General features: G+C 45.6%; 7 protein-coding genes and 1 long non-coding RNA gene across 12 annotated transcripts; 4 read left to right on the top strand and 4 right to left on the bottom strand.

Annotated features, from left to right (window-relative positions):
- Positions 1–3,572: 3,572 nt before the first annotated feature.
- LOC100825694 (multifunctional methyltransferase subunit TRM112 homolog A) lies at positions 3,573–4,514 on the bottom strand. The gene has a single exon (XM_003562641.4). The coding sequence runs from the start codon at positions 4,368–4,370 to the stop codon at positions 3,969–3,971; it is 402 nt and encodes a 133-aa protein (XP_003562689.1). The 5' UTR covers positions 4,371–4,514; the 3' UTR covers positions 3,573–3,968.
- A 654-nt stretch (positions 4,515–5,168) lies between these two features.
- On the bottom strand, positions 5,169–12,462 carry LOC100839763 (calmodulin-binding transcription activator 3). Of its 4 annotated transcripts, none has more exons than XM_010237259.3 (13): positions 12,189–12,462; positions 11,660–11,779; positions 10,849–10,964; positions 10,321–10,409; positions 10,149–10,191; positions 9,558–9,735; positions 9,322–9,441; positions 8,905–9,242; positions 8,057–8,404; positions 7,203–7,888; positions 6,546–7,122; positions 5,703–6,026; positions 5,169–5,426 (listed from the first exon to the last, which is right to left on the bottom strand). In XM_010237259.3, exons 1-13 carry the CDS (start codon positions 12,229–12,231, stop codon positions 5,307–5,309), a joined length of 3,102 nt encoding a protein of 1,033 aa, XP_010235561.1. In that variant the 5' UTR covers positions 12,232–12,462; the 3' UTR covers positions 5,169–5,306. The 4 variants fall into 4 exon arrangements, with proteins under 4 accessions (XP_010235561.1, XP_024313805.1, XP_024313804.1 ...); XM_024458037.1 differs by lacking the exon at positions 12,189–12,462 and adding an exon at positions 11,979–12,108 and having other exon boundaries at positions 8,905–9,236; XM_024458036.1 differs by lacking the exon at positions 12,189–12,462 and adding an exon at positions 11,979–12,108.
- A 6,332-nt stretch (positions 12,463–18,794) lies between these two features.
- LOC112270047 lies at positions 18,795–20,292 on the top strand. Its single transcript, XR_002962352.1, has 2 exons — positions 18,795–19,243; positions 19,523–20,292. It is a non-coding gene; the product is annotated as an uncharacterized LOC112270047 (long non-coding RNA).
- A 1,063-nt stretch (positions 20,293–21,355) lies between these two features.
- Positions 21,356–24,133, top strand: LOC100826006 (copper-transporting ATPase PAA1, chloroplastic). Its single transcript, XM_003562642.4, has 4 exons — positions 21,356–21,702; positions 21,835–21,888; positions 23,087–23,240; positions 23,696–24,133. The coding sequence occupies exons 1-4, from the start codon at positions 21,454–21,456 to the stop codon at positions 23,710–23,712; spliced, it is 474 nt and encodes a 157-aa protein (XP_003562690.1). The 5' UTR covers positions 21,356–21,453; the 3' UTR covers positions 23,713–24,133.
- Positions 24,134–24,464: 331 nt separating this feature from the next.
- LOC100826320 (serine/arginine-rich splicing factor SC35) lies at positions 24,465–28,590 on the top strand. Of its 2 annotated transcripts, XM_024455894.1 has the most exons (10): positions 24,468–24,663; positions 24,775–24,853; positions 25,020–25,099; positions 25,194–25,260; positions 26,168–26,239; positions 26,725–26,880; positions 26,967–27,032; positions 27,109–27,250; positions 27,327–27,489; positions 27,597–28,576. In XM_024455894.1, the coding sequence occupies exons 1-8, from the start codon at positions 24,588–24,590 to the stop codon at positions 27,227–27,229; spliced, it is 717 nt and encodes a 238-aa protein (XP_024311662.1). In that variant the 5' UTR covers positions 24,468–24,587; the 3' UTR covers positions 27,230–27,250; positions 27,327–27,489; positions 27,597–28,576. The 2 variants fall into 2 exon arrangements, with proteins under 2 accessions (XP_010235571.1, XP_024311662.1); XM_010237269.3 differs by lacking the exon at positions 26,168–26,239 and having other exon boundaries at positions 24,465–24,663; positions 27,327–28,590.
- Positions 28,591–29,275: 685 nt separating this feature from the next.
- Positions 29,276–32,123, bottom strand: LOC100826631 (transcription elongation factor SPT4 homolog 1). The gene is made up of 5 exons (XM_003562644.3): positions 31,885–32,123; positions 31,569–31,657; positions 30,917–30,972; positions 29,617–29,678; positions 29,276–29,528 (listed from the first exon to the last, which is right to left on the bottom strand). Exons 1-5 carry the CDS (start codon positions 32,023–32,025, stop codon positions 29,481–29,483), a joined length of 396 nt encoding a protein of 131 aa, XP_003562692.1. The 5' UTR covers positions 32,026–32,123; the 3' UTR covers positions 29,276–29,480.
- Positions 32,124–33,316: 1,193 nt separating this feature from the next.
- LOC100826948 lies at positions 33,317–36,347 on the bottom strand. The gene is made up of 5 exons (XM_003562645.4): positions 36,038–36,347; positions 35,831–35,904; positions 35,111–35,243; positions 34,101–34,364; positions 33,317–34,006 (listed from the first exon to the last, which is right to left on the bottom strand). Exons 1-5 carry the CDS (start codon positions 36,167–36,169, stop codon positions 33,725–33,727), a joined length of 885 nt encoding a protein of 294 aa, XP_003562693.1. The 5' UTR covers positions 36,170–36,347; the 3' UTR covers positions 33,317–33,724.
- A 25,563-nt stretch (positions 36,348–61,910) lies between these two features.
- LOC100840978 (trehalose 6-phosphate phosphatase RA3) lies at positions 61,911–65,241 on the top strand. The gene is made up of 9 exons (XM_010237282.3): positions 61,911–62,298; positions 62,421–62,561; positions 62,697–62,768; positions 63,271–63,366; positions 63,568–63,621; positions 63,741–63,990; positions 64,101–64,171; positions 64,328–64,420; positions 64,849–65,241. The coding sequence occupies exons 1-9, from the start codon at positions 62,065–62,067 to the stop codon at positions 64,897–64,899; spliced, it is 1,062 nt and encodes a 353-aa protein (XP_010235584.1). The 5' UTR covers positions 61,911–62,064; the 3' UTR covers positions 64,900–65,241.
- The last annotated feature ends 3,800 nt before the right edge of the window (positions 65,242–69,041 follow it).

Raw genomic sequence — 69,041 nt, forward strand, 5'->3', positions numbered from 1 at the left:
TTTTCAGGAACACACGGCGTTATTGCTCCAACAATTGTCATTTCTATCGAGGCCATGTTTGAGCTAGGGCATCGTTCTTTGATACTGTGTAGGAGCTGGGGCATCTTTTTTTTTTACCGGAAAATGGACGAGGAGCTGGGGCATCTTTGTAACGCTGGGATGGGAAACATGGGGATAAAAGGGAACGGAAAAAAAAAGCACAGAAATAAGATGTCATGACACGTGAATTTCAAACGCAAAAATAAGCAACGAACATCGACAACATCCAGGCCGATCTCACGAGCTTCTCAGAAAAAAAAAACAGAACAAAGTTTGCTGATTACAACACAAGGCTATAAGAGAAACAACGTAATCTTTCCAAGAGGTCCAAGCCAGTCGAAATTATCATATATTACGTAATGAAAGAGAATCTTGAGGGCTTATTTGACACTAGTGTATTTTTAGTCACAATTGGATTTGATATTGAAGGGGATTGGGTGTGGATTTGACATCTAATGGGTTTGGGTGTTCACCTAATATTCTCAAATCCCTTTAAACCAAAACACTAGCATGAGCAGCGTTTTAAATTGATGCAGAAATGAGGTGTTTTGTAGGGAAAATTTAGGGATTATGCCCCGTGGGATTATCCTATGTAATTCATACATACCAAACAACTTATTTGGAATTTCTAGTGTTTTTTAATTCAGAAGGATAATACTCTAAACAAAACACTAGTATCGCAAAGGATAATTCCCATACAATACGATGCAATTCTACACGTCAGACTACGTACGACTATTTCCTAAGGATTCTACTCTTCCGAATTTTCTACGAAAAACCCTCTGAATCAAAGAGCGACATATGTTTATTTAAATATATAAAGTAGTATAGCTTAATCAATTAAGATCAACCCTAAATCAACACCAATCGACAATTACCTGCTATGCCTTTGTTTGACCATAGTGTTTTTGTAAGGTTTGCAAAGTATTATTTCCTACAAATCCAGAAACATTAGAAAACCATGAACGAGCCGTTTGTTAGGTGTGGATTATAGGACGCACGAAACACCTCATTCATTTATTAACACTTCTCGTACTAGTGCTTTAAGGTGTAAGCCGATAAAGAGTATTCGATGAACACTTAATTCTCTCAAATACCCAATCCACCTATGACTAAAAAAGAATTGCGCCACAGCTTTATTACCGAAAATAGTGCAGTTGTCAGTTGTGAACCACAACTCGAAGACTCGTGTGGGTGGGGTGCCCCTGCAGAACGATGCTTGTTTCAAATGCAAGTATAGTTTCCATCGTTCTACAAAGGCATGTACACGCTGCACCCAATCGATACCGACCATAGCCTCCAGAAGTCTGGTCTGATGTCGTTCCCAGAACACCGCATTACACACTTCAATCTTGGAACTGCGCGACACTGCAATTTGTCGACTATTATAGGTGTATGTCAGATCGTCAAGGAAACAGGCCCCAATCCATCAGCCTTAATTAAATGTTTCCTTCTTCTACATGCATTTTTGAATGAACGTGCACCCAGTGGATTGCATTTAGTTGCAGGGGGCAGTTGAAGATTCAATTGCTGCTACTGGCCTAGCCATTCATTCCAGCTTCGGCATTAAAAGGCCTCGTGTAAAAGCATGGACCATCACAGAAACAGGGTAACACAGCTAAGCCTCTTTGGTTCAAATTAATTTCAAAACAAAATTTTAGGTTATTCTGTAGTAGGGTCTCTGAAAGATTTCTTTGCGCTACAGTTTATAAGAAAATTTATATCACTTAAAACCTACAGGAAGAAATCCTATGCTTTTCGTTAGTGCAGTCAAACTCAATTGGCCAATTAGAGGCAGAAAATAATTCTATTTCCTCCGTCCAACAAAGATGTCTCAAGTTTGTCAAAAATTGGATGTATTTAGACATGACTTAGTGTATAGATGCATTCAAATTTGTTGGACGGAGGAAGTAGAGGAAAACAAACCTGACGAAGTATCATGTAGTACTACGATGTATGTACTCCGTACCTGGAGTTGTAAATTCTACACTTGGTCGCCAACTAACCCACCAAGGCTTGCTTGTGGGTTCCATTATTTGATAGGCTGCTACCTGCCTTGCTTGAGCGCCAAAGATTTAGAGGTGCTACAGGAGAAAGCTCTTCCTGTTTGGGTTTTATATGACTTCACATGGATTGCTCCTGCACTATATCACATGATGAACTGTTGAAGTGTACTATATGTCTGTAGCAAAAACTCAAATTTTAGCTGCACATTTCCAGGCACTAGCTTAAATGCTCGATTCGACGGAGTATATTTGAGCAGAAATGATTGCGCAACACTGCATCATGTAAGTATAATGCAATTCTGAAAGTATATTATGAGTAGAAAACTTAAATACAGTTGTGTGCTCTGTTCTCATAAAATATTCCTGCTCCTCTAAACTTTAGCCAACCTAACATAACTACGGAGTATACATAAGCATAACTACCTTGACGTATGGTGTATGAAATATTATTTACCTAAAGGAAGAGAACAAACAAATGAAACACTGCTCAAATCCCCCTCAAAAGAAAAATCACGCTCCCGCCACCCCTGAAATATTCAGAACAGTAGAAGTAATGACCTGGGCAGCTTACCATTAACCAGCAAAATGCTATCTGAATGACTAGAACAGGTTAGCTACTTTGTTATTGCAAGTTTAACAATATCTGGAAAAAGGAAAAACTATCTTATCACAACACTCGTCATCAAGAGGATGCATTGTACATGAAGACAACCAAATGAGGTGTAGCAGCTGCTGCTGCATGCATGACAAGTAGAACACATGACAACAGCATGTTCCTATGTATGTAATCACAACATGCATGCAGTTTCCAGACTAGATAGTCGCACACTAGTTTGGAAGCATAGTTTAATATACATGTGTGCAACATGGCTACTTCAAAAGTATATTTACACTCGCATTGTTGAATGATGTTTTCAGACTTCAGATATACATGTGTACTGCACAGGTGCACCAAAGCCAACCATATACTCATACAAATTGTTAGATAATGAAATATGTGAAGATTCAGACTAACCACGATATGGTGTACTTCAAAATTTGGCATTGTATACTGGACACTCCACCAAATATCATTCACAGAACCCCAAATTGTTCATTCTGGAACAGAACAAGCGCAAATTTTCACGTGGGATGAGAGGTGATTCATGACAATTCACAAGTCTGGACAGTAAAAGCAGGCACACTCCTGACTCCTGAGTATCAATATTCTAAAACCACACCAAGAGTAAAAATGCATAATCAGCATAAAACTAGGTAGCAAAAAGCAATTCAAAAAATTGAATCCCTAAACCATTGAACACAGCAATTTGTTTAGAAGACCTTACCAGTTGCTTTTAACACAATAACCACGCTGAGGTTCATCATCTACGAGGAAACAGCAAATTTGGAGCCAAATTACTCAACAGCCCAAGCTTTCTAAGATTTCCTCACTAGAACTCCAAGTTAAATTTTATACCGTCACGACCCCCCTGTACCACTCCAAGACCCCCCAAACCCCTAGTAAATGAGATTCTTCTTTGCACCGGATCATTCCTGGCACACCGTTTCCATAATGAAGAGAGCTCACAGTTGGATGAGATTACAGCGGTATTGTCTATGCAATGCACTACTACCTGAGTACCTATCATGTTCTAAAAGCATAGAGCACCAAATAACATGTCGCAAAAAGTACAGCAGTTCGCCACAGAACAGTTGGTTCAGAGCCCCAAAATTACTACTAAAACAAAAGGCACAATTCCGACTAAAACATCACGATGGTATTTATATCTAGTTATGAGCTCACGAAATCACGATTATCATTTCGTACTTCATAGCAATTCATACAGCCAATCCTAGAAGTCCAAGCCTGGAATGGTGGAGAACTGTAGGTGACACGAGCGAGCGAACAAGCAAGTAAAGCAGCCCGCCGTCGCGGCTCGCGAGTCAGGCCCGCACCTCGTCCTCATGGAGGATCATGTTGGGGACGCCCTTCTGGATGGGGAAGGTGCGGCCGCTCTCGGGGCAGACGAGGGTGCCCTCGTCGATGTGGATCTCCAGGAGCGCGCGGTGGAGGCGGCGGATCGGGCTGTCCTCGAACTCCGCGGCGCCCTCGGCGAAGAACTCGGCCTCGGACGGCTGCTCCGCCGGGAGGAGGTCCGGGTATCCGGCGGCGGAGGTGGCGGCGGCGAGCGCGCGCCAGTCGAGCTTGGGGAGGATCCCGCGGAGGAAGTCGGCGTTGAGCTCCACCTCCTTGATGGTCGACTTGACGACCTCCAGCCCGAGCGGGTAGCCGGTGCTCACGCCCTTCATGTTCGACGCCAGGAAGTTGTGCGTCAGGAGCCTCATCTCGCTTTCTCTCACCCTCTCGAGCTCTCTGCGGCTGCGAGATAAAAACCCTAGCGGCGGACTGGTGGATTGGAACTTTGGAAGAGGAACGGGGAACGAGAAGGGGATTTTCGGGACGGGGGTTTTGGCCTGGGCTGCTTTGACGCGCGGCCCGTAGAGCCGTAGATGCACACCAGCACACGGGAAGGGGAGAAACTCAGCTACGTCGATCTCCCCTAAAGAAAAAAAAAACTCCGTACGTCGATCTTGTGTGAAAGAGCAAACTAAGAATACGTTAGCGGGTTACAGAGAAAGGGCGCTACAAAGATGGTTCTAGTTTTGTTAAGCAAGCCAGTACTTCCTTCGTTTCTGAACAACACATGTTTTATTTTTGTTCTAAGTTAAATTTACAGTTTTATACTCCTTTTATTCTAAATTCTTGATTCAAATTTGTCTAAATATGGATGTATTTATTCTTAAAATGTCTAAATACATGTAATATTTCAACAACAATTTAGGATCGGAGGGAGCAAAAGATTGGAGAACTTTTTAAGCACGTTGCTGAAACCTTTAATTTTGGGCTGATTATACCACCTGTAGCTGTGTAGCTACAGTAGCATCTGGAAGAGATCATGGGGCGCTATTTAAAACCATGGTAATTTGACCACCAAGAGAACATGTGCTGATCTCTAATGATCTCGGTGACAGCGTTCACCCAGCTAACCGAACACTACAAGCCTTCTAAAGGAAAAAAAACGAAGAATAACGCCACGGATTCAGTCATGGCTCATGGAGATGGAGGTGAGTGCATGAAGCGGCTAACAGAACTATGAAATCCCCATGTATTAGCTATATTGAGTCAACGGTGAGCGGTGAACATCTAGCACAAGAATTTACAACTATTCTGGTAAAACGAACAAGTCACAGCCTAAACTGGTCTAGCAAAGCTCATCAACGTCACAAAATAGTGGGCATTGGTGTGTGACCATCGTCATCCCCGCACAAGTCCTCCAAATCAACCATGAAATCGCCTCCATCAGCACCAGCTGCTTCGATTAGCATCTTATCCTGCTTCTCCTGTACAAAACCATTAAAATACGGATCGCAGTTAGATGACGGTATTGTGCTGTTGTCTTGAAGCACTTATTCGGTTATTTGTTAGCTCTAAGCTCACTCTAGTTGCGTATGGCATCTTCAGACCGGGCAGGTCAGAGCTTAATCAAAGGAAAATGAGGAAAAACAATAGGAGGGGATGGATATTAACTCCTTGATTTCATGCCATGATAGTTTAGATGATAATAATATGTTGTGGGAAAAAGAAGCAACAAGTTCGTAAGAAGAAAAGAAGCTGACCTTGGTGTCTTGTAGTTCTGTAACACAGGCTTGTAGCCGACTGTACTGTTCTCTTGCTTCTGGGTAATTTGTCATCGACTTCACACGAGCCAGTGACCTTTGTAGCCTGCCTTCAGCCTGCTTCCTGCCGTCCTTCAAGAAGTCATATTCATCCTCATCCTTTGCAGGCTCGATCTGCGATGGCCCTTCAAGTTGTTTGTCCGGTTGGAAACCACGCAAGCCTCTTCCCTTTCTCCTCCACCTCAGTATAACTTTCTCCACGATGCCTACTGACCAGACTACCTTCCGATAGTTTCTCCTTACTTGATGTCCTCTTACATGGGCCTAGCAAACAACAGAAGTAACCGTAAGCGAAATAAGTAGGCAATAGCATTTCATAATAGTTGACAACCTAACATAATTGGAATTACTATAACATCAAGATAGTGTAACGACTGAAACTCAAGAGTTAAGACCACTCAGGGGTTGACATCATTTCCATGAGTAGCAGATTCCGAGTTACTACTACTGCGACAATTGGCTTTATGCTCTTTTCTCTCTTCTAAAACATATTGAACTAGTGGTTAAATAAACACCTTAGGTTTGAAGTAGGGGGATTTTGGAATAATTACAAATTTAGTAGTTTACAATAGAAAAGGAAGAATTTAGCAATTTAGTACTAATTTACAATTAAAAATAATAATCGAAGAACAGAGTACTGGTTCTATAAAAATGTCTGAAGGCTGACTGTCCTGTGATCAAACCAAACAAATGTACTAGGTACAAGCAATCTGAAGCATTATACAGTTATAAGAGTTCAGCAGACAAAAAGAAAAGCATTGGTAAGGCTAGCACAGAGAATACCTGTATCTTGATGATTTTCTGTCGAATAATCATAAACTCCTTTCTTCCTTTCCATCCTCTGAACTTGTTTTGGATACGAACTGCAGCAGAGTGTGGCATATCATTCTGTCCAGATTTGGCATTTTTAAGGGAAATAAGTGAAAGCGTGCGCTCATCAGATAATCCACAATCATCATCTCCATATTCAACCACCTTCTTTCTGTGGAATGACTCCACCCTAAAAGCTTGAAATATTCTGGCTGCAGCTTGAGTTGATTTACGAACTGCACTAAGTGAATCTTTTAACGACTCTGCCTCAGAATCTTGGCAAGTAAGCTGAGCAGAACTTGGTTCTGCAAAGCCATTGGCTTCTGATAATTCACATATTTTTTCCACATTGCAACCCTGTGACTCTTTTAGTGTAAGTGCTGAAAGATGACTTGTCAAGGCAGACTCTGCAAGAAAACCTGCAATGCCTTTGTGTCCATTTTCTGATGCTAAATCAGCAGGCGTTCTTCCAGATGGAAATTGAGGAGTTGGATCTGTTAATGCACCAGATGCAGCTCCATTTGTTATCAGGGAACCAACTGTCCGCTCTCTAAAACAATAGAGATACTGTAAGTTCAACATAGATAAGTAAATGTGAAATGCTCAAAGGTACAAACATTCTTGTAATACCTTCCACAAGACGCAGCCCAGTGAAGCGCAGTCCATCCACGAGCATCCCTAAAGTTCACAGGTACACCTGCAGTAATAATTGGTCTAATAGCCCAATCATAGCCAAGTGCAGCTACTAAATGAATCACGCCTTGTCCTTCCTTGCCTAACACATTGGGACCTTTCCCATCATCATGTATCTTATGGATAAGCCAACAATACAACTTATCTTTCACCAATTTCTCAAGATTCTTATCCTGTGCAGCAGAAAAATCTTTTTCATCTGATGGTAATGCCAGGTTTGTAAATTTATCATCAAGCATCAAGGCACCGATAGTGCTGACTAACTCATGCTTATCATTTCCATCGCTCAAAACATATTTCTCATAGTCATCTGGTCCCAGGGAAAGCAACTTATCAAGACGGATACGTAAATGCATGTCATTAATACCAGTAGTATGGGGATCCGCCTCCATATACTGGGTCTCAGAATCACAAAACTCGAATTCCCTCACTTCACTACAAGCTACCCTATTTGAGCATGTCACATAAAATGGAACTCGCCCAGATTGATGTACTGGAGTGTAGCAGCGCAGGGATCCATCTGCTAAAACCTCAGCCGGTACTTCAACATCCCCGAACATACATGACCACTTGCAATTTTCCACGTTTTCTTTATTTGTCAAGAATGTACCAGTAATTAAGACCTGCATTAGGATCAAAATCGGAAGTGAGATGATTAATGATATGTAGCTATTGAAATTTATTAGAGTATAACAGAATGATCAATGTAAAACAGCAATAAGCTTAGGAAAATTTATATCATGCCTACGGGCAAAACAACAGAAGAAGAAAAATAAAGAACTGTGCAAAACCTTGATCTCCGAGACACTGTATGCCCAGCTTGGAGAAACGTCAATAATGCTGAAAAGCTGGTCTTGGGAAAGAGAGGGGCTGACTACATATGCATTTAGCTGCTCTAGCTGCTCGTTGATAGGTATACTAGAGCCATCAGCAGCATTTACAGTTTCAGTACTGCTCCAGAAAGCATCAGAACTGGACTTGATACCCAAATCAGCTACCTCTGCAAGTTCGTCACTCATCCATCTGGTGAAGCTGTCAAATTTCTTCAAACCATTGGGCTCGATCTTAAAGAGATCCAATGATGACTGCTTTAATAGTGGATATCCGATGCTTCCATCTGCATAGTTTTCACTCTGCACCTGCAAATATTTGGTAACATATCAGTTTATGGCTACAACAAAAAAATATGCATCATCTATCGCACCTTTTGAGACAGTGATGAAAAACACGGAGTACATATATGGAATAATTCAGACAAATAATTTCTAAAGCTAGTCAACCAGTGTTACCACTGTCACTAATTTATTCTCTTGCGTATACGACAACAAGCAGTGGATACTGAAGAGTTGAAAATTGAGGTAGTGAAACACAATACACTTGAATATTCCTCATGGACCATGCATACGTACCATCCGCAGCATAGAAATTCCAGATAGCAAAGTGCATTCAGATAAAAAGTATATTGCCATGCTATGACAATACAGACCAGGAAGGATCTTCCTACACCTCTGCAAGTGGTCTGAAGGACTCCATAGTAGGCAAAAAGGACAGAAGGTGTAGGGAACATGCGAGATTACAGCACAGAAACAAACATCTCACAAGAAAACAAGCAAATAAACGCAAGAGAAGAGCAAAGCACCTGCGAGGACGTCATGCCTGCAGCACTCAGCGCATCAGCTTCCCTTTGAGTTAGGTTGTTGGTGTACAGTTCCTCGGTCATAAAAGTTTCTAAGCGAGAGTTGTCATCCAGATTGTTGGACCCCATGGTGGCGACAGAAGAATGGAGTGTCGGCTCCATGAGCCCAGTTGAATATTCTGGAAAGGCCTCACGGAAATGCACTGAATCAAGTGGAGATTTGGAACCACTCCTTAATCCAGCTCCAGCTTCATTGAACACATTAGCTATGCCATGGCGAGTAACATAATGATTGTTTAAGTCGGTTGTTGCAGCCTGCAGTTCACCCTGATAACCTGCAGCTGTTGTAAGATGAAATATAAGCCCGAAGTCAACATTTGCAGAATACTTCGGAAGTCACAAGGTAGACATGAATCTTGCCTAGATTATTTACGCAAGTACTTGGAGCTGGAGAACCCAACAGATTATCCATCATGACTCCATCCACAGGCTGCTGCATCTCAACGAAAGGGTGGTATCTGGAGCTTGCTCGATTATTATCTGTGGCACCGAATTTTGCTTTAGAAACACTGAAAGAAGTTATGTTATTGAATATGCACCAGTTAATATGAACTTAGTGCAGATGATGCAGAACGAAGATAGAGAAACAGCAAGACCTGTTTCAGCATCTTCATATTCCGAAATCTGTCCACTAATTGGGCTTTCAGCATCCATAGTTTGGGAGGCTACCTGGCTCTGACTAGCGAAAGAGTTTGAACATGCAGGACTATCATCAGTTGATAATCGTGCAATCTCTTCAGCTTCTTTTGAACGACTAAAACTTTGTTTGCCACCCTGAAATCATTTTTACTTAGCAAATCATATAATGAAAAGCAATATTCATAGATAAAGGCTTACATCAAAGATAAATGAAAACACAAACTGCATGCCACATGATATTGAATTCATCATTATATCAAGTGAGCAGAAGAGCAAATGCAGTAGCAATTGCAGTTTACAAAGGCCAAGACACTGGACTATGACAATCACAGTGTGCGGTGTCCTGTAGAGGGTTTTTTAGTTTGTTATTTTGTTTTCTTGTTTTGTATGGAGGAGAGGATTACAAATGGAGAGGGCGTGCATTGCATACAAGCTAAGTTGGTGCTGATTTGATGCATGTGAAATTTTCAGCGCATATTGAATTATTGACCAAAACTTGCAAGGAAATTAAAGTAATACGAGTTTATCACACGTGAAACTAAACATACCTTGATGTCAAGGTAGTGCACAAGAACAATATTCATGAAACCCCTGCAGGGAAAAAGAGAGGACAATTATGAAATCATGGCATGTTGGCATACTTCTGTTGTGATATCATCTCAACACTATCCAAATTTGTTTAAAAAAGTGATTCAAATTATTGCGCTGTTCAACACTTACTCTTCTAACAACCAATAGGTCCGTCTTTGGAAATTCTCATTCTCTTCGCCATGTGCATAATAGCAATGAAGTACATCAACACTGCCAACCTAAAAGGACAAGATTCAGCTTTAGTGATTTAGTGATAAAGCCACAAGAGAAGGACACTCAAGAGCTACAGTAAAATAATTGCAACTATTTTGGCAGCGTGATGCAATTCTTTTCTCAGTGAAAAGCTTATAAATAAAATTGTAACTACGTCCTCTAGTAATCAAGTTGCAGAAAGATGTCATCAAGGAAAACAATTTGATAACGTTTTCTGGCAAGTTATATCTTGGAGACTAAGAGCAGCAACCTCACATGAATAGAGAGATGGATATTTAAGATAGACTAGACAGTAGCATACAGCAGCTATATATGTTCAGGAAATATTGATACTACAGAATTGAAGTGATTCATGAGCAAGTGAACACCAGTAGCTATCAATTGTCTGATGTCTCTTGAAATTTTACGAGAAAGGAAGTTTTCTACAGAAGATCTTGTACTGACTTTCAGCTTTTCATGAGCTTCCTTGACTGTCTTGCCATCCTTCTTCTTTCTCCAGATGTGTCCATCCTTTCTGAAGTATCTCAATATTTTTCGGTCAAATAGAAAGAGTGAGCCGCCTACAGGAGTGGTATGGAAGTTCATGTAAGCAAGCAATCTCAGTATCAGTATATCACTGTATTCTACAATAATCAACATGTACCAGGTGCAATTCAAACAGGTACAGATTCTACAGCAAACAGGATACCAAGGAAAATGTAACCAAGAATAACAATCAAGTATGGCAGTTATCCCTGTAAACAGGGAGTTCACTCCAAAGTAAAATCACAAAACAAATAATTCAAACCTCCACCTACTACCATAAAGGCATAAAAACCTTGCCTCATGTGTAGATAAAATGTTTATCCCCATTATCAAATGATTAGATTAATGTATGCATGGTTCCTCATCTTCTAAAAGTTCAAAGGAGCCAATTAGCACTGGAGCATGCTGTACATAATTGATGCAATGGCAGTACACATTCTTAATGCAAGCTGCAAGAGATGTTCCTTTTCGGGGATTTATTCATTCTAAGCTAGACTGCTATAGGTTCCAAAATTAAAATGCTTTTAGACACACTGCTGCTTGAAATGAACATTTCGAGCATACTACTTTCTAGGAGCTCAACAAGTGAACTAGTTGGCTTGCTATTAAACGCCTAAAAACATAAAGTCTACACCATCAAGTCGAGTGTAAAAACGGATGAACACCAAACATTGCAGTGCTGGCATTTTCTAAGAAGATGGTCCAAAATTCGAAATAGGAAAAGGCATACTTGGAGGCCTGTTTGGTGGCTCGGGCGCAATGGAGAATTTCTTGTAGTTGTACAGTATTTGGCAGATTTCAGTGGGTCGCAGCCATCGATTCTGAGCTTCCAGCAGTATCTCGGGAATGTCTGCAAAATTAACAGCGACATTAGTCAGTCAGTAACCCCCAACACCAGTAACCACTCAAAATTCGCTTTCAACACTAGCATGCAGTCCAGGTTTCCTCTACGCTCCGATAATTAGTTCCCTTTCATTTTTACTAAACCAACTCCATAACAAACTGTAAGCAAATACTCCGTAGAAGGCGTTAGAACCAAATTCCAATACCCAGAAAAATATAAGTATCTTCAACAACTTGCAACCGAGAGGAATCGTTCGAAGCACAACACGAAGCCCCGAATCGCCTCAAACATCCCAGAAAACCCCCCGGAAAAAAAACCATCCCGAACAAATAGGGAAACCCTACGAAATCAGCACAAAACCCTAGACAGGCGTACGGATCAACCGCCGTGAAAAAGGCTGGACGCGTATCCGCACCTGGGGGTGGGTTGGACAGCCCGTACTTCTGCATCTCCGCCATGAGACGATCCGACCGGGTCCGCACGCCCCGCTGTCTCCTCCAGTCCTCCTCCTCCTCCTCCTCGCCCTCCTTCTGGTCCAATCGCTCGCTCGCTTTCCGAGGGGGACTTTTTACCGGGTCCGTCGGCGGGGGCGCTTCGAGGGATGGAGTCGGCTCGGAGCACCGCACCGTCGGATTGGAATATTTGCTCCCGGAGAGACAGACTGAGTCTGAGACTCTGAGAGCGAGAGGAGGAAAAGAAAAGGCAGCGGAAGAAGGTGGTGTGGTCAGCTCAGAGGGGCGCAGAATGACGGCACTGCCCTCCGGATGGACGGCGGTCTGGGGTTAGGTAGGTTAGTTAACCCCTGGTTAAGGACGGAACCCGACCCAGACAGAGACCCGAGCCCGCGGAGGCCGCCCGCATGTGACGGCGGGTTTGATGGAGACGCAACTCGCAGTGTGAAGTTACTGTACTGCCCTCGCGGATTAAGGAATAAAGACCGCTGGACCGCTGGTTGATCATGATTTCGGAGGATGGATAGATTAGATAGACACCAAAGTTTAGGATTACCTTTTGCGAAGATAAACGTGCGTACGTGCTGCCTCGTGTGCAAAATGGGCATATTTTAGCGTTTGGTCTGGCTTTTTGGCTGACAGAATGTTTGCATGTAGTCTGTAGGCCTGGTAAGCTGTCCAGTTCAGTTCCGAGCTGTTCGATGGGGGTGCTGTACTGTACGTACTACCTGATTCTGCATCCAATGGGTGTGCATAACAGGAAAGATTGGGTTGATCCAACTACCAGTTAAGTTGAAGTGAGTGAACCGACTACTTGATGGAGATTTAGTGGAACCTACCTGATCCCTACACCAACCGGTTCCTAGTCTAGGCTTTCTGGTATCCTATGCTGTCAAGGAACACAACGCCTACCTGTACTATGCTCGTTTCGTTTTAACAAACCAAATGGTGCAATCAATTCTCAAACTGTGCTCTGCTGACTGCTCGTTTTCCATTCTAACGAAACATTGTTAATTTGTTATCCAGCCGGTCGTTTTCGTCTATGACAGCCAAATATGATTTTAAAAGATTTACGGTTAAGTTGAACTGTGAAAGTATTGGTTGAAGCGTAGGAGTACCTTCGATGGAGGCCACATGGTTCATATATATATTCACTGTGATCAATCAATCACGGATTACAATGATAATACAAGGAAAGTACAATCTCTAGACTTGACCTCCAAGCTAATCATATACAAGGGAATGACGCCGGTGATTAGAGGAGATGGCGGGCTACTAGCTCCTGCCATACATACACTTTCCAACAGCCCCCCTCAATCACGACTTCCCAAGTTGAGATTGTGTATGAACATCCTCATTTTCTGCACAGGCAGAGGCTTCGTAAACCCATCTGCGACCTGATCTGCTGATGGAATGAATCGGATCTCCAATGGCCCTCGAGCTACCCTTTCACGAACAAAGTGGTAGTCAACCTCTATATGTTTGGTTCGAGCATGGAAGACAAGATTTGCTGCAAGATATGTAGCGCCAATGTTATCACACCATAAGCATGGTGTACTAGGCTGCGGTATGCCCAGCTCCCGTAGGATGGACTGGATCCAGATCACTTCAGCTGTTGCATTGGTCACATATTTGTACTCCGCTTCTGTACTTGATCTTGACACGGTTGCTTGCTTCCGAGCACACCATGATATGAGATTAGAGCCAAAGAACACAACAAATCCACCAGTGGATCTTATGTCATCACACGAACCAGCCCAATCAGAATCTAAGAAAGCACTTACTAGTGTCGAAGGTGACTTAGTGAATTTCAGTCCAACCTCCCATGTACCCTTAAGATACCTCAAGATTTTTTTTATTGTTGTCCAATGACTTGTTGTTGGTGCATGCAGAAATTGACAAACCTTGTTTACCGCAAAGGATATATCAGGACGAGTAAGTGTCAAATATTGCAATGCTCCAACTATACTTCTATACCTTGTTGTGTCTTCGGTTCCCAGTGGATCCCCTTCATCAATAGATAATTTTTCTATGGTTGTCATTGGAGTTGGCACAGCTTTACAATTCTGCATGTTCACCCTCTTCAGCAGATCAGTGGCATACTTGCCTTACTTGTCTTCTTGACTTCAATGCCCAAGAAATAGTGTAGCTCCCCTAGGTCCTTCAAGGCAAAGTCTGCTTTCAGACCAAGAAGGAGAGCTGCCACGGCCTTAGTTGAGGAGCTGACTACTATAATGTCATCGACATATACGAGCAAAAATATCTTGATGTCATGCTTGTTATAAAAGAACAAAGACGTATCTGCCTTGGAGGGACTAAACCCAAGCTCCTGTAGCCATGTTCTGAGCCTTGAGTACCATGCCCTTGGGGCTTGTTTCAAACCATACAAGGCCTTGTCTAACTTGCAGACATGATTTATCCTTTTCTTGTCTTCATACCCTGGTGGATGCCGCATGAAGACATCCTCCTCCAGAACACCATGAAGAAACGCGTTCTGTACATCTAATTGTCTCATCTCCCATCCTCTTAATACTGCTAAGGACAGTATTAATCGAATTGTCGTTGCCTTGACTACAGGACTGAAGGTGTCCTCGTAATCAATTCCATATCGTTGCTTGAACCCCTTGGCCACAAGTCTTGCTTTGTAACGGTCTATACTTTTGTCAGCTTTCCTCTTCACCTTATAAACCCATTTGCAATCAATGATATTTCTTGCATCTCTGGCTGGCACCAAATGCCACGTCTCATTTCTCTTGAGAGCATCATACTCTTCTTGCATTGCCTTAATCCAATTCGGATCATTAAAGGCCTCAAGTTGGTTTTAGGTTCTCCGGTGGTACAAAGGTTAATGATCCGGCCATACCGACCATAGCTCACTGTACCATCCGTCAGCTTCCTTGTCTGATGAATTCACGTCATGGATCGTGTGACAGCATGATTTGGGGCCGGTGCGGGCGATGGTGATGCCGAATCAGCAGAATCAGATGCAGCCTGATCTCCAGACGTGGTGGCCACAGAAGATCCGGACAGTGAAGATCCCGAGGAAGATCCGCCCGGGGCATGTCCCGTGCTAGCGCGAGATGATTGCCGCGCTGATGAGGGCGACGATCCCAAGGCTGTCAGGTGGCTGCTTCCCGCCCCTGTGCTGTGGCCTGACCGAACCGGCACGGAATCAGAGGCAGATTCGTTGCTGGTTTCCTCGAAAGCGCCGAAAGAATCATCTCCGTAATCAGCGCCAGAATCATTTGCTTGGGCCACAATTTCTGCATCAAATTGATCCAAATTTGCACCGTGAGCATGCACATGTGTCCGCGCATGACCCTGCACACAATCTGAGCTAGCACAAGCGTTAGAAGTATGAGTATTAGTCATGTGATCATGCAGTGGTCTATCCCCATGAAGATTTGGTGGAAGGAGAAGCATGTCAGCTTTAAGACGGGCACCGGCATTTGGACGGAGTTTGGCAAAGGGAAAAACAGTCTCATCAAAGACAACGTCACGAGAAATGTAGACCCGACCAGTAGAGATGTCAACTTGTAGCCTTTGTGTAAACCGCTATACCCAAGAAACGCACATTGTTTTGATCGGAAGGCTAATTTGCGGGTATTGTAGGGACAGAGATTTGGCCAACACGCACATCCAAAAACGCGAAGCAAATGATAGTTCGGTGGTTGGTGAAACAAACGCTCAATAGGCGAGGACAAATTCAAGAGCTTGCTAGGGGTGCGATTAATTAAATAAGTGGCCAAAGGATAAGCCTCGTCCCAAAACTTCAATGGCATAGAAGCATGCGCCAAAAGAGACAAGCCAACCTCTACAATGTGACGATGTTTTCGCTCAGCGGATCCATTTTGCTGATGCGTATGTGGGCATGAAACATGATGGGTAATCCCAATTTTCTGAAAAAAGGAGTTATGCTTCTCATATTCTTCCCCCCCATTCAGTTTGCATGGTAAGGATTTTATGATTCAAAAGTCGTTCAACTTGAGCTTGAAAATCAAGGAAAATCTGATAAACAGGTGAACGCTTTTTAAACACATAGATCCATGTAAACTTACTGTAATCATCAATAAAGTTTACATAATAGTTATTCCCACGAACGGAGTCGGGTGCATGTCCCCATACATCCGAATAAATAAGTTCAAGCGGTTTGGATGAAAAACTACTGGAACGAGAATAAGACAACTGGTGACTCTTTGCCTGTTGACATGCATCACAAACTAACTGTTTATTTGACTCAAAAGAAACTAGTAGACGATATTTCTGGATAACACGCTGAGTGACGGTGGAAGACGGATGCCCTAACCGATCATGCCATGTGGTGGAGGTAGGTGTGTAGACGCCATAAGCTTGCTTCTGGTGGTTCTGGTGGAGAGCGTGTGAGGGTAGAGGATAGAGACCACCCCTACATTTGCCGAGCAGAAGAACTCTCTTCGAGACTTGGTCCTTAACAAGAAAATATGTGGGATGAAATTGGATATAAACATGATTGTCAGTAGTAAAGCAATGAACCGACAGAAGATTTTTCATGGTATTAGGAACGTGGAGAATATTTTTAAGGTGTAGTTTGCAAGTAGGGGAATGTACCACTGAATGACCAATGTGACTAATATTCATACCTGAACCGCTCGCGGTGTGGACTTGATCATCTCTATGATACTTCCCCTTGACAGTGAGCTTCTCCAGTTCACCCGTGATATGATCGGTGGCACCTGAATCTGTATACAATTCGTATCAATGCCGTAAGAGTTCATGGCAGCGCCGGCAACCTTCTCACCTTGCTCGTACTCCGGATCGAAGCGGTTCCAGCAGTCGAAGGCAACATGGCCCATCTTGCCACAGATCTGGCAGATGGGTCGCTGTCCATGCACGCCAGGTTGACGACCCCAGCTTCGATTTCCTGGTGCAGGTCCGCCACGGCCACCTTCGCCACGACCGCGTCCACGATCACCACGGCCACGGCCACCATTGCCGTGGCCTTGACGCTGTGCAGCGTTCCCCGACGCTTGGTACTGGGAGGGTGCAGCTCCCTGGCGCTCGAGACGGGCCTCCGTGGCGAGAAGTTGTGCATAGATGTCACCAATCTGCACCTTCCCGTCCTTGGAGTTGATGATCTCTACGACCGGGTTGTATGATTCATCTAACCCAGCGAGAAGGTACGGCGCAAATTCTTCATCGTCCATGGCACGGCCTACGTCTGCCATGCCGTCTGCCATGCCCTTGAGCTTCGCGAAGTAGTCCGCAATCTTTTCTGCTCCTTTCTCTATCTTGCCGAGCTGGCCCCTGATCTGCACGACACGCGCCCTAGATTGGGACGTGAACATGGACTCGAGCGCCTTCCATATCTCAGCTGCAGAGGTGCGGGATACAACCTGCACCATGATCTCCTTCGACAGGTTAGACAGGATGTATCCCAGGACGATTTGATCCTGAGTAACCCCGCGTATGTACGCCGGGTTTGACACCTTCTCATCTTCCTCCTCCTCATCCTTCTTCTTGACGATGATGAACTCGGGCGGCGTCGGGCCGTAAATGATCCCGAGGAGTTGGTTCCCTCGCAGCGGCGGCAAACCTGTGACTTTCATAGGATGTAATTGTCCCGAGTTAACTTCTCGGTGACTGGAACCAGGGGCGCGATGAGGCCCGCGGATATGGAGGTAGACGATGACATATTTGAGATGAGCTCTGAGGAGACGGAGCTCTGATACCATGTGAAATTATTGGTTGAAGCGTACTACCTCCAATGGAGGCCGCATGGTTCATATATATATATATATATATGTATGTATATATATATATATATTCACTGTGATCAATCAATCACGGATTACAAGGATAATACAAGGGAAGTACAATCTCTAGACTTGACCTCCAAGCTAATCCTATACAAGGGAATGACGCGGTGATCGGAGGAGATGGCGGGCTACTAGCTCCTGCCATGCATACACTTTCCAACAAGAACTACAACCATGTTTCCTATTGATTGGCGTTTTAGAAAGTTGTTTTCGTTGTCGGGACGTCAAATAGTATGGATTGGAATGAGTACTATGTAGGTTATGTACTGTGTACATTTCAAAATAAGTACTCCCTCAGTCCAACAAAATATGTCTCAAGTTTGTCAAAATTTAGATGTATCTAAACATGACTTAGTTTATAGATGCATTCAAATTTAGTCAAAATTGAGACATCATTTGTTGGACGGAGAAATACATACCTTTAGTAGCGGCATTCTTCAACGTAGATAATGTTGTACGGAATATAAGCCTTTGGCTCCATCATAGAGTAAAATACACCCGTGGCCCTAATATTTTTAGAAAGATGTCAAGTTAATCCTAAATGTTTGAAAATGCACGTCTAGATCCTATGTCTTTGATAAGTAGTTCACCGCAGGTCCTATTTATGTATGCCTCCCTCTAACCGGTCTACGTGTCGGTTTGACCTTTGCCACATGCCCTGGCCCACAAGTCAGGTACCCTTTGGAACAAGAAACTTGCAAGGAAAAAAAGCCTTCTCTGTTCTTTCCACCTGCGCGGCCTCCTCCTCGAGGGCGCGGAAGGCAGCATCGAGATCTCCCGCAAGCACTTCCGTACGACGGCGGCCTCCATGACGCAACGCTCCTCCTCGAGGCGGGTGGCGGTGCAGGCAGCGGACTCGTGCGCCAGGCGGGCCGCGACGAGGTGCGCTAGGCGGGCGACGGCGAGGCCGCAGCAGGAGCGGGGCCCGGCAGGGAGAAGGTCAGGTCGAGGCGGCGGTGTTCGCTGCCACGGCGTGATCGGCGTCCAGCGGCTCTGAGGCCCAGGCGCGCGACGGCTGCTCTTGTCGGACTCCTCGGTCACGTACGCGAGCCGCATCCGGACATCCTGCTCCGCGGCCTTGGCCAGCTCTAGCTCCAGCTCCGCCACTGCTTCCTCGTACCTCTACTGCACCTCGGCCTCCTTCGGTCCTTCCTGCCCGCCTCGGAACTGAGGGTCTCGTTTTCCTCCGCCATGCTCTACAGCGCGTTCTCCTTGTCAATCTGGTTCGTCTTGAGCTCTCTGGGTCAGAACTTCCACAGCTTCCATTACTGACATGCACACTCTTCAGAACATCAGCCACCGGACTGCCAAAGCCACCATTGGTATAATGGTATTGCGTCATGTGCTTGTTTAGATAATCATTAGCTTCAGCCTGCGCATTCTTCAGATCTTCCTCGAGCTAAATGTTGGCTTTTGCAGTCTCAGTTGCTATAGCATTTGCCATCAGCTGCAGCCTTGTTTGTCACTCTCCCCAATATTGACTTTCAGACCTTCAATTGTAGCAAGCCGGAGCTCCATCTCCTGCTTCTATCCAGGTCCGGGACGCAGGATGGAAGGAGAGGTGGGCGACGACGAGGCCACAGCTGAAGCAGGGTGTCGTCGGGCCTGGAGGGGAGAAGGACGAGTCGAGGCGGCGGTAGGGCTCCTGGCCAGCAGTGTTCGTTGCGGGGGCGAGGATGTGAGGCAGGCGAAGCAGAAGGCGGAGGGGTGTTAGAGGAGGACCGTGGGTGAAAATAACGGAGGACATAGGGAGGCTTTTGCAAATTATAGGTATCTGACATGTGGGCCCGGGCCACGTGGCAAAGGTCAAACCGTCACGTAGAACGATCAAGACCGATTAGAGAGACGCATACACAAATATGACCTGCAGTGAACTAATTATCAAAGATATAGGACCTACACGTGCACTTTCAAACAATTAGGGCTAACCTGACACCTTTGTGAAAATATTAGGACCGTGGGTGCATTTTACTCCTCCATCATATCCATCGCATCACTCACGAATCGAGGTGGGGAACCAGAGGTGTTATGGCTCCTTTTATTTTTCATGGAGATTAACGATGGAGCAATGTTTCAGTAACCCTCCTTCCAAGTGGCATGGTCCTGTCCAGAGTGTGTCTAATGGTCCTAGGTTCGCATCACTTTTCACGTGGTTATCAAAACCTACCACCTGCGACTTTCAATCTAATGACAATTCTGTTTTCGTCAGGTTTTTGTTATTAATGCTTGCTTTTCTTCAATCCATTGTACCATTTTTCGTTATCAATAATATTAGATTGTTCTTGTGAAAAAAAACCAACAACTTTTTAGGCATATTAATTGTCGAAATATTACATTTATCCAGACACTTTTTAGCCATAGATACATCCATATTTGGGCTAATTTGAGACAATTAATATGGATCGAAGAAAGTATTATAATTACATGGTTGTAAGTGAAAGTCGTATTGTCGCAACAAGAAATGTGTGATTCTTTTTATAGCTTAAGCCAATCCAGCATTAAATTTGTCTATTTAATTTGGCGTCATGCACCTTGGACTCGAGGTGTATGCGCTAGTTTCCTCGACACGGGGTTGTGTGAACTCACTGCCAATGAGGAAAGCATCGAGGTTTCAAAGCATATGACGTTGAGCTTACACAACTTGGTCATGCCTTGTAACTATGATCCTTTTCACAATTTATTAAAAAAAATATATATCGAATTTTATAATGAGGCCGGATTGGACGAAGAGTTAGATTTCCTTTAGGGCATCTTCAACAACGGGTACTACACGGGTACCAAGAAAATGTTAACCAATGTGAAGGAGGGATGAGTATCACAAGTAGTGGTTACTTGTACAAGTAACCGGTACTACACGGGTACCAAGAAAATGTTAACCAATGTGAAGGAGGGATGAGTATCACAAGTAGTGGTTACTTGTACAAGTAACCGGTACTACACGGGTACCAAGAAAATGTTAACCAATGTGAAGGAGGGATGAGTATCACAAGTAGTGGTTACTTGTACAAGTAACCGGTACTACACGGGTACCAAAAAAATGTTAACCAATGTGAAGGAGGGATGAATATCACAAGTAGTGGTTACTTGTACAAGTAATCAGTACTACACGGATACCAAAAAAATAAAAAATACGACATATGGGACCATAAAAAAAAAAAAGATATAAGACAATAAAAAATGTATTAAAAAAATCAGTAACAACCAGGAGATGCCTCAGAGCAACTCTGTCTTACCGAACCGGATCGATCCGAAATGCTAAGTTGCTCTTATGTTTTATGTTTCAAGTTAAGGTCTTTTTTCTTCTTCATACAAACCGGGCCCACGTCGTTGCGGGCGTTGCCGCGTTGCTAGTCCTTCCGCTGAAACAGTGACCATTCGGATAAGCCCCCTCCCATCTCTGACGAACACGAGGGAGAACGAGAAATCAGAACACATGGAGTCTACGCTAACCACGAGATTACCCCTCCTCCCCTCTCCCTCCAAGTCCAGAGCCCTCGCCTATCCCCCCCTCGCCGGAGCTCGCCGCGTCGCGTCCATTTCCTTCTCCCCCGGCAGTGTCCACGGCTTCCTGCTCTCCCGCGGCGACGGGGATGCCGGCGTTACCTCGTCGATCACCGCCGCCGCCGCCGCGATCGGCGATGCGGTGGATCCCGCATCAGAGGCCATATTGCTCAGTGTCCAGGTGCACTTCTGGCCCCTACCACTACTAGTCTGAATTTGGAGGTCTCCAGCTGTCCCTTGTATTTCTCTTCGAATTGCGTAAGAGGGTTTGGGTGAAGGCATGATGTACCCGTTGTCTCGCTGTTACTTGCAGGGCATGATGTGCGATGGGTGCGCTGCCAGTGTGAAGCGGATTTTGGAGGGTCAAGTAATCTTCTCCATTTCTTAGTTTATTTACTATTGCAATTTTGCTTGATTTCTCTTGCAAAATAATGTTTGATCAAACCAGTGAGCAGCTCAGCTCAGCCCACAGTGGCTGGAAGTACTTTTGATCTTATTTTGTCTACCATGATAATTATGTCTAGATGAGTTTTTTTATAGATCTGGAATCAAATGAAACTGTAACGGAAACTGGGAGTGGGAAATGCTCCTGCCCCCTAGATTATATGCAGAACAATTAATTGCATTGTGACTGGAAGTACAGTTGGTTTCAGTAACCAGAGGTTAGGGGTAGCTCATGTGGATGTCCTCCTTTATTGCTCCCCTTCAATCTGAACACGACCTGAAACCATACAGGATTTTTTTTGGACAAGACATACATGGAATGTTCATCGTAAAGCAATCTTAGTTGCTAGTCTTTGTATAATTCGAAATTTCTGCAGCGATTGAGGGAGGTGCCAGATAAGGAAGAAATGAATACTAGCTAACTACACATGCCTTGCCAAGGATAAATTAATTAGATTACCTTAACATATCAAGCAATTGTTCATGCTACGTATTTGAAAGTTTTGGAAAAATATAGATGGTTCCACGAAAACAAAGAAGACGGTGGATGGACTGCCGTCACCGGTTGACATCTGCAAGACCAGACGTTAGAGGTGGCTCTACGGGTGTCCTCCTTTGTTGCTCACCTTGAACACGACCTGAACTGAAACCATACAGGAATCATCGTAAAACAATCTTTAGTTGATAGTCTTTGTATATTTCAAATTTCTGTCAGTGAGGGGAGGTGCCAGATCAGAAAGTAATGAATAGAGGGCAGGGTGGGGAATACCTGGAAATTATTGCTTTATATTTTGTAACCTACTTCTGATGGATTCCGATCATGGCAGCGATGACAGGGTAGAGAGGGACCGCTTCCTGTATGCTGAAAACAACATTTTTGTTCTTGTATAGAAAGAAATTTTAAATGCTTGCAAGCGGCACATTTTCTCAGCAAGGAAATGTATGGTTAATGGGGTATTCCAGTAAAGCAGTTTTCTGTATACAAATGTTACTTTTGTTGACCTGTCTAGATGTTTTTATTTTGTACCTATCATTCCAGATTCTTTAGGCCCTTGTGCTTCTTCACTTTATTTCTTCTTTTTCTGCTGCTGCTCACCGTGAGCCACAAAATCCTTTTCCAGCCCGAGGTTACTTCGGCTACAGTTGATTTTAAAGAAGCAAAGGCTGTTGTGTGGACAACTCCTGAGGTCAAGTTGGCGGAAGATTGGCAGAAGCAATGTGGGGAGAAACTTGCAAGTCACCTTGGTACTTGCGGATTTGAGTCTCAGGCGCAAGGTAATTTTTTTGCTTTGAGTTCTTGTGTGACCAGAAATAACACGAAAAATACGGAGCGCTGGACCCACTTTTTTCACCTTGAGGAAATAAAGAACTATTGATTGTGGATTTGTGGTCATGAATTATTGTCCAAACCCCGAAGTACCTCAAAATGGTATCATCTACATGTCATGTTAACATTGGACTGGTAATGTATCAGACTAGTGCAGATGTATGCTACTACTTTCACGAAGAAACTATCATCTAATATGCTGTAGTATGTATACACATCAACTAGCATGAAGCTAGCCATACGATGTCCTTGACTCCTTGAGTCTGTTTGCATCAACGTTAGGGCACATTGTTTCTCCAGTAGGCTGAAATCACGATATCTAGTAGTATGATGTTGTCTATTTTTTCTTCCGAATAAGTAGTATGATGTTGTCAGCTGAACTAGGATTTTGGTTCAATCGCAGGGCAAGGCGAGTCCTAAATCCTAATAAAGTCAATTCCAAGTCTCGCTGATGCTGCAGTGAGCCATGACTACCGGCAGAGGGCATCTGAATGGACCTCACAGCTCTGTAATTTTGTACCAGCATGGCAGCATCTCTGTGGAAGGTGTTATGCTTTAGAGTTCTGCAACTGCAGAATACAACTGCTTTAGCTCTGGTTTATTAGCAGCGTAGCTTGCCTTGCTCATGAACTTCTATTGGAAACATCCAATCCCATGTTGCTGCTGCCGGTGGGTTCGGTCCCCGGGAATCGGTGTGTAACCTTGTAGGTGACAGAGAAGTTCTATGGCTGCCGTGAGGTCAGTCTAAAGAAGATGGCATCCGTTTTTTAAAATTTAAACTGATGTGTTCAGTTATGACGAGTGTCATCTTTCAAATTAAAAAGATCTTTTGTACTCCGTACATCCAAGGATGAAGAGGCCGGGAGGTATTGCCTTTTTTTTTCTGGAAAAACACTTTTTTCATAGGAAACAAAACTAGAGCGCGATAGTGACCAAGGCCTCCTTCGGCAACCAACGAGATTGAGAAGAAACAGAAGGGAAAATGAACTACAGTAGTACAAGTTTTTTTTAGCGAAAATGAATCATGGCAGGTGGCAGGGGTGGGTTTAAAGTTTAAACGACCAAGCCTTAACAGGCCGACCAGGCCATGCGGCGGATCAGGTTTGGGCGTTTGGCCCACGTGCTCTTGGTCGCGCTGCCTCCCTGCCTGCGTGAGAGCCTAGAAGGATCCGCAACCTTTAGTGGCCACCCACTCTGCCTGGTGCCTGCCCACTCTCGCCGTCTCACGTCCCTTCCCCGCCTCCGCTCGCCACGTCCCAACCGCCGCCTCCAGCCCCGGCCCCGGCTCCGGCGAGATGTCCCGCTTCGGCCGCTCCGGCCCGCCGCCGATCCGCGACACCTACTCGCTCCTCGTCCTCAACATCACCTTCCGTGAGTCCCCCTCCCCTTTGTATCCATCGACCTATCTATCCCCGCTGCCCTTCCCCTCTCCAATCGATGGCTGGCCTCATCCCTCCCCGTGCGTGTGTTCGTCTCTCGCAGGTACGACGGCCGACGACCTGTTCCCGCTCTTCGACAAGTACGGCGAGGTCGTCGACATCTACATCCCCAGGGACCGCAGGTGAGCCAAAATTAGGTCGGTTGGTTCGTTCGTTCGCCGGTTCGGTAGTCGATCCGTGCCTGGCGTGTAGGCTGGGTAGGTGGCGGCGTCTAGGTCCGTGGAGTGTGGATGCGGAAATTTTAGGGTTGTAGGAGTTGATTTTTGTGCCTGTGCGTCTATTCTGCAGGACTGGCGACTCGCGAGGGTTTGCCTTCGTGAGGTACAAGTATGAAGACGAAGCGCAGAAGGCGGTTGATCGTCTGGACGGTGGGTTCTTAGTCTTCTTGCATATCTGTGATTTATGTGATGTACTTGTAACCTGAGGATTGGGCTCATGTTCATTTTGTTGGTTATTTTTCAGGGAGGTTGGTAGACGGGAGAGAGATGATGGTGCAGTTTGCCAAGTACGGCCCAAATGCAGAGAGGATGTAAGATACCAAGTCTCTTGCTGACTGTTTGCATAATTAGGGGTGGAATTTATTTTAAACTGAGATTTACATATGAGCAACATGCTATGTCTTGATTCTTTATGTAGTTGATATATGTATCTTTCCTTTGCTGAATGGAACCTTTATTGGTTCCTGGTTGGATGTATTAGGCTGTACATAAACTTTTTTGTCGTGTGCAACAGTAGAATACTCGGTACTAGAGCCAAATGATGAGACATCCATAATGGCGTAATCGATGATTCTGAAGATTTTTCTACAATTTAGTGTAATGAATCGTCTTAGACTTCCACAGTTCTGCAAGGAATTAGTTTACATCTGTTATTTATGTTTTATGGTGTTGTTGATAGTTTATTATTTTGCTGGCCTCATCAGTCAAGGTCTTCTTCCGTACTGGATTTCAACCTGTGTATGTATATACAATATGCCATCTAGGGACCATGAACCGTTTGATGTAGTTTATAACAATACCCATATGACTGGCATCGATTTTCTCTAGCAATTGTAATTAGCATGAAGTGTGCATGCACCAACCATAATACTCTCTTATTAAGTCTGTACTTCGTTGAGAGGCTTTTCTCATACTCCCTCCGATCCATATTAGTTGTCAAAATATTACATGTATCTAGACGCTTTTTAGTCATAGATACATTCATATTTGGGCAAATTTGAGACAGTTAATATGGCTCGGAGGGAGTACATGTTTTGTAGTTAGGAAAGCAAACCACGCATGCATGCTCTTTGATGTAGTTGGACTTCATTCTTTCAAAAGTTTGGTAACTGTCTTAGGTAAAACAGTAGAAGAATCAACTAGCAACATATGGTATATCTGCTCTTGTTAAATTGGATCCACTACTGTTCATAATATCATTTTGCCCGAACTTCACAGTCAGAAAGGGAGAATCATGGAAACACTTCCAAGGCCGAGGGGTCGTTCCAGAAGCCGCAGCCCAAGACGGGGGTAATGAAAATAGCCAAACTTATGCTACATCTATATACATGTTACGCATATAATACTTTGACTGGTGCAGAATATCTAATTATTGGTCACCCATTTTGGGGAAATTTGGCTTGTGCACAAAGCCCATAAGCCTGCTTTCTCCTACATGCTCTTCATCTGGCTTTTGATTATTTTAGATCGAGTGATCTTCCTGTATTAAGATAGAAAAAAAACAGGGCTTTTTTGTGTAATTAATGGAGCTTCCATTAGGTCTTTCAGTGTCAAGCCGATGGACATGGAATGACTTTTGCTTTATTGTGTGCTCACACGCACTGGCCATGTTGTCATACACATGGATGAATCAATACTCCTGATTTTTAGATCAGTTATCAATTTGGGATTTTTAGATCATTTATCAATTTTTTGGATTCTTAAGCTTATTTGGTTTTGCTTATTTTTTGTTTGATACTCTTTATTAATTATCTCAATGTGAACCACATCTGCAGGTACCGGGATGATCATCGGGGCAGAGATTCTTATAGAAGGCGAAGCCGTAGTAGAGATAGATATGAACGTGAAAGGTACAGCGAGAGGGATTATCATCGTCGTAGCAGGAGTCGCAGCTCAAGTCCTGATGATTACAAGAGGCGTGGTAGAGACAGGTATACACATCACATAATCAATGTTGTCTTTTGCTGGAATATACTGTACGTGCCTTTTCAGTTATATTGTTATTGGCCACATATAGGAGCCCTAGTCGTAGCAGGAGTCGCAGTTACAGTCCTGTTGATGACAGGAGGCGTCGAAGAGACAGGTATGCACATTAAGGAATTCACTCTGTTGCTTTGTTTTGTTGAATTGCACTGAAGCTCTTTTCTGGTTGGTTGCAGTGTGTCACCTGCCCGTAAAAGTCCTAGTCGCTCCCCTCGCAGGACACCATCTTCCCATGAGGGATCTCCTGTCAGGCGCAACGATGACCAGTCTCCACACTCCCGTAGCCCTTCAACATAAGCTCGATATCTTACACCTGAGGTCTTTAAATTGTTAAATCATTTCATCACAGCTAATATCGCACATGATAACATTTTTTTTGTCTTTTTGTCTGCAGGATGGATGGAATAGAGCTACTCATATCAGAGGCTGTTCGGTTGCTTGATTATGAACACTCTTCGCTTACAAAATTAAAATGATGTAGTGCTTGCTATCAGTGGCTGCTTCGAGCTGCAGATACTGCTTTCTTGTCGATATCTGATGCTTGTTGAGAACCATATGTACTTCACTTTCTCTTCCCATTCAATCTTGCTTATTAGAACTCAATATTACTGCTTTCTTTTCAGTGTTGGGCACTTACTATAAATTGTAACTTGCACCTTTCTAGTTACATGATGTGGTGGAGAGGTGCTGGTTGATAAGTGGTCTGGACACAAGTTGCTTGCTGTTGAGGTTGATGTTGTTTGTGCTGTATCCCGTAATGATGGTGCTGGTGATGATGATGGGGTTGATGATGCTGATCATTTTGCTACCTGCTTACATCCTTTGCTGTCTGCACTTGTTATGCTGACAAGTAAGGTTCCATTGATTTAGCTGAGTTTCACTACTTCAGCTGTCTTTCAATCATAAAATAGTGAAGTATTTTGTCCATGATTGTGCATGCTAGGACTTGAGTACTTGACCTTGAAATGTTTTAGTCCTGCCATTGCTGTTTGATTCATATTTGCACTGGTACATATTTTTAAGCAATGTTGTATTAGCAGACAAGTGTTTTGCTGTCCCTAGCTTTAATCTTGCATTCGGCATAGCTTTTAACTAATAGGCAGATATGATGATAGGTGGAACTTTTAACTGAGAGGTTGATACAGATATTGTGTCCAGCGCGATGTTGATATGGGCATTCATTTAGTCATTTTAGTATCCTGGGATTTGTTATGGTAGAGGCACACATGTTTGGTACTTCATGTTTTAAACGAAGTTTTAATTCACTACATTTACTCTATGAGCATGGATCAATAGTAACCAATTTGAACTACCTTTATGACTGTAAAAGGATTTTGTTTTTGTTTGCATATTAGGATTTTTTGTTGTTTCCTACTCTAACACTCTTTGGCAATAAAAGGCATGGAAGTTGTTTTCAGTCGCAGACAGGTTTTACATCCGCTTGATTGTCTGCTGCCTTGATGTGAATGCTGAAGAGAGATTTGCTGTAAATCTTTTTATGGGGATTGTGGCCCTTGAAATAATTTGACTGATTCGTATAAAACCTTGTATTTCAGAAGTGTTGTATGATAACTTTGTAGTGCATGCTTTTTTGTCTTTGGGACAATCAACGGGGATCAAGAAATTGACAAATAAATTGACAAATTGCTTGCAAGTCATTAACATTGTGTTGTATACTTGTGTCGTCCTCTTATTCCTCTGTGCTATGTTTGGAAACAGGCATGTGTTTTGATCTTTCTGTGTTGTGGCCTTTTGTCACGTTGACGCACCTATCTGTGGTGTATGGCCAGGTTTAGTTCCGGAACGCAGTTGGGTCTATTAGGATATGATGATTCGAATTCTGATGTTCATATTTAAGAAAGGGTTTTAGTCATTGAGAATCCATCTTTATCTTAAATCGTATCATATATGTACTAAACGTATGCTTAATCTCTTCGGTGGGTCGTATCTAAGTAATCTATTTTCTCTGAGTATGCCATGTCAGTGGTAGGGAACAACGTTTGTTCTTGCTCAGGTAGCAACCTGTTGATTTTCAGAAGAAAAAACGTATTCCCTCTGTCCGTCTTAAAATATGGATATATCTATACCGAAAAAACCATTATACTCAAAAAAAGGTACAGGTACATGTAATATAAATGGGAAGGAGGGAGTATTATGTTATGTGACGGCCGTGCAACGTGGTGTTTGGATTTATTCTTTCTTGGTGCTAGGAGTAACTCCGTACGTCCTATAAAATGTGAATTGGTCTTTTATAGTGAAAAGTTGCATCTCTCTGTGGCACCGCGCAGCGTGAGAGGGCACTACCACCAACCAGGCGTTTAATGCGGCTTAAGTTAGCACCAGTTTTGACAGCAATCAGAAAAACACATCTCATTAGGACCGCAAGCTAACAGTGGTGCTTAAAATTGTCTGGTGGACGATCAATTTGCTCAAGAATGCATAACAGTGCTATCAGTTCCCCTGATATCAGTATTACAGGCGTAACTACATGTGAAAGTTCTGCCTTAAGGATGAGGACGCTGTGAGCACCTTGACCTGCTCGAGCCTCCTAACGCTTGGGAGGGACATAGTGCACGTTGTTGTCTTGGCAAATCCCCTGGAATGACCAGAAAAAGAAAAATATCAGCTGAGATCTTGAAGGTAGGTCATGATTCTTGTTAAAATGCAGGTATGCAGTTTTTTACTTGATACTCCTCTGGAAGTTCCTCTGAGACAGCCAGTGTATAGCACCCGGGGATGAACTTCGCTGCAGATTGACGAAGGAACATGAGCAGAATGTCTCAGTTACTGCCACAGTGCAACACTTTGTTTAACACTGTTGACTAATGTAGTATGGGCTATGACAAAATCACATAAAGAACGGGAGTGGAAATGGTCCTCCAGCGAGTCCAGTCCGCAACAAGGTTGCTCCCTCCGTTCCTAAATATAGAATGTTCTAGCTTTGTCCAACTTCATAGAAAAATCTACCAACATCTACAACTTAAACTAGTTTTATTAAACCCGTCATGAAATGTGTCTTCATAGTATACTTATTTTAGACTGTAGATGCTAGCACATTTTCCTATAACCTTGGTCAAATTTTAAGAAGTTTCACTTAGGACAAAGGTAGTATTATTTTAAACATAGTAATGGAGCGGTGGAGCACTAAAATTTAAGCAAAGATAGAACTGGTGAACTTCATAATTCAGGATTTTCTTTTGGTACTGACTCTATCAAGACTCATAATGATAGTGACAGAATACAAATACAATATGTAAGCTTCTGTCACAGAACTGGAAAGCCATCCGAACAAAGTATAAATAGATGAACTAAACAAAGTCTGCGCCATTGCAAAGACAAACCTTATAAATTTATATATGTGAATGGGATTATGTTCCTCCTTTTAGAGCCTAAGTGAAACTACTTGATCTAGTGAGAAAGATCTGGCATGTAGTTCAAAAACAAAGAACAATGACTGAGTGCATGCTATGTGCTTGGGTTGATAAGGATGCAATTGAACGGCTTTATATAACGATTCCAATGCTAAATTGTTGATAGTAAAGTAATAAACCCATTGTTTTTTTTCTGTATGTCAGGAGGATGTGAGATAGCGCACTCGTAATTCAGGATTCAAGAACTAACTACTGGAAATAAATCAGCTAGGAGTAGATTGGACTTGATGGGCAAAATATTAGTTTGGTTTTCTGGTCCCCCAGAAATGATAATCCATAAAATCAAGACAAAATGAGTTATGGATAAATATCAAAATTATAAGGCTAAATAGATACTACCTCCGCTCCTAGCTGTAAGATGTTCTAGCTTTGTCCTAAGTCAAACTTCTTCATGTTTGACCAAGTTTATAGAAAAATATACTAATATGGTAAACAAGGACAGAACCAATTCCTTGTACATGGCCTAGCTCGTTTTTAGAACAGAACAACAATGTGTTTTATTCTGCCTAGCAAAACAAATGGCATGAATGAATTCAAACAGAAAAACACTTACCAATTCTCAACCAACGAGCAGCCCAACTCCTACTGGGATCCATCAGTGATATTATTCTGGAAGACAGAAAAGACACATCAATACTACCTTATATTGACCGTCAACGTTGTATTATGCAATAAAATACTCCCTCCGATCCTAAATTGTTGTCGAAATATTACATGTATCTAGATGTTTTTTAAGAATAGATACATTCATATTTGGGCAAATTTGAGTCAAGAATTTAGGATCAGAGGGAGTAAATAGGAAGCACTGGAATGCATATATCATAATTCACAGCACATAAAAAGCATGTTCTTATAAGAAAAGCTATGATTTTATAGCTTTTATGTATTCCATTTGTTACCCTACATGAACATATATGCTTTGGAACTCTGAATCGAAAATGGTTGAGACTATATATTCTAAAAAATCAAAACAATAGAGGAAAGCATAAATAATACAAATGATGCATGTTACAAAAAAAAAGGCCAGAACATTGCACTCATTTAGCCCTCCTATCTGTTTTGAGAGTCAATTTACAGAAGGCCAAGGCACAGTTACATCCATCGTCATTGAGAAATCCCAATCAGATGGAATCGGTGCATCCCCAGCAGGGAATTAGCCCGTGAGAGCAATCGGAAACACAATACAGCAGTGTATAATGGATTACCCAGTGAAGTTGGCGGTGGTGCAGTTGGGGACGTTGTCCTCCTTGTCCATCTCCAGGAAAGGGCAGTTCTCGCAGCCGTTCTCCCTGAACTGCATGCACACAGGCCATAATCATCAGATAAAAGGGGTTGTACTAAATAGTTCGTGCCAAAAAATCGCACCAATTCCTCACGGAAACTGCTAACCCTAGGCGCCGAGCACGGATCGCTGCTCATCGGAGAAACAACGGATGACCCAGAACCAGGAGATGGGTTCCCGGAAGCGCTAGGGCACCCTGAACCCTAGCCCTACATGGACGGGGAAGGGGTGGGTGGTACCTGGTCGAAGGTCTTGACGAGGCGGCAGCGGAGGCAGGCGCGGAGCTCGTGGCCGAAGCTGGTCGGGATCTCCGCGTGCTCCACCCTGTCGTCTTCGTCCATCATCCTGCCTCCGCCCCCGCCCCCGCCGCCGCGCCTCATCCTTGCGTCCCTTCCTCCTCCGATTCCCCTCTCGTGGTACTCTCGCTTCGCTCCCTTGTTGCGTGCCTCGTCCCCTCTCTCTCTCTATGGTTCGTCGCAGTGCTTTTCGTTTGTCGCGTCTCCTCCCAAGTCCGTGCGATGATTCATGGGCTGTTTGGGCCTACGGCAGCCTACCAGATGATTCTTGGGCTGCCTGGCTTCGGCGGCCCATATTACTACAGTAGGTTTGGGCGATTACATGAAAAACCAGTCTCCTCTCAAAAAAAAGATGAAGAACCAGTCTTCCCTAAAAAAAAAACATGAAGAACCAGTATTTTCATGAAAACAAAAAGGACTTCTTCTTCTTCTTTTCTTTGGTTCGTACCAAAAATAGTGCGCATCTAAAAAAGCCTAATTTTGTGATAGGTTCAAGTGTAAAAAAAACGTGTGGCAAGTCATAGCTGTTATGCAAATCAAAGACATGATGTGCATACCGTGTCTAAAAGCCAAATTGCCAAAAGGATCTCAGGTTCCACAAAACTAGACATGATAGTCATGTCTTGCCCCTACATTCCGCCGCCACTTTCTACCGGTGGGTTTTCAGCTAACAGTCGAGATCTATTGGATATTACTAGGTTATACTCCTTCCGTTCAAAACCGTGTTAATCTTTATGGAACGGAGTAGTCGAGAAGATATGTACTTGTTCAAATATTATGTACGGATAAACAAACTTTTTAATTATAGTGCGTGCATAGATATGGTTTCGATCAATCACAGCCACCCAAGCTAGAGAAACATGTTCGACATCGTTCACGGGTTCTGACATATCATTACCCCCCTTGTTGAGTTGTTCCTCATGACTCGTGAGTACCAGTAGTACCTACCAGACCAGGCTACCATGACGTCACACTATCATTGGCCGTTTGCCGCCCCATGCCGAGCGTGCGTGCTATAATATAAACCATCGCATCATCATGACAGGTCTCAATGCAACCCGAAATCATAAAAAGAGCCAATGCATCCATGTAAAGGTAACCTTAGCCTAGTAGCCCTAGATGTTTGTTTGTATCCAAAGAGCGCGCAAGACTCGAATACAGCCCCTCAACGGCTGGAAAGCTATGGGTTTTTCTTTCTCGGACACACACAACGCTGCCTGTTCTCCAAACAAGAAAGACGCTGCGGCAGCTCAAAGAATATAAAATACAGCAAAGGGGCTCAAAAAAGTCATACAACATGGTTGCATAAAATTAGGTGCCACAGGCACAGGCTGCAAGAAGGAAGACCTACCAAACAGGCAACAGAGACGCGTCATGCAATGAAAAAGGAACCATTATGCGCCAAGATCCTGCAGCTGAAACATCGCTGAAGGTTGTTGTTACATTAGGTGCTCCACGAACCAACCAACCCAACTCAACAGCATCACACAAACACACACACACAAATGTTAAATTAGACACAAATCTGACCACCACACCACCATAAGGATTAAATGATTAATTAACAATGAGAAAAGGAAGCAGGAGAAGAAAAAAGCAAACAAGCCACAAGTTTCAAATCGATATCAGTTCCATCGACGACGACGAAGACGACTATGAAAAAACTCCCTAAGAAACCACTCCCTAGATCGAGACGGCGAGGGGAGGGGATGAATGAAGAATGTTGTAGGCTATGTCTGTCCTGTCCATCAGAGGGTTGTTGATGTTGTTGCCTCGCTGGCTGTTAGACCAGAGCGATGCTGCTCTCGCCGCCGGGGGGCTTGCGGATCCCGCCGAGGAAGTCCCGCGAAGGCGCCTTCCCGTCAGCGAAGATGTTACTGCCGCTCATCTCCTTGAGCTTTGCCTCGCTCAGCTGCTTCTCCGCCGCCGCTGCCGCTGCTGCCCCGCCGTCTCCTGCCTTGAAGATGTCATTACCCGTCAGGTCGTTGAACTTCTTTGTGGGGATCTTCTTCGCAGTCTTCACCACGCTATCGGTGTCGTCCTCACCGAATTTGAAGCTGCTAACCTGTCAAAAACAAATTGCAAACGATAAGTGATCCACTTCAAGCTGCGAAATTCATTGATCAGAGCACGGGATATGTTTTTGAGGGATCGGAAACCTGTGCGTTTTTCCCCGGCGTCTGTGAGGTCGAGCCGTTCTCCGAGTTGCGTGGCCTGGGGTCTTCTGGAGGAGCGAAGATGTCATGGCCGCTGAGCTCTTTGGATTTTGCGTTGGATATCTGCTTCTTCAGCTTGCTGTCATCCTCACTCAGAAGTGTGCCACTTAGCTCGCGCTGCTTCGCCACCTCTGCTATGGAAGTTGGCTTTTTGGGAGAAACATTTTCTTCCTCGGCAAAAGAAATGTGACTTATGGTGCTAATTGCCTGTAATTTGAGAAAAAATCAGGTCTGAATTCAGTCAGAAAGCGGGTATCAAGTGAAATGTTTTTTAGAGGGAACGTCAAGTGAAATGCTATGCTCTGATGTTCATTTACTTTCATCAGAACTTACTGCAGTATGTATATGCAAGTAATTCATAACAGCAGAGGTGCAAAATTTAGAGCTGCTGAGTGCACAGGTAAAAGAATGTGCAGTTACAGTAGCGATGGGTTAATTATGATGCGATGATCACAAATAATATTGAGCTGCTTTAGAAATTTGCTGGCCCACTACATCTATTATCTATATTGTGAACCCCCAAAAGATCCAAGATATACGGACAATTCTAAATCCTACTGCCTACCTAACAAGGCCCAAATTAACAGTTCAGTCAACAGGTGCAGTTCTATTAGAATTTACAAGGAAAGGTCACCAACCAATATGATCACATATATTAAAACTGAGCCCTTTCCACAAGATTCATCCCAACAACTTCTGACTCTTGAGGTTACAACATTTAGCAAGTTTGATTTTATCAACCAGAAACTAATAACAAATGTGCAGGCAAATAAGGAATACTAAGTAAGTGCTACCCTCTCAATCATTGAGCAAAACATCTGAAGAAGGAAAAAAAACCCTTAGAACTTGATGACAGCTACTACACAGTATTGCCAGAAATACAGCTTATGTGGAGGATTCAAATAGTTAATCGGCACATTTCATTTTCAAATTCCACTCAGAGAAAGCATCACCTGATAATTCTTGGAAGGTGGTCGGATGGCTGTTGCAGAAGCATTGCCTGATTCATCTTCCTCAACCTCGCTTCCTGCTGCAAATATGCCGCTGCCTGTCATCTCCTTCCACTTCGGTGCCGAGCATTGTTTCCTGAGGACAAAAATTATAACATGAAACAGCTCATTGAGTACACTGCACCGTGTTAAACAAGCAAATCTAGAAAGTTAAGCCACATATGAGTAGATTATCTACCTAAGATCTACTATTATTATCCAGAAAACTACAGATGATTCGCGGAAATCAAGGGTCTAGCGATCGGAATAAATGCAAAAATAGAAAATACAAACTCTAGTGCAACAAGTCCATGAACGAAAAAGGCGTGACATAGTGAGTGGGTGAGAACGTTGTGGCAAGAACACACAAACCACGCGACACAAGAGTCGTATCAAACAGCACCAAAACTCGCCGCACACCAAGACACCAACCAAAACCGAAATTCAAATCAGGCGTATTTCCCCCGAGATGCCAGGAGTCGCAGATCGGCAAAAACAACCTAGACTAGACTGGAAAGCAACGTTTTCCCCAAGGAGGAGCCGTGAAACTGGAGGGATCTAACCCAAAATCTCCGCGCACGAGAGAAAAAACAGAAGAAAAATCTCCGCGCACGAGAGAAAAACAGAGCAAGAAATCTAGAAATAAGACCAGCACGCGACGAGCTCCCGATCTCACTCACGCACCTCTTGTTGAGGCTCTCGGCCTCCTCCTCCGTCACCTGCCCGCCGAACACCACCTTGTGGATCGCCTCCGACGGCTGCACGCGCAGAAACAGAACAGGAAACAAAAACAAAACAAAAAAAACTTTCAGATTAAATAGACCCCATCAAATCGGCGAAGCACGCTACTACTCCCCCCGGAGGAAAGGGAAATCAGAGCAGGGGGTTCACCTGGTGCGGGCGGCGGTTGGGCGGCGGCGTGGCCCCGGCGGCCAGCAGGTCCTGCTGCTGCGGCCCCTCCGGCCACGCCAGCAGGTCCGCCGTGTTCGTGTGGGACTTCCTCACCGGCGCCGGCCTCTCCATCTCTACCTCCGCGGGGGGAAAAGGCCTGCCGTTCGTTCGTTCGTTCGTCTCTCTAGGCTCTAGCACTAGCTGGGTGCGTGTGGGGGTCCTCGGGGAGCTCGTGCTTTCTCTCTCTAAAAAGGCGAGAGGCGAACAGAGAGAGAGAGAGTGGAGTGGAGTCGAACGGAAGGAAGGCCAAGCCGAGCCTCGGAGGCCCCCTCTTTTTAAACACACCAGCCGCGCTCACCCACCCTCTCCACCTCTCACTGACATCCAGGGCCCGGGATACCTCCACGGTATCTCCGCGCGGTCGCTGCCCGGCGGGCCCCGTCGGTCCGGAGATAACGCGCGTTGACCGTTGGGTACGACACGCAGCAGCATCAGGCGTCCGTAATAACGTACTCCCTCTCCCGGTATTTGAATTTTCCGAACGTTCGGCTCTCCGGGGACAGAACGGAAACGTTATCATATCCGTTACAAGTAACTCCCGTTCTGGCGAATTTTTTTTCCGTTGCTGTCAGCTCATCAATCAATCAATGTCCGTTGGTGGTGCTGCTACAGTGCGGGGTTCTCTCGCTCCGTTGGTCAATGATGCGAACGTTAATTCCGGTTTAATCGAGTGTTTCCGGTACTAGCACGATTTTCGGCAGCTGGTACGGAGCGGAGCAGTAGTCCGTACCGATCCGATTCATTCTCCTTACGATTTTTAGTTGCCAGAGAATTTTTAGATGTCGATATACAAGGTCTTAAAAAAAGATAGCTCGTGAGAAATCAGACGGTCCCGAATTTTCTACAGCACTGGCGTGTGTTGGTGGCTACAAAGACTTTTTTTATTTGTATATACGTTCTGAATGACCGATGTATGCACGCAGGGGCCCAGGCACGAAGAATTAAGGTGGCGCGTGTTCACTACAATTGAGAAGAGACGTTAACTAATCGACGGTGAACTCCACGAAGGTAGGCCAGGATGAACTCCACTAACGCTAACGCCAACGCTATCGGATCGGATGTGCTAACTGACTTTTCCCCGGGGCGCAAAACTGCAAAAAGCCAAACACGACGACTGATCGATGTATCAAACCATGATTTCATCCCTGATTTGGACTTGCCACCGCACCTAACCATGTATGCAGCGTGTATGGCGATGGCGATCGAACGAACAAAGCTATGTGTATGATGAAGAAATTAAGGAGCAGTTCCTTTAATTCATTTCCGGATTGACGATGCTACGTACGTACGAGATGGACAGAAAATTACGTGGGATCAGCTGATATATGAACAAGGTCATATGTTGGTAATCGGAAACTTGACATAATTAATCGGTGGTCCTCCGTGCATGCATAATTAATGAAGGAAGAAAAGATTCATGACGGGTGTTTGATTAATTGTTAATAAGGCGTGTGGAAGCTTTCTCTAGTTTGTTTGAGAGGTAATCGAAGGGCAACCGGACAAAGGCTCTAAAAAAAGCTCTTTTCGATTCGATGAATTACAATTAACACACGGTTCTTAAAATTAGGACAGAATATAAAGAGAAAAATTGTTGATATGATGAATTTCATGGTAACACATGGTACCTCACGTTTCTTAATACAAGAAGTCGTAGCTTTGTCGTAAGTCGAACCATTTAAAGTTTGATCAAATTTATAAAACATAGTGCAATATGTCAGTATCAAATAAGTGCACTATAAAAATATATATCCTGATGGATTTAATAGAACTAATTAAGAGTTGTGAATGTTGGTAGATTTTTCTATACGTTTGATCAGAGTTTAAGCAAGTTTGCCTTAGAACAAAGTTAAAATTTATCATATTTCGAAACACAGTGAATAGTAAATGGTACCTTCAGCTTGATTACTTAAATTGTCTTATGGCATGTGTTAGAAACGGATACTCCTTGTTTTGTCAGATGGCAACTCAATTAATCACTCAGTAGCAGGATCAGAACCACATGCATCAAATTTTATGCGGAAGACTCGTGCAGAAAAAAGAAAACACGGATGCATTCCGGGGGGAAAGAAAACGGGCGCAACAACAACAACAACGACAACATGTTCACTACTACATCCGATTCACAATAAGTCGCTGACTTTCGTACCACATGCATCAATTTTAGTATAACTTTAGTACAAAGTTCTACTAAAATCAGCTACGCTTATTATGAATCGGAACTCGAAAGGAGTATGTCATAATATTTTTTACAACACTTAAAGCGCGGAGATTTACGATGAACCATCCAATCGTCAAGAAAGAACCTATGCCCACCTTCAGTTTATATATATGATGGATCTGACTTCTCACTTGAATTATAAGTAGCATACACATCAACTTTGTGCCCAGGTGCTGTCAAAAGAGAAAGAAAAACTTTGTACCCAGGTGCATGAGCTCGATTTTATGAGCCTTTAGCAGTTGGCAACAACAACTTCAGACGGAAAATTTCCCCCATATATACAAAGTTTGCATGATATATTATAAAAAGCTAGCAGGTGCTCCTAAGACGATGACAGCTACCAATTAGCGCGCCGGCCATCTCTTCTTTCAACCTGCTATGCTGAGCACTAATTCAAGGATGCCATTATTATACAGGCGATCGATATATTATTCTCCAGATAATCGGGCCCTGTGTAACAATCGACCTACTCCAGTCGATCTTAACAGGTGTGTATCTATACCAATATATTAAATTGCAGTTGGTGGTGATGGTACGGCCGTCACGGTACGTCACTTCACCGAAATTACGAATCTGCCATCGATGTCCCCACTTGTCTTTTAATCCAGGCTCCCGCAGTCTTCAAACACAGAAAAAACATGTACCGCCCCCCCAAAAAAACCAACATAGCCCTCCTCGCTCCTCCTCTCCTACGGATCTCACCCCCACCCCTGCCCGATCTGGATCTCGCCGCCGCCCTTCGGATCTTGCCCGCCGCCGCTCTTGTCGCCTCCACCAGCTCGTGCACGTTGGTGGCGTCCGTGTGCGGAAGGTAGCTGCGGACGCACGGCTCCGTCGCGTGGTCCGACCGCCACCTCCACCGGCTCGTGCACGCCAGTGGCTCCCCCGCGGGACTTGGACGGCGATGGAATGAGCCTAAGGCCGGGATGGCGGTGGCCTCGCGCAAGGCAGCAAGGACCGCATCGGCGCAATCCATCGTTGACCCTCCAGACGGGCAGTGGCGCGCGGCGACCAATGGCTGGACACAATGTGTGGGCGGCGCACGGACGTACCTGGTGGCAAGTGGGAGTAGACGGTGCGTGGGAGTGGACGGGCGGCAGGAATCTACGGGCGGAGGCGGTGCGCACAAGGCATGGCGGCGTGATGTTCGGTGGCAGCAGGAATCGGGACGGGGAGAGGAGGAGTTTGCACTCAGGGTGGATGTAGAGGATAGTCAGAGAGAGAGAGAGAGCGAGAAATTGGAAGAATTTTTTTGAGAAATAAAGTACGGAGTATGAGCAATATGAGAACAGCGCAAGGAGAAATATAAAAATAAGACACGTGAAAAAGAGAAAAAAAGACCAGAGTATAGCCCACGAAAATAAACATATCATAATTGTTATATACATATGTGTTCATGAAACACATCAATATTTTATTTGACGTTTGATACAATTTTCCGTTGTTCCGTAGCAACGCATGGTTTTTTTTGCTAGTGTATATAATATATGGCTTGAACTTTACGTAGAAGCAATATTCCCGCCAATGCATGCATGGTCGTATGGCACTTGATAACACGCGATACATACATCAACGTCACTGTCGCAAAGAGAATTTCCTCCTAATCTTCATTAGGGTTGTTCGATTGGGTCCTAGCTTAGCTTAATTCTTATACTCCTACTATTTTTTTGATTGGATCGACACGCATATCCATGCATGCATTTCCTATATGTATATTTTACGGTTTTCTTTTAATTTGCCGGCCGTGCATGCATTACATTACCACTAATGCACTACAGCTGGGGTAGTGCTCAACAACAAACAAGACAGCAACAACGTAGTATTAGGTAGGGTGCAATGGACGAAATGATCGATGGTTGTAATTTTCGTGAAGTACTAATGAAATGCATATATTCAAAGTGATCCCAACTGGTTCCATTCCATGCATGTGGACTGTGGAGTAGGTTAGAAATATATACTACAAGAGAACATTCTTGATCAATTAATGATCAAGAATTTTCAGAAAATCAATCAAGTGCAAAATTATTACTCCAGTTAATTGGCCATCAATTTGCACTTGAGTGTGCGCAGTAGTACCTGTACTGGGACTCCATCCAAAACCCTTGGATTTTTAACATGTGCATGTGCACGCCCACCTGTTTGTCCATTCTCTTGCTGAAGATTGTGCATGCTGTGGTCAAGTTTCGTGCAAGAATTAAGGAATGCTACAGTTCTAGTTCGAGCTGTCTCCCATATTCTGTCCGATGACCCGCAATGGCTTCTTTAGGTTGTCCTGAACAATAATTTACCAAGGTATTCAAATTAAAAACATATAATTAGTCCACCAACTTTTATTAAAATCAAAGAACAAATAAAATAGTAGTACAACTTACAAAGTCACCGTCATATATACTTTATTCTTTTTTTTTTCTGTAGCAACACAAATCGTCATAGTGATACTTGAGCACCGAATTCTTTATCTTATGTCATTGTAAAGACCCATAATTTTTCTCTCTCAATATAAAAACCCCAAGTCATATCATTTTATAAAGACAAAAGATGAGAGAGAGAGGTTGTGTGTTGGGAAAATTCTTCTTGCACTGGCTTCACTTCTGAATTCTGATGGAGCAGTTCTTAGCTTAGCCAGCTATAGCCTGTAAGCCTGTTTGTTTGTCTGTTTGGTGTGAACCATCCCTTCACGAGCCCTAGTGACCTACCTTGAGCATATCGGCACCCCGGCCAATTCGGCCAATGCCATTACGAAACGATAGCCCAGTCATGCTCTCTGCCAATGGATACGCAGGCAGAACTTAGCAATCAACCGTAAGTAACGCATCGATCAAAGATTGAAGACAGGCACATGCCTCATCCATCTAGCTTCTTCTTCCTTGACGTTCAAGTAGGATCGAGGCCTTGCTTGGATCCCCTGCAATGTCAGTGGAGTGGACAGCTAGCTAGCCCACACACACACGCTGACACGCACCGGCGGGCAGCACAAGGGCCTATTCGCAAGTTAGCCACTTTTACAGCAGAAGGCTCTAGAAAAAGGTGTCGTTGGAAATAAAAGGAGAACTTCAGGGGGTAAATTAAGAGGGCACTTTTGGTTGAGAAAAAGCCGTGGCGCTTCACGTGCCTGCCCGTCGGCGATCTTTACTTTTGAGCCCAGCCAGAGAGGGAACGGACGGACGGCCCAGATCGACGGAGCAGCGGCCTGAGGTGAGCACATGGGACTCAAGGACTTTGGATGCGCTGAGCTGGTCTGTCTGAGCCAGCCAGCCTGCGTCTGGAGACTTTAGAGTTTACACTCGTCTTCGTCGGCTCTCTGACCTGTCTGGTCTGAACTTTATGTTCTACCGTAAACCTGCCAGGCATGATTACGAATTTTCTGGAGGGCGTGCAGTGTACGTACTACTGGCAAATTAAGGAGGTGATGATGGGTTGGATAGTTGGTCGGTGATCATATCCAGTTTCAGCTTGTTGAATATTGCTCCACTATAGGAGGGCGTGTAGTGTAATCGGGAAAGACTCGGTGCGTGTTTTTGTTTGTGGCTTTAAGATTGCCAGGCCTAGTTTTAGCCGAGCCATGATTTCTTACGCACTTATTTGGTTTCTGTTGTCCAGATTTGTTACAAATATGCTCTACGCTGTATGATGCATTTTCTTTTGTCGTGGTGAGCAACTGTCTTGTTCATCTCAGAAATTGTTCGTGCAGTGTGTACGGTACGGGCCTCTCAGACATTGCACATGAGGGAGATGTCCGTCAATTTTTTCTTCTTTCTTTCTCAATAGGCGGCGGCCCATTGAAAAGGAACGATTATCAGAAGTGGGCTGGCAGTGATGAAGGGATGCTGATTTGGGCTGGGTGGGTGTGCTATTACGTAGAGCAGGCCCAATCCATCTCTCGCGTAGGCCGGCGCATTAGCAAGTACACGATGCTTCAGGCTCCTGGTCCAACTCGATATTGGGCCTGGCGCAAATGAATCCTGCACCTTTTGTACCACCACACACTTGGTTCTCCCATCCGTCCGATGGTCTTTGTATACCTCTCCAAGTTGTTACTTGAATAAGCAATCTGTTGATTAAAAAAATAACACCACCCTCGAGCCTACGACCGAATGCCGGACCCAATCGATAGTTTGCTATCGCATTACCATTCTTGAGAGTTCAACACGGTTAACTACAACGTGGAAGCTCATATGATCATATCGTTTCTTGAGAGGACTATCATTCGCTTGGTTTCCTCAACTCCAGTTCTTACAATTACAACAAACTGGCCGGCTAGCTGGAGCCTCGAGCCCTGGAGCTCAGACCAGAACTCACCGGTGTCAGCAAGGAGACGCACTCTCTCGCTATTCACACGGTGGACTCACACACACAGGATACTCGACGAAATTTTAGAGAAACAGAGCAGGAGGAGAGTAAGAACAGAGGAACACTTCACAGTTGGTTTTTCCTAGGCAACGCATGCCGTCAGTTTTTTCTTATTTTCCAACTGAACTCATCGACATACAAGAGCTCAGTTTTGTGGCTGGTTACAGACACCCCCCACTCCGACAGCTTCTACTATGCGCACGTAGCACACGACGCTGCCATGCCTCCAACAGATGGAGAGGACATCTGGTACAGGATGATTACAACATATACAATACACCCTATTCCAGAACAGTGCAACAACAGATATGCACAAAGTCAAAATTCATAAAGTTACATGTGACAAGATTAAACCTCACATTCTCCCCCTTAATCTTGGCCAGTGTTCTCAACACTTATCACGCCCATCTTGAGTCGAAGTTCTTGTAGCTTCTCACGACCCAGAGGCTTCGTCAGGAGGTCTGCGAGTTCGTTCCCAGTTGCCACATGCTCCACCCTCACCTTCCCTTGTTCCACACATTCTCTGATGAAATGGAACCTAGTATCTATATGCTTGCTGCGATCATGGTGTACGGGGTTCTTGCTCAATGATATGGCTGAGATGTTATCAACAAACAGCATCACCTTCTCTAGTTTTCTCTCCACCATTTCTGCCAACAGCCTCTCTAGCCACACAGCTTGACAAGCAGTAGTGGCAGCTGCAATGTATTCTGCCTCACATGAAGACAATGCTACCACCTTTTGCTTTTGGGGCATCCAGGCTATTGGGCTGTTGCCAAGCAGAAATACCATTCCAGTTGTGCTTTTTCTGTCATCAGTATCTCCAGCGTGATCACTATCACTGAATCCAACCAAGCTGAGTTTTCTAGCTCTCCTCTTGCATACATGCACCCAAGATTCAGAGTTCCACTGATATATCTGAGGATTTGCTTCACTGCAGCCAGATGTTGGGAATTTGGCTTCTCCATAAATCGGCCTACCATTCCAACCGAATAGGAGAGGTCTGATCTTGTGTTCACCAGATATCTGAGACTTCCAATCAAGCTTCTGTAGGTTGTTGGATCAACATATGAGCCTTCACAATTTTTACTCAGCTTCATTCTTGGTTCCATTGGAATATGAGACACATTGCATGTAGTCATTCCAGTCTTCTCAAGGATTTTCTTAGCATAACTAGACTGACACAATGTGATGCCTTTTTTGCTTTGCTTCACTTCTATGCCAAGGTAGTATGTCAATAACCCAAGATCACTCATACTAAACAACTTTTTCATCTACAATTTGAACTTTTGCACCTCATTCCCATCAGATCCAGTGACTATGAGATCATCTACATATACTCCTACTAACAAACGAGCATTTCCATTATTTTGCTTGTAGAGTGCATGTTCCAGAGGACTTCTCTCAAAGCCAAGTGATATGAGGGTCTGATCTAATTTCACATTCCAAGCTCTTGGAGCCTGACGAAGCCCATACAATGCTTTCTTCAATCTCAGTACCTTGTTCTCACTGCTTCTATCCTCAAAACCTGGAGGTTGTGCAACAAATACAACTTCCTCTAGTTCCCCATTGAGAAAGGCAGATTTTACATCCAAATGATGAACTTCCCAGTTTTCATGAGCTGCCACAGCAATCAGCACTCTTACTGTGTCCATCCTTGCAACTGGTGCAAAAACTTCATCAAAGTCCACTTCTTGTCTTTTCACATAGCCTTTAGCAACAAGTCTAGCTTTGTGTTTTACAACATTTCCAGCTGCATCCTTTTTCAAGTTGAAAACCCATTTGAAGCCTATGTCTTTAGCACCAGCAGGAAGAGTGTCCAATTTCCATGTTTCATTCTCATGGATGGATTTCATCTCTTCTTCCATTGCATGCTTCCATGATTCATGTTTCAGGGCATCAATGTGATTAATTGGTTCATCTGCACCAAGCATACACAGCTCCAAGTCTTGCATGTGATCAAAATATGCAGGACTCCAGCTTGCAGTTGTGATATCATACAGCTCATCAAGGTTTCTCATGTGTACAGGTTCAGACAATTCCCCAGCAGCTGAGGCTGCTATCATTGGTGTCGTTGGTGTCACTGGCGCCACATGGGTAACAGGAGATGCTTGAGCTGCATTTGGAGGCCCAAAGTTCTGAGGCAAATTGCCATCAAAACCACTTTGCTTACTTTGGTTCTCATCACAATTCTGCACCAAGTCTTCAGGATCAAAGTGCACTGTGAATTCTTCAGAGTTAATAGTTGCCTGCTCTGCTTCTTCTTTCCACACCCATTTCTCTCCTTCGTTAAAGATTACATCACGTGACACCACCAATTTCCCTTTTGTTGGATTTTACAACCTATATGCCTTTGAGCCACGCTCATAATCAACGAACACCATTTTCTCACTTCTGTCTATAAGTTTTCCACCTGATGGCCCTATAACTTTTACATGTGCCACACAACCAAATGTGCGAAGATGATGCACATCTGGTTTTCTGTCATGCCAAGCTTCATAAGGAGTTCTTCCTGACACACTCTTCGTCGGTGATCTATTCAACAAGTACACCGCAGTGGCCACTGCCTCTCCCCAGAATACCCCTGGCACTTCATAGCTTTTCAGCAAACTTCTAGCCATCGAAACCACTGTCTGATTGCGCCTCTCAACCACGCCATTCTGTTGTGGCGAGTAAGGAGCAGTCAAGTACCTCTTAATCCCCCGCTCTTCACAATAATTCGTGAACTCAACAGAGGTGAATTCACCACCTCGATCAGTTCTTAGTGCGTTGAGCTTTAGGTCCTTTTCTAACTCAGCAACAGCTTTTCTTGAATGCAACACATGCTTGATACTTGTTTTTCAGCAAAACAATCCACATATATCTGCTACTGTCATCAACCATCAGCAAGAAGTAACGATTACCAGCTGAGGTTGGTGGCGTTATAGGACCACAGAGATCTGCATGTACTAATTCAAGTTTCTTCTCTGCTCTAAATTTTGCTTGCCGAGGGAATGATGTACGCCGTTGTTTCCCAATTAAGCAGCCATCACACACCTTTTCAAGATGTTTCACAAGAGGAAGCCCATTCACCATTTCCTTCTGAGATAGAGATCTCAGAGCCTGAAAGTTGAGACGACCATACCGAGCATGCCACAACCAAGCCCTTTCTTCAACAGAGGTTAACAAACAAACAGGTTGCCCCAATTTCAGATTCAAAATACGACCTATTCTTCCCTCTTGGCACACTAACTAGTAACCTTCTCTGTTGATCAAATATTTCTAGATAGCCATCTTCAAGAACAACTTCACAGCCATGTTCTTCTAATTGACCCAAACTAACAATGTTACTGCGCAACTTTGGAATATAATAAACATCAGTTAAACCCCTGTGAGCTGCATTGCAAGTTTGGAGAAGGACAATACATCTTCCCATGATCTCAACTAATGAACCATCACCAAATTTGACCATACCAGCGACTGACTTGTCTAGTTCAGTGAACATTTCTAAACAACCAGTCATATGATTACTAGCTCCAGTATCAAGATACCATTTGTCAGTGTCATACCTTGCATCAGTACCAAGTCGTGGTTTGATTTTCTCCTCATTCAGGTACACCCTCCCCTTCACTTCTGCTGAGTTACATGCTATGATGCATGTTTCTGACAGCAGTAAGGCAGGCTCATCATCATCAACTTTCTCAGCTACCATGGCTTTTTCTTGCTTCTTCTTCTTCTTTGGTTCTTTGCATTCCTTCGAGAAATGCCCCCTCTCACCATAGTTGTAGCATTTGAACTTCTTCTTGGGGTTGGATTCAGATTTCGAGCTTGACTGAGCTTCACCCTTTCCATGACTCTGGCCACGGTCAGTGTTCGCCTTCGAACCACCACCTGAACTCTCACCACCATAGGTCTTCTTTCCAGCGTATTTCTCCCATTGCTTCCTCGTCAGCATCAAATGCTGACCTTCAATGGCATCTCCGAATCTTTGCTTGACTCGTTCTTCATACGCCTTGAATCGACCGATCAAATCCTCCACCGAGAGTGTCTTGAGGACGATGCACTGCTCCAGCACGGTCACAAGGTGCATGAGCTGCGCCGGCGCTGCCTGTAACACCTTCTGGACGACGGTGAGCTCCTTAACCTCATCACCGAGCGCGCGGATGGACGACACCATCTTGTTCACGCGAGTGGCAAACGCGTCGGTCTGCTCATCGTCTCCCATCTCCAACCCCTCGAAAGCCTTGCGCAGCGCCTGCAGATTCAACTCGCGCACACGGTCGTGACCGACATGCACGGTCTTGATGGCTTCCCACGCCGCCTTCGCGGTGTCCTTGCCGGCGAGCGACGCCATCACGTCCTCCGGCACGCCCTCATAGATCGCTAGCAGCGCATCGCAGTCCTGCCCAAACTCCACTTTGTCGGAGTGGACGGCATCCCAGACTCCGGCGGACTGCATCGACACCCTCATCTGCATCACCCAGAGCGTGTAGTTCGTGCGGGTGAGCTGGGGGTAGTGGATGGGGCCGCGGGATCTCGTCGGCAGCGCCTGCGCCACCGGAACCAACTCCCCCGTCTTCTTCTCCCCCTCCGCCTTCTCCCCCTTCAAAACCGCGAGTTTGGTTTTCGCAGCATCCGCCTCCGCTCTGGCCGCCTTCGCCTCCGCCAGCGCCTCCTCCATCGCCTCCTCCGGCGTCTTCCCCATCGCCGCCGATCAACGAAACCTTGCTCTGAGGCCCAATGTCAGCAAGGAGACGCACTCTCTCGCTATTCACACGGTGGACTCACACACGCACACAGGATACTCGACGAAATTTCAAAGAAACAGAGCAGGAGGAGAGGAAGAACAGAGGAACACTTCACAGTTGGTTTTTCCCAGGCAACGCATGCCGTCGTTTTTTTCTTATTTTCCAACTGAACTTATCGACATACAGGAGCTCAGTTTTGTGGCTGGTTACAGACACCACCCACTTCGACAGCTTCTACTATGCGCACGTAGCACACGACGCTGCCATGCCTCCAACAGATGGAGAGGACATTTGGTACAGGTTGATTACAACATGTACAATACACCCTATTCCAGAACAGTGCAACAACAGATGTGCACAAAGTCAAAGTTCATAAAGTTACATGTGACAAGATTAAACCTCACAACCGGAGCTATTCGCCCAGGTCGTCTGCCACACCGCAAGCAACCACTCCGAACACATCTTCATCCCCGCCCACACTCCACTCGCACTCACACCCAAAGGCACTCTCTCGCTGCGGCGCCGTCGCCGGCGTCTCCGACATCCGCACGCTCATCCTCACCGACATCACCGGCACCGGAGATGAAGCGCCGCCGCCCCGGAGGACCGCGCCGACGTCAAGTGCGACGACTCGCCGCTCCATCGCCGCCGCGTCCTCCTCCCCGGCGCTGGAGACGACGACGTCATTCCATGGCACCTCCGCGCGGCCCACCAGCTCCGACGACGAGGGCCCCAAAGCGGCCGCACGGCCCAGGCCCAGGCCCAGCTGGAGGATCGCCCAGGCGGTGGCGGCGGCGCAGCTCGAAGACCACGCTCCTCGTGTCCGCCGCCATGAGCGCGGACGGGCCGTCGCACGACAGCGACGCCACGTCGCGCCACGTCAGCGAGGACGCGGCCTCGTTGTCGTGGACGCTGACGTGGCGGCGGCTGTCAATCTGGATCGTCCTCCCGCCACCCGCGGAGACGTGGCACCGGAGGAAGAGCGCGCCTCGGTCGCCGGTGCAAGCGAGGCCCGTGACCTCGACGGAGCTGATCTCGCACCGGACATGGCAAACGGCTCTATCCATATGGTACTCGTACATATATACTCGTACTAGACTTAAGCTTCGTCCATGCATATATATATATATATATGTGCATAACATGCATGGGCGGATCGAAGAGGCTAGTGCATGGTAACTTTAACGAGTGCATGCATTATCCGAAAGAAAGAGTTGGCTGTCTGTAATGGAATTGGGGTGTTGGTGTGTGTTTGGTGCAGTAAACTTTAGCTCTTGGAAACAGCAAGGGACAGATGGCCTTCCATGCTTCTGGTCTCAGCTGGACTTTGGCCTATCGGCTGACCAAGGGTGAACTGCCCAACAGTGAAATGGTCGCCGAGATCTTGCAAAAGTTGGTGAGTCACAGTCAGTCGCCATTATCTTGCACATACCAGCGGCAGGAAATGATCATCAGTTCAGTCAGTGCGAGGGAAGATTTGGGTAGTTTCGGGGCATTGCAGTTTGCAAGTACAGATGTAATTTTGTTTGAGTTGTTTCCTTTTTTTTTTTTGAGGGGAAGTTTGAGTTGTTTCCATGTTGGCCCGGCCGTCCCAAAACAGAAATGGGCCTCACAAGGTCGATGCTGGGCCTTCTGGTGGAGCACGTAGTGGAAAGCCTACGTATACTTTTTTTAGGGGAAGGAAGACTACATACTCGCTTGCTTCATTTAAAAAAAAAACGTTTGCTGCTCGTGGGGTAAATCCCGAACTCGTACCGATCCGCCTGGACTCCATAGATCTCGACGATGTACGTAAAGTAGCATTAATCTCCATAGACTGATTAACAACTTTGTTTTTTAGAAAATGTAAAGGCAGAGCCATCGGGTAAATGGTTTCAGGCTTTCAGCCCGTCCGTTGCGCTGCGCATGGCCTTGAAGAAATTCCGTATGCCGGCGGGCTACACGGGCTGTTGATCTATGGTGAAATAGTCTGGGCCTGAGTCACGGTCCACTTGATCCCTGGAAGAAGCAAACGCAGCTCCGATGTTTTCGGCAGGGAAGATCGGAAAAGTGCAGAAAGCTTAGCTGTGGCTGAATCCAAGTTCAACTGATAAAGAAAAAGAAATTCCAAGTACCAAATCCAACACAGATGTAATTTTGTTACGTGGGGTCAAAGTGCTAAAGCGGAATTGGAAGGGTAGTTCAAAGTGTAGTTTCTGTCATCAGGATGAGACTAGTTTACATCTTTTTTTTCGGTGTCATGTCTCTCGATCTGTATGGTCAATAGTCCAAATGGCTTCTAATTATTTTCCTCCTCGTGATGTTTCTCATATGTCTGGGTCTTGGTTACGTTGGGTTAATAATAGATTGAGAGCACTTATTTTTGTTGGGCTGCAGCTTTATGTTGAGCAATTTGGCTATGCAGAAATGATCATGTTTTCAATTGCAAGAAATTAACTTCTCCTATGCAGGTGTTATATTCATGCACAGTTTGGCTCCGTACTTGGTCTATGCTACTCAAGCCAGCGGATCGCCAACTGGTTTTGATGGCGTGCAGCAAGTTAGAACAAGTGGTCAGGGACATTTTTAGACATCATGGGTGGCGGTCTAGTCGCCGGATTGAATCTGCTTAGAGTCGTTATATTTCTTTTGATGTAATAAGTTTGTGGTGTGGTATTTTGGCTGTGTGCGTCTCGACGCAGAAACCGGAGGTGTGATACTCTTTGGTTGTATCGCTTGATATAACGTTTAGATCAATACAACCTTCCATTTTCGAAGAAAAAAAAATCCAACACCGACACATGTGGACGTGCATGATGGGAGGCAAAGGAAACGCTGTCAAGAAAGATGAAGAGAGAACGCTTTGCGCGCTGGAGCCTGGGCTACTATTTCCCGCAACAAGAGATTTGGTCCTTCCAGCGTTGGGCTACAGTACGCACAATGGCCCATCGGGTCAAAGATGGGCCGTGCGTCACTGTTGTTTTACCGGGCTGGACCGAGGGAGCAGGTTTTCCGTTTCCCACCTTTCTCAAAAAAAAAAAGAGTTTGTTCCCCACCTAATGTAAGTTTATTTCGGGCAGCAATTTCATTCTTGCAGGAAGACCATCATTTTTTTTTACTGTCAGATCGACTCCCAGATCGATCAACATCAGCTAAAAAAGAACATTTCCCAGATGATCAACATAGCACTAGAATGATATGAGGCTGCAATCACTTCAGCAGCTCCTTGGTGAGATCTCCAGCACGCACTTTGATTAATTCCACACCTTTCGTTTTCTTCCCTTGTGCTGCGAACATGGCTGCGAATGCAATCGATGGGCAATGCATGACGGGGAGAAAGGGCAGGCGCCTCAACGGAAAAGGCAAAGAGATCTAGAGAGAGGCATTTGCATGCCAGTAGTGTTCCTCTCCAACACCTTTAATTTACGCTCGGTTTGCCCAGGTGCTTGCTAGCTTTACACCACGAACCGCGATCGGTGGAAGCACGTGCGAATTCGATCGCCAGATGATCCCCCCGGTGCTGACAGTCACATCACGAATATCACGTACTCTGTAATTCACGCGGTCTATGATGCATGAGTTTAATTACAGATGCATGCATGCATGCGTGTGACAGATCGAGGATGCCATTAGTAAAAGGAACTACGTACCTCTGCCTAACTGGAGTTAATTAGGTTTTTCCTGGTGGTGCTCCACTAATATTGAAAAACTTCAACCCGGCTAGCGTACGTGTCAGCCCCCTGTGTGTCCCGAGATCCCAAGGCTGAGGCTTAAGTGATTAAAAATCACTACTAATTGCCTTTCTAATTATTGATGCTGTGCTACCAGGCCACACTTGCGTGATGCATGCTCTGAAAGTTGAAATCAGCCTAAAGTGCTCTGCCGACTGCCGGCCTACCTAGCTCCGAAGCACGCCCTGATCTATGATTAGTCGGTCTTTCCGGACTTCGAGGCACGCGAATCAGCGATTAGAACACGAAAGAGAGAGAATCAAAGCCTAACTTGTGATTTTGTTTCGCTTTAAAGGTGCTAGCTAGCTAACGGGAGATCTATGTATTTATAGGTTGATCGAGCCGATCGCCCACACTTTAGAACGTAAAGAACAAGGGGGGAGATCTTCGATTCCTAATGCATGTTTATAGTAGCATGCATGCATGTGCATGATATGCTTCACATGATCGTATCTGCCGTCGGAAAAGTACTAATGGCTATAATTAGAAGCGAGAGCTGCTACCAATTATGGTGATTAATTTTAGATGAAAGAATTTTAAGATTTGCAAGAAATCGCGCTTAATTTGTTCGATTCTTTAGACACAGTGTAAAAAAGGACACCACCTAGCAAAGTCCTGCTAGCTAGATCTCGCGTTTCCATTCTTGGCTCGATCTCGCGAGCGAGAGATCGAAAGCTCTAATTTTCCTTGCAGAGATGCTGCACGTACGTAGGCACGCAAGTTGATCGAGTTCAAAGTGACACAAAAGAGAAGGGGCTTTAATACGTGCAGAGACAGGCCACTTGTTAGCTACTCCACTTGTCTGTGAAGGTTCGTCCTTAGTTAATCTTGCTGTTCACTTCTCCGTGTCTCGCAGTGACAATTGACAGAGCTCGTACCACGAAGCCATGGCGACCTCTCCCCGATTGTGCCTTGTCCCATTTGAGAATATGTGTAGCTATAGCTGAGATTCGTAAAGTCACGTCACCAAGGGTACAATTACATGTGAGTGCGCGCATGTACGACTTTCATGTGGGCCTTTTGATATCGATCGACCTATATATACGTACACAAAAATCTGGATGCATGCTTTGCAGTTTTGCGTACGATTTCTGTTTTGCTCGGAAGCCGGCAAGAATACGTCTGTTTTTCTAACTTGCATCCGGACGAGTTTAAATCCGTGCACACTCGCAACTTTCCAGGAGTTCCACGTTTTGAGGTTTGACACATTGTTCGATCCAAAGACATTCTAACTTCTCGCATAAGTCTCACCGGCATGCATGCATGAGCCATTAGATACATCTATAGGTAGCTTCTCGATCGAGCCTATATATGGACCCTAATCATAAGATAGGTAATTAAGATCGCAATCGAGCCAAAAGAGGGCCCGACCGGCTTAAAGTTTGAACACACAGCTGGTGGTGAGTAAGTCATGTCCCTAGAACGCCGTCGCAAATCCATGCACGGTGCTCAATTGCTATTCTGTTGAGAGAAAAGCCAAGATCGCAATTCGATCTTGTATAGCTATACTAGTCTGTAATCCTTAAAGAAAAAGGTAACACGATCGGACAATGCAGATTTGTGTTCCGATTGCAACACGCCTGCTGCAGCTACTTGTCTTAATTTGTCTCTCGATATCTCCTTTGTAAAGCTGGCGGGCCAAAATCAGAGTTTTGTGCTTATGGGAACAGAGTAATACAACTCTTTCTGAGCAAGCAGAGCATGTCCACACGGAGAATGGCTAGCTTTTGGAGTAGCATTTTTAGATATGCATGCATGAAAAGCAATTAACTTTATTTAGGCTGGAATCAGGCTAAAAGTTTGTAGGGTATAGTTGGGTCCGTGAGTTATACTGTGTCCAGTTGAGGACGCACATTGCAATTACTAGTTACTAGTCAGCATGTCATATTTTATACAGTAGTATATGCTATATCACCGTCGTGTGTATGTTGGTTTTAAAGATGCTAATCAAAGTTATGCTATTATTGTATATGCCACCGCTGTGGAGATGCATGTACCAGGAATCGATCCATGCGCAGATGGCACCAAATCAAATCGCATGATTATGATATATCACTTAGTTTTAAGATGTTGTTAGCCAACCGTATGGAACAAAAAGTTGAAACTTTTGCGTTATGTAGTGGAATCGAGAGAGTAAATTAAGCAAAGCATTGGTTGTGACATGTCACTTAGTGCCATTGTCGAGAAATCTATGCCAAAAACCGTCCAGGGTTTCGTCGTGTTCCATGCAGAAAAGCGTATCCGACTAAGCTCTGGTTAAAAGATACTGTAGCCATAGCATGCAAGATATCGAAATCTATGTGCGGTGCTGGATCAACCAAATCAAACTTGTTAATAATTAATCCGTGTGATTAGTTTATCCCGCCGGCCAAAACAGAAAGGATCACACACATATCTGACCACTGGATTCCAAGCTAGCTACATATATATGTTAGCTATATATGTACACTGATGTTATTGCATGGAAATCATGTGGTGCATGCTGTGTGAAACAGCTGCAGATTGCAAAAGCTTTTGCCTGCCTCTCGACAGAAACAACATCGACCGAGAGGAGCCTTTTTTTTTCATTTCTCGGGTCACGTACGGCGCCGACGTGGAAAATTGCTGCCAGGAGACAAACAAATTCCTGCGAAAGGGACTAGCTAATTGATTGATTAGATTGGCCTAACCCCAGTTGTTCTTGGCGCTTAGCAAATGGACTGGCTAGCTAGCTCTTGCCAGCTTAATTAGCTAGCCTCTGAAAGGGTGGAAGCTTCCATGCAACTTACACCAACAAAACGCCATGCAAATCGATCGCTTGTACGTACCTAAACAGAATAGGGGAAGCAATTAAACGATCGATCGAGAGAACGATGGATCGATCGATGTAACATAGAAAAAGCGTCTGGATGCATGCGTGCATGTTCTTAAGTTAATGGGCGACACGTATGACTGACTTGGAATCCGTACGTGACTAGCTGTGAATCGACTGTACGTGCCGGCGGGCCCCTTAATTGTGTCCCTTGTCTCTTGCATACGATCGATCCCGTTGAAAAAGTGCTGGCCGGCGCACTGACATGTACTTGACTAGGCAGAATCACATGAAGTAAATGGTGATTTTCTCCGTGATAGTTCAGTTTATCAGCAATGCATGTCCTCGGACAGTTGGTAAATATAAATGTCCTGCCAACAGATAGCTAGCTATATACTGTATATATACCTGGGCATGGGCAGCCCGGCCTAAAAAAACCCGGGCCGGGCCGGGTTCGGGTCTCAATTTTCAGCCCGAGACAATTTTTGGGCCGGGCTCAGGCTTTAATTTTCGGCCCGAAATAAACCCAGCCCGGCCCGACAATGCATCTGGATTGTAGACAAAGCTCGTCCTGGGCCTTTTGGCGGCCAGCCCAACCCAACAACTCCGCTTATAATTATGTTCCCGAAGCCTAACTGCCTGCCGAACCCTCCTCAACTCCTCCCTCCCGCAAAGATCGGTCCCGGCGGCAACCCCAAATCCCAGACCACCACGCAACGGCGCCACGGTCTCCTTCCTCTCCCCGACCACCACACAACGGCCTCCTCTCCTTCTACCGCGCGACGGAGCCACGGTCTGCCTCGTCAAGCGCTGATCTGAAGCCACCTCCCTCCGCCATCTCCCTCAGATCTGAAGCCCACTCCCTCGTCCACTGCAGATCTGAAGCCTCCGGCTGCTGTTGCTATTTCCTTCTATTTTTTCTTTTCTATGAGATGCTGCTTTGTTGTTTGATGCTACACCAAGTTTCTCTATGGTATCCATGATGTGTTCGTTCGTCCTTTGTGTGTGTGCGCGTATATTCATGAGTTCGTTCGTCCTTTGTGTGTATGCGTATGCACAGATCCCGTGTGTGTTCATCTGCAGACCCGTGTGTGTTCGGTGCAGATCTGAAGTTGATTATGTATATGTGCTATTGGCTGTGATTTAGTCATGGATCTGTAAATTGTCGGGCTTCAGGCTTTCGGGTTTTTACCGGGCCGGGCTCGGGCCTGAGTTTTGGGAATTTTTGTGATTCGGGCCGGGCTTGGGCTTCAGATTTTGTAGCCAGGCTTTGACAAGCCCGGCCCGAAACCCCGCCCGTCCCAAGAAATGCCAGGTATAACTGTATATATATATATAACTGTATATATATATATATATATATATATATATATTTGATCTTTTAAGCTAATCGGAATGAGCAAGCAGGAGGTGCAGGACAACATTTTCAATGACGGAAACAGAAAACGTTAATCGTCTGCGCTCGCTGCCTGACTAAAAAAAACCACCTTGAAAAAATCACGTACACACGTATGTATACAATACGTGTGGTATGCAGGGCGCAGCATCGCGGAGCAACACAAGGCCACGTGGAAACCACGGGCATGCATGCATGAAGCACGTGAACCGGGGCCTCCGTTTTTTTAGGAAGAAATATGTTGTTAGTAGCCGTAGACGAACCATTTGATGATTAACTCAGCTATACGGCTTGAGTCGTCCGTGCGTAGTTAATTTCCACGCCCTGGGGGGGTGTGAACTGCGCGGTGATTAAGTTACGTAAGTTATTTGGACCAAATTCCCGATTAAACAATGCTAATTCTCTTGTCGTCGATGTTCCCGAATTCAAAACTCCACGTAAGGGATGCTATATTTTACACATCCAAATTCTTCGGTATATGGACGCACGTAAGCTCCGACAATGTTGACATGTAATTAAGCAGTACTCTACACATAGCTAGAGCTGCGACCAACACCAATTCTTTACTGACCAGTAAACTACCCAGTCCTGGTCAATTAATTTACACGATGCATGCATGCGTGCGTACGACGTCGGCCGGAACACGGTAGTATTACGGCTTCGACTCTGATGACAATTCACTGACGCGTTACTGTAATCGACAGTACACTGTAGCACATACTCCACCGACCTATGCGCTCTCCGTCTGTCTGCCCTCCTCCTGCAACCCATCTTAAATGCCACGTTTTTCTTCTGTGGGGTCGTCGACACATGAATGCGACGGTTAAAAACCGTTGAGATTCATCTAGGCCTAGCTAGCTAGCGGGCGCAGGGCGACACTGCTACAGTGCATTCTCTCAGAGCCAAATCTGTGGGCAACAACGGTGTGCTTGCTAGTTAGCTAGGCCCCACGAGGACCCAAGCCCTGGCACGCATCCACGTCGCGCTAGCTGCATGCCTCGCGCTGACAGTGGGCCCGGATCCTGTCGCCAAGCATTGCATTGGCGTATAGATATGTGGGACTTATGGAGTTTTCCCGCAAGAAAAATAAGACTTGTATGGAGTTTATCTGCACGTATACGATCATGATCGTAGAGTTTCACGCAAACAACTCCGTACGTGCGTGCGTACTACCTGCCCTGGACGCCGATCGAGCGACCGACCGTAGGGGCCCACCCACCACCGCCCAGTCTAGTCGTCCCTGGTCCAGGGCATGGGCGGTTGTACTTAGCGGTCAATGTCGACCGACCTCGGCGCACCAATAAGCCGTGGTACGTTTCATATTCTCGCGATCGATCGGCATGGCGCGCGCGTCGGGCCATGGCATAAGAGCATGCATGCACGTACTACTTCCGACTTGCATGTCGCTGCCGCGGGCGCGCGCCGCTCGGCGCGCCGACCCAGCCCGGTCCATGCATGTTCGTACTTCGTACCGAATGCACTTGCACTTTTTTTTTGAGGCAGTGCACTTGCACTTGTTGCATTGCCACTAGATGTACGGTCCATCCGTCTCCACGTACGTACGTGTCTCCCTTTACTCTTTTTTTCTTCTTTTCCCCTTCTTTGTTGCTTCATCCTCTCGATCGACCCCGGTCCTGGCCTGTGGGGTCCGGCCACTTATGCATGCGAATTGGGGTCGATGTTTTTTTCCCTTGGACTCACGGTCCGGGACACGTACGACCGATGGAGAACAAGAATATTCCCGTGCTCGATCGATCTCTCGTCTGTGTCAATCAACCCGGCCTGCCTTCTGCCTGCTTTGCAATTTGCAACTAGCAAAGGCAAAACGTGTGCCTTTCCTACTTAGTTTCTTTTGGGGATCCTTAACAGCGGCCCCCCGGCCCCCACAGCCATACAAGTGTCTCGCCGGCTTCCTGGTTTCTCGATCGCCTGTCGGTTAACGTGCGAAAGAAGGAGCGACCGGCCAGTTCGTTCTGCGCGCCCTCCATTCGAATAAACTAATCCCGCGCGCCACCATAATTGATATCATTAGGTCCTGATCGATCGTACCACGTGACTTAAGTACTAGCTTAATTACCGCGACAAGTGTCCCAGAAATGTCTTCCCTTTCGTTAATTTGTTTGTTACTCCACTAGATCAACTTTGTTTGATCAACGTGAAAGATGGTTAACTAATGAGAGATCGAGCTAGCTAGGCCGGTAATACTCCCTCTATTCCTTAAATTAAGAACTATATTGTTTTCTTTGACTGAGGTTTTGATCAAGGATTACTCCATCGATGTGTGACTTATGTGATATAAATCATAATCACAAACAAGTATGTTTGAATACGCATCCAATGATATAAATTTTATTTCGCAAAATGTATATATTAATAGACTAAATCTTGGTCAATAAGGACTTGGTCAAAGAAAACATTATACGTCCTAATTTACGGAACAGAGGGAGTATAATGTTATTCCTCAAGATATTATAACTGCATGCGGCACCCGTTAATTAGTTTGCTTCCTCACTCCGCTTTCGGCTGCCTCACCCGTGACGTACGTGTCATGTATCTGTACGTACCTACCTCGATCTCTCTAACCAGGACGCTATTGTTGTTGTCGTCATGTTAATTGTCAATACACGTACGAGACGTCAAACATTATACGGCAACAGACACGTATATACATCAAAATTGCCTTCAACTAGCTGACAGATCAGCAATACGTGAACTGACAGCAACATTACGTCCACACTTGTTGTTTCATAGTACTACTAATTAGTAAACTGTAAAATCTGGAGAATCCTACCTACGTACTGAGGTGACTTCGATCGATCGATGCAAGCGCTACGTACCAAACGGTTCCCTGTGATATGAGTCACCACGTACGTGTAGACAGGGATCGTTGGCTTTGGTAAAGTATATATTGGACGGTGCTGCATGCATGCACGCACGCTTTCTCTATCTCCGGTGACAAAGCCTTCTTTCCGTGTGACTTATTCAGTGTGCGCGTTTGTCGGTGTCTGTCTTCTGCACGCTTCAGAAACCCAAGAGATAATAAATTAATTTCTCTTGGTAATTCATAAATGTAGTGTACATATTTGAGAAGGAAACGGGCAAGAGATCGATCGGCATATATATATGATGTCACGCATTACCTCTTGTTTCTGTGAAAAAATGATGTATATTCTTACTCATCAGTTTGAACAAGTGACTAGCTGTACGTATATCTTGTGGGCGGCTGTTTGCATTATATACTCCACATGGTTTATGGCTTGTAAGGTTAGAGCACATGCGGGCATGGCGGCTTTGACCCTGCATGCATCTTAGCATGCCGGCGTAAAAAGATGGACGATCATTAGTTTACGTAAAAGCGCGGCAGGATCGTTCATTTGTTTTTACCTTGCGCATGCTTAGCTTATGCACTGAGGCACGTTCGCGGGGTTTCAGGCTGCTAGCATGCATGTATGTATGGATGCAGGCAACTGAGGCAAGCATGCGCTGTCTAGAATCTTGTAGGCTGGAGAAAGAATATGCACTGACAGATCCACTATACTTGTTTTGCGTGCGTGCATGCAGTTCGAAGTCCCAAATTAAAACAGAGCCGGCCACGCTATAGCTAAGCTAGATCGATCCGTGCATGCTATACCTTGTAGACCAAGAAAGAACTTGTAGTGTCTTAATTCGGCGTGCTGCTGCATGCCAGCTGTTCATCATCCATCTCCAGTGCAAGGTGTTCAAGGTGTCAGTGGCACTCATGATCCATGAGCTGATTACACAACATATTGTCTATATCATTTTCTTACAAAAGTCAGATTATGTTACTGTTACGATAAGCTGTATATGCACGCATGGGAATCATCGATGGGCTTGATGCTAATTATATATTCTTTCTTGTTCAGCGTGAGACGTTTAAGTGATACTGGTACATACGTGTGTCATGTTCTTATACGTACTACACACGAGAAATAAATTCCTAAAACAAAAGCCAAGCTTGGTCAAAGCCTAGGCATGGAGTGAGTCGTCAGTAGACTTGGACCTGTGAGTCTGCGAAACAAAAGCGTGGCGTGGGGCCCGGCCGTGTGCATGGCCAACTGGGGCAAACGCCGAACATATATGGCAGCTTCACATGCGAATTGAACAACAAAGCAAGTCTCTCTGGGCTCTCTCTCTCTCTGGCTCAAAAGTCTAAAGTTTTTGGCACATTCTCTGGACGTACGTGCATACCCCCTGTTAGATGCATGCTTGTGTGTGGGAGCACGCGACAGATCGACGAATGAATTGACCAAGACTTGGACGTACAAGGAGAATCTCCGAAAGCCATATCACTGTATGCCATAATTTGAATAATATATTCCTCCGTCCAACGGAAAATGTCTCGAGTTTATTAAAATTTGGATGTATCTAGATGTAATTTAGTGTATAGATACATTCAAATTTAGTTAAAGTTGAGACATTTTTTTTGACGGAGAAAGTATTTGCTATGACTGTGAAACTTCTACATGCATATGTTTTGTCTAATGTCTAGGAAATGTCGATCGAGTGTACCAAATGCAGCAGACAAGCCGAACGAGGCCTGCATTATTTTATATATACCGTCACACTAGTTTACAGGAGTAGCAAACTAGTAACACAATTTCGTCGTCTGACTTGTGAAACCTGAGCAATTCACACCTGCTCCAAGACAAATCACACAGCAAGGAATCCCATTAATTGCTCTGTTGGTGCAAATAATTAAACAAAATAAAAGGGTTTTAGAGGTGTATGACGACAAATTGACAGCGAAGAGCAGACCAATGCCAAATCTTTGCCCCCTGATGCATCATGAACCACCCCTTCCATGCTTTGATTAATGAACATATATTACTGTATATGAGTGAAAGGGAGCAGCCGCACATAGATAGCAGAGGTATTTTCCAGGGGGCGGTAACGCGTAGCTGGCTTCAGTTATCGATCCCAAGAAAGTTAAAGAGAGAAAGGCCACCGCGACAACCAAAAAGCTGTGGAAACCTCGCTAGATCAACAAAATGCACGCACCCACTTGCTTCCAAAGAATTGGAGGGAGTACTTACATTACACATTCCGCTCTCTTTTCTTAAGCAAACTGAAAGTACATAGAAATCATGAAAAGCCAGGATCTCTGCGCAGCAGGCCAAGAAACAAAATTTTGCGACTTTTTTAATGCTCAGGGTCGGAGGATGACGCGGCAGGCCCCCACATGGCGGTCAGGGTCAGGTGACCAAATCAGGCCAGTTCGAGCGAGCAGCAAAGGGCGTCTGCGTCTGTGCCGTCGGACGTGTCCGGGCCACGTAGACACGTGGCTAGCCAAAGCAAGCTGGGCCCGTGGACACTGCTAGCGAGACACTGGACTCATGGGCCCAGACGGTCTCTTCTTCTGACCCACAGACTGACCGGTGAGCCCCACCCGCGCCGCTACCCAACTGCCACCACTCCCAACTGCCAGCCTTTGGCTTCTTCTCCAACGCCCACAGAGTCTTTCTCTACCGCCTGTGCGTACGTGTAGTCGCATACGTACGCCTTGTACTCTTGTGTACACGTGGTTATACGTATACACCTTTTGCCTGTACATGTGACTTTTTTTTTTGTGCTGGCCTGTACATGTGAGTTGCCTTGAAGACATGGAGGGGGTGAGGTCATGGACCAGGAAAGCCAAATCAGTAGGGACTCGATGGTATCCAAAGCGATTGCACGGTAATTAATTCAGAGATCGATTATTTGTGTCTAGGCACGAATTGAATGGTTAATTTTGAAGAGGTTGTGCATATAGTAAGGTCAAATTGGAGCAGGCATTCTTGAATTGTATATGTTCACCACTTGAATTTGATCCCACGGTGAAAATCTTTGTCATTGAAGTAGAATATCTGGTGACTATCAATTGCTTTGATTGCATACGTATCATCTATAATTGCCTTCATTTATGGTTGCAGCCATTTTGGGGAAAGAATTTACGTTGTCTTCACAGCTAAGGAAACACTGCTACTTCTACTCTATTGCCAATAAATAAATAAATAAATATTTTCTAAAAATTAGTATATCAGCATATTTTTGCACGTTTAAAACGTACAAGGTGACCCGTCGAACAACTACGCGACAATCTACATTGTCGGAAGCACCGTTAACGCACCGAGCAGTCGCTTGCCGACAACATATCTATATTTTCTAACAGTCCATGTAACCTGACATGACGTTATTTCGGAGACACCCGTGCAAGAAATCAATCTCTGTCGTTACATCGTGTCGTGCACAACGTCAGACGACGCATAGGAGCGAGCAACGACAAACATGAAATATACGGCCGTTACATATAACCTATCAAATATTTCTAGGTAACAAATGAAATGAAAACATTTTCTTCATCACTGCACATGGTACTACTCCCTCCGTTCCATATTAAGTGACTCAAATTTATTCACATATGAATGCATCTATATCCAAAAGACGTCTAAATACATCTAATATTTCGTCACTTAATATGAGAGAGAGGGAGTAGTATTTTTCAAGACTGAAAACAAAATTAACACATGATTCCACGTCAGAAAAGACCCAAAAAGGGGGGCCAGCCTCTCAAATCCTATAAATAGGGCCGGGACTCCACCGTCCCCCAAACATCAAGCCACCACCATTTCCTCTCCTTTTTCCTCCAGACTCCCAAACCATCGCCATCGCAGCAGCACCCTGTTTTCTCCTTGCTCCCGTTGCATCCCGTCCCGTCCCGTTTCTTCTCTTCCCCTCTCTCCGGCCCCTGCGTTAAACGCGTGTTCTCGCTCTCGCCATGACCAAGCACAGCGCCTTCGCGGCCGAGGACGCGGTGGCGCCGGCGCCGGCGCAGGCGGGCCGCCATTTCTCTTCGCTCCCTCCGCGCGACTGCCGGAAGGCCGCCCTGGGCCGCATGGACCTCGCCACCTCTGGGCCTCTACGGGCCGGATCTCTCGTGGACTCCATGAGGGCCTCCTCCCCTCGCCACGCCAAGCCCGCCGCCGCCGACGCAGAGTACCTGGACTGGATCGTAAGTTTAGACCTCCATATATTTGCGTGTGTGTTTACTTTGATTTCGTTCTCAGGTCGGCCTTAATTAAGAAACACCCGTGGCCAGGTGGCCTGACTCGTTCTGAACTTGTGAATCTGCAGGAGAAGCACCCGTCGGCATTGGAGGGGTTCGAGTCGGTGCTGGCGGCGGCGCAGGGGAAGCAGATCGTGATGTTCCTCGACTACGACGGCACCCTGTCGCCCATCGTCCAGGATCCGGAAAGCGCCGTCATGACCGAAGATGTCAGTTCTTCTTCTTCTTCTTCTTCTTCTTCCAACGACATCGATCCCCTCAAGCAGAGCATGCTCTCTCTGTTCACGAGAACCCCCTTTTTGTTCTTACCGGTCCGGATTTTGTTTCTCTCCTGTGGCGTGCAGATGAGAGACGCAGTGAGGAGCGTGGCCCAGCATTTCCCGACCGCCATCGTCAGTGGAAGAGGCAGAGACAAGGTAGTTTCTACTCTCTTTTGCTGCTGGGTTTTATTTTTTCCTTCGGTTTCTTGTTGCTGTAAAAGAAGCCATTTTTTTTTCCTCCTCCGGGGGCTCCGGGGCCCCCTCGATCGGTCGCCATGATGACTCCACCCTGCACTGTAAAAGGAATCTTCCAGGTTTCCTTTTTGTTATATTTGCGCGTGTTTTTTACCGGCCGCGTGACATGGCATGCTTGTCTGCGTGTGTGTGGGTGAATCTAGACGCTATAGACACAACAGTACATGCAAAGATAGCAATGCGCTTGTCTATGGCGAGCTTTTATCGTGTACTCCTTTCGTTGCAGGAGCCTACAAACAAAGGCAGTTTGCCACTTTGCTTGCATGTTTTTTCTCCCACTTTTACCGCCTCTTCTCTCCTACTGTACTCCATGCACCCCGTATTGTTTTGTACTACCCCGTATTGCTTTGTACTACCAGTCAAGCATGAATTTATTCATGAACGACAAGTTTAAATAACACAGGTGTTTAACTTCGTGAAACTGGAGGAGCTCTACTACGCCGGGAGCCATGGCATGGACATCTGGGCCCCTAAGACCGGGTCCAACCTCAAGGCAAATGTTAGTTAGTCTCCATCGCACCGCTCTTTCAATTTCTCTCAACACTTCCTCAGTTGACTTATTCTCTCTCAACAGTCTTGCACTTTTCTAGACGAAAGAGACTTTTCCTGGGTTATAATTATTTTATAGTACAAGTTTTTCTACACTGCAAGTCAGTTTGATGAGTTAGTGGGTTGTTTGATTTGTGGACGCATCATGCAGGGTGACGGGATTCTGTGCCAGCCCGCGATCGACTTCCTGCCCGTCATCGAGGAGGTAGCTAGCTAGGCCTAACTTGCTTTCATTTCCTCTGAATTAATCAACCGGGTGCACTTTATTTCTCGCAAGCCACCTACTGGTACTCCAAGAAAATAATGAATGTCCAATTAACCCAGGTGTTCCAGACGCTGACGGAGAAGATGGAGTCCATCCCTGGCGCCATGGTGGAGAACAACAAGTTCTGCCTCTCGGTGCATTTCCGCTGCGTGGCCGAGGAGGAATGGGATGGCCTCGGAGAGCAGGTGAGAGCAGTGCTGGAAGGCTACCCTGATCTCCGGCTCACTAAAGGCAGAAAGGTCCTTGAGATCAGGCCGTCCATCAAGTGGGACAAAGGCAACGCCCTCGAGTTCCTGCTCGAAGCTCTCGGTGAGTTTTTGATCTAGCAGTTCATACATTCATGTAGTTCTCATGTGCTAGCTAGTGTGATCTTATTAAGATTTTTTTGATGAACTGATTCTTTTCTTCTTCTTGAAAAGGCTTTGCGGGTCGCGGTGATATTTTCCCCATTTACATCGGGGACGATCGCACGGACGAGGACGCCTTCAAGGTATGCATACAATGCACAATTGATCTAGCTAGCTGCACGTATACGTGTCAGCTTCTCTCTTTTGTACCGATACTACGGGTCCGGCGAAAAGCACATGAATGAACTACGAACTGACGCCTTTGTGTTTAACCTTTCCCCCCAAATGAAATGAATTAGGTCCTGCGCAAGACAGGACAAGGCATCGGGATCCTCGTCACGAAGTCCCCCAAGGAGACCGGTGGATCCTATTCTCTGCGGGAGCCGGACGAGGTATATACAAACATACCACACACGCTCTATATTTTTGTGCACATGCACACATATACAAATAGGAGTACATGATATATAGTTTATGTATAGTTGTATATAGAATGAGGTAGCCGCATGCCTATTTTTGTGCTAGTAACTTTGTGCTTTAAAAGTGAAGACTGCCCATAGCTAGCATGCATGAAATCGTAAAGCAACTGTTGTAGTTGCTGTAGTACTAGTAGAGCTAGTAGTTAGGTACTTTTATATAGGTGCATGCATATATGCTCTCGAGTGTACAGATTCTCCGTAAAGTCGTTTGCTTGGAGAAAGAAAAGGAATGAAAAGATCAGTGCCAGTTCTTTTCTTGTAGCTAGCTAGTCATGCATGCATGGTTTTGACATGTAATGTGCATATATAATTAACATGGGTGTTGGTCATTTTGCTGACAGGTTAAAGAGTTCCTTCGCAAGCTGGTCAAGAGCGGCGTGACAAAGGGTTAATTTAGTAATCACCAGCCACCTGCCTCTAATTGACTGTCGACATGGTGGAGAGCAAGCTGAGCTCGCTCGCTCGCTCTAGAACAAGTCTTTTTTCCTTTTTGGACCTGGTTTTCTCTCCTTGCTTGGGATGTTCCATCTGTGTTTTTTAGTGGAAGACTGCATCCTTGCGTGTTTGGATCCATATATGTGATCCAGAGCAGTGATCGACCCTATATATAGGCCCTGGCTAGTTAGCTTTGAAGGTTCCTATTACTGTATCCCTTCTCGCAAGTTAGCTTTGTAATTAGCCTTTGGCGTAGCTATGACAGGATTAGGAGAGGCAAAGTAGCCCTCCTTTTTTCTCGCCCTGCACTACAAAACTCTAGTGCTTTGCTCGCTTTGCTCATTAATCTTTTTTTATCAGATCCATGTTTAACTTGAGATATCGTTATGCATGCTACTTATACTTAGGCTTGGACTAATTAAGCACGCAACGCAATTCGTCAACCAGGTGATTTGCAGACGGAGCTGTCTTGGTCGTAGTTACTGCATGTGGTTGGTCGAAAACGGCGTGCAGTTAAGGCATGGAATCTAAAAAATGACACGAGGAACAGGTAGCTAGCTAGGGAACCGAAAGCACACACTGCACAGCAGACTAGCAGAGCAGTGCCTGCATCCGGATCGATGCATGTCATATGGATTACCGAGAAGCTAGACGGAATGGGGTCGATGGAGCCTAGATGCAAGTCGCTGTCTTCTCGCTCGACCCAGGCTGCAGGACCAAAGGTGGAGGAGGCTGGGAATTAAAGCTGCTGTATCGATCGATCTGCATGCTGCTGAAGCTGCTATGCACTCTATGCAGTTACCGTCATCAATGGCGTGCAGTGGCGCCAAAACGTTGCCGTCGAGAAGGCAGGTTTGGACCCGGCCAGTAGTGCTAGAGGGAACGAGGCAGGTATGTTAGGTAGGAGTACGTACTTGGATCGCACCATTTCTCCACGGGTTCCGATGGGTAGAAACGGCAAGGATCCACATGCACATGGGGGGTACGGTGGGGGACTACACTCTACACTACTGGACCTCTGTCTGACCTGGGGTCCGTCGGCCGGCCGGCCGGCCATGGGAAGCAGATCGATCGAGACCGAGATCGAGACAATGCAGGTCCGGTAGCTAGCTTTTCCGCTTTAATTTCCTGCTCATTGAATGCGCCGTACGTAGTACTAGGAGATCGAGGAAAGGGGGAAACCATTAACCAGCAGCAGATTGCAGCTGGAACAACGCGCCGGCCGTGCCCACGCCGATGCCGATGCCGATGCCGGCCGGCATGCATGCATGCAGCGCAGTGCAGCCCAAGTCGATCCATCGATGGGCGCTCTTCCAGGTCTCGATTCGGCTTTCCGGGGGCGCGGACTCAGATTCCTGCGCAGGCAAGGCAACCAGGCAGGCGGCAGGCCAGGCAGGACACATGCATGTCGTTCTTCTGCCCGGCCCCGATGACCGGCCGGCAGAGACCTTCGGCATGGGATTTCCCCCTGCAGCTAGAGCACTCTTCATTTAATTCCGGCGTATCGTATCGATCGGCCGGTCGCGAGCAGTCTCCATAGGCATGCAGATGCATGTGCCGACCAGAGAACACCACGCTACTATGGCAGTATGGCTGCCTCCGTCCCTGCAGCCTATACTAGCTATACACAGTGCTGACAGGCATCGCTGCCGTCACCGGCCTATACGTACTACAACGGAACGCACCCTGTGATGTGAAGGAACACGCCCTGGACCCCTGGTCGTACACGTTAATCCGGTTCAGTAATTAGTTTATATTAGCTCTGCGATCAAACAGCAAAGTTGTACGCAAGACGTACGTGTGTGCATTCTACAGTAAGGTCGACCATATTCGGAACCATATGCATAATTGCAAATATGGAATTTTCTCATTAACTAAGGACGAACATTCACAGACAAGGGGATCCCAAAATGGAAATTCGCACCGGCGCGGTCCAATAAAACAGCCGGCGCACACATGCCGAACCCAACCCACGGGGAGGCGAGCGGGACGCCGGCGGCACGCGTTATTGTGATGGGCCCGGTCTGTCAGCGACCATTAATCGCCTCCACCGGTTTTCTCACCCACTTCTCCTCGGCTACAGAGGCGACTAATGGCGGTTCGCCGGGTCAATGTCCGCAGGTTGCCATGCGGGTGCTTCCCCGCGCATTCCCAACGCAAATCTCGCCGTGTTCACACCGCTCGCCGATCCGCATATTCCCCTGGCTATAAAAGCAGCCCCTCCCCCGGCGGTGCTCGCCATTCCTCTCGCCCCGTCTTCCTCGCCGTCTCTCCTCTCTCTCCTCGTCCCCAAACTCTCTCTCGCCCACAAAAATGGGCCCCTCACCGTCGCCGAGGCCGAAGTCTTGAACGAGCACGACTACCTGGCGCCGCCGGACTGCCGGCTGCCGGGCGGTGGGGCGCTTTCGCTGGCGGCATCCCACCGCGGCCGCCGCCGGAAGGGCGCGCCTGGCCGCGCCCCATCGCTGCCCACTACTGACTAGGGTTAGGGCTTCGGTTTTTTTAATATAAATTTCACTAAATTTAATGAAATGTATTCCGGGTTGATCAAATGTGTCAAATTCATAATTTTTAGAATTTAGTATTGGGGGCGCGGCTGGGAAGCGGCCCAACCCCAACTTTAATTTTGCACCGGCGCCCCCAAAAGGCCTAAGAAACGGCCACGCCGGAGGCCATATGGTGATATGGTGAGCCGAGCGGGGATGCTCTAACCGGCCACGCAAACATAGCACGAAGCACCCCTACTCTTTAGTTTAAGGCAGAGCTCTAGCATATAGCTTCCTTGAAGTACTGGAAAATGATGTGCCTTAACGTGCAAGAACACACTAGCGCAGACAAGGCCAATATGCCCTATGTGTAAAGCAATTTCAGGAAAGTGCCCCTTTGCAGAAACTGGCATCAGGCATTCAGGCCATACGAGTTGGACTCCACCACTTGACTGTTCATGCATCTGGACCCTCCGGACACACTACACAGAGAAAGAAAGACAAAAGAAAGTGTGCGCGAAGAAACTGTCGATCGATCACCGCTCAAAAGTCGGTCTGGTGCCACACATGCATGAGTGACACATTTGAAAGACATGGCTAGCTAGTGATCGACCAGGATTTTTCCTTGCTAACAACAGCGGCCATTAGTTTTGCACCTAACATGAATGGTTTATAAGAGGGGGGGGACCTGTAACTCCTTACCTTTGGCTGCCATCGCCGCCGGCCATGCGTGGAAAGCCGCATGCTGCAGTGCAACTCGCCCATGATATGCTTTGTGGCCAAAAGAACAGATTAACTGCGTGCACTGGTATATGATCGTATAAACAAGTAACCGACACGGAGTCGACGGGTTGGAATAATTGGAGGCAGAAGATCGATTGGAATGCTTCGGGAGCCAACCACTTAACCTCAAACCGTACTGTGGGGGAAAGCAAGGCCACTTTTGCAGCTAGCCAGCTAGCTAGCTTAGCCCATGCAGGTGCTGCTTGCTTGATGTAACAAATGATTGAGAGTTGCATGTGGTGATATACCTATAGCTTAAGCAGGCTTGAGAGTATTGAGAAGTGAACCTTTTCTCTCTTGGGGTGAATCTCCCCATCTTACTTTACGTCAGAGCGCCCTAATATTTAAGCATGTCACGAATCAGGGCTACAACGAAGTGATCACATGCTGGTCACATTCGCAGGGGCCGGTGGTCGAGTCAAAAGGGGGTTCGTTTGTTCTTAATGAGGTCCAAAGCGATCGTTCGATGACAGGGGACCGCCATGCACATGATCTCCAACTTGCTGCATTGTGGCTAGCTAGCTAGTTCATTCTTGAATGCATATGCTCTAGCTACCACTAAGTTTTTGTCATTCCATTTCCTTGTGGTGGTCCTGGGCTAGCTAGTTAGCGCCTGATCTCGATCGCGAGCGAGCGGCGGCCGCCGTGGATATATCATATATGGTCTCTCGATCGATCGCCATCTCGTGCTCCGCGGGCCGGTCACTCACGCGGGGCGGTACGGTGTAGTGGCCACGGCGGAAAAAAGGGAAATTAAAGAGGACTAAAGCCATGCTAGTGGGGGAGAGGAAACAAAACAGCGTGTCCTTTCAAATTTTTTAGAAAGGAGT

Source organism: Brachypodium distachyon, chromosome 1 (genome assembly GCF_000005505.3).
Source record: "Brachypodium distachyon strain Bd21 chromosome 1, Brachypodium_distachyon_v3.0, whole genome shotgun sequence".
Lineage (NCBI taxonomy): Eukaryota > Viridiplantae > Streptophyta > Magnoliopsida > Poales > Poaceae > Brachypodium > Brachypodium distachyon.

Excerpts from the sequence above, each read along its gene's own strand:
- LOC100825694 (XM_003562641.4), bottom strand. The coding sequence starts at position 4,370 with ATGAGGCTCCTGACGCACAACTTCCTGGCGTCGAACATGAAGGGCGTG.
- LOC100839763 (XM_024458036.1), bottom strand. The coding sequence starts at position 12,093 with ATGGTTTTTTTTCCGGGGGGTTTTCTGGGATGTTTGAGGCGATTCGGG. Across the intron at positions 9,736-10,148 it reads TGCACTACCTTGACATCAAG|GGTGGCAAACAAAGTTTTAG; the intron begins GTATGTTTAGTT and ends AAATGATTTCAG. Across the intron at positions 9,243-9,321 it reads TACTTGCGTAAATAATCTAG|CTGCAGGTTATCAGGGTGAA; the intron begins GCAAGATTCATG and ends ATCTTACAACAG.
- LOC100826006 (XM_003562642.4), top strand. The coding sequence starts at position 21,454 with ATGGAGTCTACGCTAACCACGAGATTACCCCTCCTCCCCTCTCCCTCC. Across the intron at positions 21,703-21,834 it reads CCATATTGCTCAGTGTCCAG|GGCATGATGTGCGATGGGTG; the intron begins GTGCACTTCTGG and ends TGTTACTTGCAG. Across the intron at positions 21,889-23,086 it reads AGCGGATTTTGGAGGGTCAA|CCCGAGGTTACTTCGGCTAC; the intron begins GTAATCTTCTCC and ends ATCCTTTTCCAG.
- LOC100826320 (XM_024455894.1), top strand. The coding sequence starts at position 24,588 with ATGTCCCGCTTCGGCCGCTCCGGCCCGCCGCCGATCCGCGACACCTAC. Across the intron at positions 25,100-25,193 it reads GGCGGTTGATCGTCTGGACG|GGAGGTTGGTAGACGGGAGA; the intron begins GTGGGTTCTTAG and ends GTTATTTTTCAG. Across the intron at positions 26,881-26,966 it reads AAGAGGCGTGGTAGAGACAG|GAGCCCTAGTCGTAGCAGGA; the intron begins GTATACACATCA and ends GGCCACATATAG.
- LOC100826631 (XM_003562644.3), bottom strand. The coding sequence starts at position 32,025 with ATGAGGCGCGGCGGCGGGGGCGGGGGCGGAGGCAGGATGATGGACGAA. Across the intron at positions 31,658-31,884 it reads TCGTCAAGACCTTCGACCAG|TTCAGGGAGAACGGCTGCGA; the intron begins GTACCACCCACC and ends GTGTGCATGCAG. Across the intron at positions 29,529-29,616 it reads AACTTCCAGAGGAGTATCAA|GGGATTTGCCAAGACAACAA; the intron begins GTAAAAAACTGC and ends TGGTCATTCCAG.
- LOC100826948 (XM_003562645.4), bottom strand. The coding sequence starts at position 36,169 with ATGGAGAGGCCGGCGCCGGTGAGGAAGTCCCACACGAACACGGCGGAC. Across the intron at positions 35,244-35,830 it reads GCCGAGAGCCTCAACAAGAG|GAAACAATGCTCGGCACCGA; the intron begins GTGCGTGAGTGA and ends TTTTGTCCTCAG. Across the intron at positions 34,007-34,100 it reads CGCCGGGGAAAAACGCACAG|GTTAGCAGCTTCAAATTCGG; the intron begins GTTTCCGATCCC and ends TGTTTTTGACAG.
- LOC100840978 (XM_010237282.3), top strand. The coding sequence starts at position 62,065 with ATGACCAAGCACAGCGCCTTCGCGGCCGAGGACGCGGTGGCGCCGGCG. Across the intron at positions 62,562-62,696 it reads GCGCCGTCATGACCGAAGAT|ATGAGAGACGCAGTGAGGAG; the intron begins GTCAGTTCTTCT and ends TGTGGCGTGCAG. Across the intron at positions 63,622-63,740 it reads TCCTGCCCGTCATCGAGGAG|GTGTTCCAGACGCTGACGGA; the intron begins GTAGCTAGCTAG and ends CAATTAACCCAG.